This window comes from Chelmon rostratus, chromosome 3, assembly GCF_017976325.1.
Source record: "Chelmon rostratus isolate fCheRos1 chromosome 3, fCheRos1.pri, whole genome shotgun sequence".
Taxonomy (NCBI): Eukaryota; Metazoa; Chordata; class Actinopteri; order Chaetodontiformes; family Chaetodontidae; genus Chelmon; species Chelmon rostratus.
In genome coordinates, this window is record NC_055660.1 from 21,365,307 (window position 1) to 21,417,119 (window position 51,813).

General features: G+C 42.5%; 3 protein-coding genes across 10 annotated transcripts; 2 read left to right on the plus strand and 1 right to left on the minus strand.

Annotated features, from left to right (window-relative positions):
- Positions 1-1,930: 1,930 nt before the first annotated feature.
- rbfox2 (RNA binding fox-1 homolog 2) lies at positions 1,931-40,062 on the plus strand. Of its 8 annotated transcripts, none has more exons than XR_006007924.1 (13): positions 1,931-2,902; positions 10,377-10,427; positions 23,840-24,046; positions 25,680-25,850; positions 26,389-26,442; positions 26,580-26,672; positions 30,565-30,652; positions 31,352-31,408; positions 31,490-31,667; positions 32,261-32,306; positions 32,785-32,821; positions 34,859-34,947; positions 35,675-35,725. XR_006007924.1 is itself a non-coding variant. In XM_041964074.1 (13 exons), the coding sequence occupies exons 1-13, from the start codon at positions 2,651-2,653 to the stop codon at positions 36,084-36,086; spliced, it is 1,404 nt and encodes a 467-aa protein (XP_041820008.1). In that variant the 5' UTR covers positions 1,931-2,650; the 3' UTR covers positions 36,087-40,062. The 8 variants fall into 8 exon arrangements, 6 of the variants coding, with proteins under 6 accessions (XP_041820008.1, XP_041820026.1, XP_041820035.1 ...); XM_041964074.1 differs by lacking the exon at positions 32,785-32,821 and adding an exon at positions 36,042-40,062 and having other exon boundaries at positions 35,675-35,747; XM_041964092.1 differs by lacking the exon at positions 32,261-32,306 and adding an exon at positions 36,042-40,062 and having other exon boundaries at positions 35,675-35,747.
- Positions 40,063-41,918: 1,856 nt separating this feature from the next.
- LOC121604137 (retinal cone rhodopsin-sensitive cGMP 3',5'-cyclic phosphodiesterase subunit gamma-like) lies at positions 41,919-42,684 on the minus strand. Its single transcript, XM_041933560.1, has 2 exons — positions 42,562-42,684; positions 41,919-42,238 (listed from the first exon to the last, which is right to left on the minus strand). Exons 1-2 carry the CDS (start codon positions 42,669-42,671, stop codon positions 42,121-42,123), a joined length of 228 nt encoding a protein of 75 aa, XP_041789494.1. The 5' UTR covers positions 42,672-42,684; the 3' UTR covers positions 41,919-42,120.
- Positions 42,685-46,702: 4,018 nt separating this feature from the next.
- LOC121604136 (retinal cone rhodopsin-sensitive cGMP 3',5'-cyclic phosphodiesterase subunit gamma-like) lies at positions 46,703-48,380 on the plus strand. Its single transcript, XM_041933559.1, has 3 exons — positions 46,703-46,753; positions 47,493-47,614; positions 47,770-48,380. Exons 2-3 carry the CDS (start codon positions 47,505-47,507, stop codon positions 47,885-47,887), a joined length of 228 nt encoding a protein of 75 aa, XP_041789493.1. The 5' UTR covers positions 46,703-46,753; positions 47,493-47,504; the 3' UTR covers positions 47,888-48,380.
- The last annotated feature ends 3,433 nt before the right edge of the window (positions 48,381-51,813 follow it).

Sequence of the window (51,813 nt, forward strand, 5' to 3'; positions counted from 1 at the left end):
TGCTGTGTGGTGATTTAATGACATTAATTAAGGATTATGCACTGTGTGTGCAAAATCAGATGAAATGACACAGGGTGTCTCTTCAAGACAAGGCTTCAAGATCAGGTAATAGAGCTAGACTCACTGTAAAGGCACCTTTTTAATCTATTTTTTTTCCTCAAAACTAAAATGAGGCTTAATCAAATGAACACTTGCCACACAGTACAGCTAACCTGGGGCAGTTGCCAACTTTTGTTAGTAATCCAGCCAGGTCTCAAGTGAATTTTACAGGTTCAAAATATAAACAGACACACGGCTGTGAGACATGAATGCATGAGGGCATTTCTGAAGCTATTAGACCACTGACAGGCAGTTCTGATGGAGTAAATCGGCTCCTTAAGGCTACAACTAACAGACCGTTGGCTTAGCATAAAGGCTGAAATGGGGAAATCCACCTAGATAGATAGATATACTTTATTTATCCCAAGCTGGGAAATTGCAGTGCAGCAGCAGCATTACACACAGTGAAATAAGTGAAAATTTGTGAAATAAGACCATAAAGAACAAACTATACATAATAAAATATCAAAATAGCGAGCAGTAAAAAATTATATACATAATAAAATAGCAAACAGTAGTAATGAAAAGTATTGCACAACAAAGAATGTCTACACAAACCTACAATCTACCAGCACTTGTTGAATTTGGTCAAGATTTGTGGATTATGAGCAGCAGGAGCAGCAACTTCCTGAAATCAAATAAACCACAACTTGTCATTTTTACACTTTTGTTTCTCTACCAATTAAATGAGATGCAGTGTATTAATTAGTGAGCTTTAGAGGTGCTGTTCTTTGGAAAGGCAGGCTCGCTGCTTGCCCCTATGAACAGCCTTTGTGTTGAGCTAAGATGACCACCTCCTGGCTCTAGCTTCATATTTAATAAATAAAGAGTGAAATCGATCTCACTGTCATGCAGCAAGAGAGCAAATGAGTGCAAAATGTGGAAGTATTGCTTTAGATGTATCTCTGTCAAAGAAATCAGTAGAATGTTTACCAGGAGAAACCATAACACGAAGAGAAAAAACGAGCTTTTTGTGTAATCCTGGCACAGTTAAATAAGCAGCATTGAGAGAGCGTAGAGGGGCTAACCCATTTAAATCCCTGCAAGTCAAGAGGGAGAATTTGAAACCCAGCTTTGGCTCCTATTATACAGCAAATTGCCTTTTGAAGTCTTTGCCTCTAATGGTAGCCTTTGACCACTGGGTGTCATCCAAGCAATAAAAATGCCTGAGGAGCATACTCCATGCTGCATGACTCACAGCTGGGCTTGTGTGAAGACCTTGGCCTGCGTGTCGGTTGTGTAATGAGTTAGGAATGAAATCTCTCAGAGCTGGACTTGGTGATTAAGCCCACCCTCTGCTCTTCTGTCCACCATTTAACTTACAGGAGAAGAGGTACAAACTCGACTCCGCTCTTCAGGAAAAATCTGTCGTGCACAAGCAGATGTAAAGGAGCGCTGGAGTACATAATGTAGAGTACGGCAGTCTCTCAGGGCCAGAAGACCCCCCCTCCTCCTCCTCCACACACACACACACACATACATACACACACCTCCCCTCGGTGAAATGTATGGAAGCACTGCGGCACGCTGCGTGTGTTTGCAGGCTGCGCGGCTGCCTGGCTCAGCGTTCAGACGGAGAGCGGAAGACAGGAGGAGGGGAATGACTACAGCAAGAGAGGAGGAGGAGGAGGGAGGGAGGACAGTTTCCTTTCTGTAACACACGCTGCAAGATCGCACCGGGAAAACGGAGAGAGGAAAGAAAATAGTAGGCGAAAGAGAGGGGGGGAGACGAGGAAGCACCGCAGCCTCTCCGTCCGTTGTGTGTGTGTGTGTGTGTGTGTGTGTGTTGTGGTTTTTTTTTTTTTTTTTTTTGAGAGGTGAAACCGTCTTTTCGCTTCACGCAGACCAGCGGACGAACATGGGGGGAAGCGAGAGCTCCTGACGAGGATTGACTTTCAGTGAACCTTCGCTCTGCGGTGCAAGTCTGAGGCTAATAGTCAGGAGAGGAGAAAAAAAGGCGACAGGGAAGACATGTTTGAGGGGTTTTTTCGCCTTGCGGTCGCGGTAGGATGTTGATGTTGTGCTCCTAAAACAGACGGAAGAAGACCCAAAAAAGAAAAAAAGGGGGGGAGAAAGAGCCGAGGGCAAATGGGAATTGGTCGGTAGGTTTTTTTGGTTCAGGAGCCGCTGTTTTGATCGCTGTTTATTTAATTGGTTTGTTATGATCTGAAATAACGTAGGCCTCTTAGGCAGCCCCGCAGTAAATAAATACACGGTCAGCAAACCGGGGCTACATCGCTGCAAATTAACCCGCTTTTATTATATTTCAGGGGATGTTTTTATATGCGAGCCGCTGCGTTTTGTAGTAAGGTGGAAGCATTGTTTAGGTGGCATTTCTTAACCAGGCGGCCAAAACATTTCTAGATACATCTACTCTTCAGGGGGCCATACAAAGGCCCAGTAGAAACACATTAAAGGCTACTTGGAGGCTTTAAAAGACTGTTTCCACTGCGAAGAAAATCGCCCACAGGCTGGCTTTAAGCACGAAGGCGCACAACAGCAGTCTGCTCCCCACAGTTTAGATCAAGACGGGACATACGAAGATTTTTAAATGTTAATGTCGACCGACGTTGCATCCATCATGCTGCCTGTGTCCCGGGGTCTCATGGACCGGGATAGAGAGCTGGACACCATGGCCGGGGTGCATCCCAACGCGGGCGGCGCTCCCGCAGTGGTCCGCGGCATGAAGCGCGGAGACCCGGAGCCCGACGGACAGACAGCGGCGGCTCTGGTGGACTCAGCCGGGGCGGAGTGCAAGCGTCCCCGGATCGACGGCTCAGGGGGGATCGGCGAGGTTGGTCAGGTGAGGAAGAGGAGAGGGGAGGGGTGGGGGGTCTTTTGTGCAAATACAGTAATGCAGGCACGAGCACACAAGCGCCATGCGAGGATGTGCGGTGACATTATTTCAGTGCATTTCTCTTAAATACCGAGTTATTCTGTCCGGGCTGTATGTGTAATGTGGCCCTTCGCTAAGTCGTTGTTGCAGATACAGTAGTGCAGTTGTAGCTGCAGCGGAAGGGCCCCCAGCAGCCCACCATAGACTCGTCCCAGTCCATTACCAGCTCTGCGGGAAATACCACCACATCTCACAGCTGTGAATGACTCTACATGCTGCTAATTCAGTTTTTAGAGCGGCTTGTAATAGTAAGATTATAACCCACGGTGTGGCCTACATGGCTACAGTATAGCACTGTAGCTGTAGACATGCAGCTAAGGTCTAAGGAGGAACTGCAGTTGACTTCTTTGTATGAAGGTAGTCCACCAGGTTGGTCCAGTGCTGCTCCTGTTGTTTCAGAACACCTCAAAGAGCATCTTTTGTTTTATGAATACCTGTAAAGCCCAGACAGAGTCCCAGCACAGGCTGGGGGATGTAAACAAACTTGACCTTTACTATGCAAAAATAAACCCACTGCCATGTGGCATAATGGCGTGAACACCATTTGGTTTAGAATAGAGGCTGATGCCAGCGTTTGCTTGTGTGATCTTTTGGGTGGGGGGGTATTTGAGGTAAACACCTCAGACCTCCAGTTGTATGTTGGGGGCAGGGGTAGGCAGTCAACCCCAAACCTAATCAGTATAAAACCCCTGACACTCACACCCCTGCTCGTATCTGCTGCAGTATTTGGCTTCTCATTCTGTGCTCGAATCAGCAAGCGTGGTGGACTCTTTTAACCTTTTCATTTTTAATGTCAGTTGAATCAATTTGCTGTTTTTCCCCCCTCAGTGATCTAAAATTGGTTGAATATTTCTTAATAGAGCATCACAGGAGGCCAGGAGGATGTTCTGGACGTCATTATAGTTTATTATGTGGGGTGAAGCACCCCGTTGGAAGACAGAAAGCTATTTCTCTGCCATTGAAAGCACCAGTAATGGAGGTGAAGTGGCCTGTTTGCTCGTGTTTGGAAAAAGTAAATGGCTGGCTTTACATCGTCATGCTGCCCATGAGTGCTGACAGACAGGCTTAGGAACGTAATGCACTTAAAAACAGATGAGTGGAAGAGTGTGTGTGTGTGCGAGGGAGAGAGAAGAGAAGATCGATACCTTCAGCCCCTAAAATGTATTGAACGTGAGCTGGCTGGACAGTCCGGAAATGAGAGAGAGAGAGAGTTGCCCCCTCCCTCCCTCTCAGTTGGTGCAGGAGCAGATTTGCCCTATCACTGGCAGTAAAGAGGCTTTGTTTCCAGCTAATGGGATCACATCTCATACTGGAGGGGGCATTATAACCACACTGATCCTCAGATCCTTATCTGAGGGAGAGGGTTTATACAGCACTCATGCACATACACACACACATACATTAGTATTGGGGCTGTACGATATGCTGATACGTATCGCATGCTGATAGAAAAACGTCTGTCTTTTCAATTTTTATTTGTTGTGTCGCAAATCACACTCTTGATGGCAGTATATTTGGTATATGTGTGCCATATTTCATTCGCGCGACACTTTGCATTCTTCCATACGCCGTGAAAATTTGCACGAAGACAACACAAACAATATAAAATGTACTCAGAAACAGGCCTCTCATTTGGTCATTTTACATAAACTCTTTATTGATCGAATTGACAGAAAATGTGGTAACTCATGATGCGCATCGTTATCTGGACATGAAATAAGATTTATCGGGATATGAGATTTTGGTCATATCACACAGCCCTAGTCAGATAAAGAATAAGATTATAAAGTAGTAATTTGTGCAGAGCTGCAACATGTAGTTGACTGATGGAAAAATGACTTACTATTTTCAGAATTTGCCAATTGAGTAATTTTTCAACCAAAAATGCCAACATTTTGCTGTTGTCTGCCTCTCAAACTGCCTTATTTGCTGCCTTTATTTGTTTTGTATCATTGTGTGTTAGAAATCTTTGGGTTCTGGATTGTTGTCTGAGAGACTGCAATGGACATTTCATAGGCTAAATGAGGAGTGAGGAAATAATTGTTAATTTAATTGTTAATGAAAACTGGAAGACTGCGCTCAGCAGAGTGCAGATCTTCGCCAGGCATCACCCCTCCCAAACAAAGAAGAGATTAATCTAACTTGCTTGTCCCTCACAGAAGATGGCGGTGCAGATAACAAAAACAGGAATTTATTCATCTCGTAACGTGCATAACTTTAGTGGATCATAAAGATATCAGGAATTAATCTGCAGATCAAGATGAGACCAAGCTTTTCCATGAGCCATGACAGAGGCCAAAATGTGGCCTGCAACAGACTAGACAAGCCTTGTTTTTAGCCAAGCGGATAGCCAGAAATGCCGTTTGCTATGTCAAAATGTACTGTGGAAAATGGTGAATACGGCTGACATGGCGGTATAAAATTGATTTTTCAACAATTGCGAATCACTGCAGCCACGAGAGGTCCCTGAGCATCCAGTCATAAATGTGCACAAAATATATTAGGCTGATGAGCCCTGTTAAATGTGAGATTAGCTGCGGACAGACACACGGACACGCACACACACGGCCAAATGCACCAAATCCTCCATGCATATAATGATCGCTAGTTGCAGCTCCAAAAACTATACTGTGTGCTAATTTGTAAGCTCGGCTGTGAGGTTTAAAAAAAAAAACCCACCATACAGCTATTTTTCCACTGTGGTCTGTGCCTCACATATCCAACAACAATTGCCCTCTGAATCCCACTGTGTTTATATAAAACACTGTGACGTATTTTCATTCTCCAGACCCGGTGACACCATTCATATTATAGAAGCTATTTGGGTTGAGTGACATTCAATTTTCCAACTTTTAAGTCGGAGCACTTGGCTTTCAAAGAAACGTCTATAAAAATGCACACAGGCACTTCTGTAAAGCTAATCTTCAGAGGAGAGTAAAGGATGGAAAATATTACAGCAAACGTTACCCTGGCTGCCATAAAGCACCCTGTCTCCCTTCCTCCAGCCTGCATCGTTTTTTTTTTGTTTCATTTTTTTTGAAGAAGCCATTTATTGCCGGCATCACGGCAGGAGTTGAACTCTGACCTGTAGCTGACGGCAACACAATGGGTCGTGCATGCAGTAAAGAGTAATCCATTTGCACCACTCCAGCCCAGTATTGAGATGTTTCCCATTTGGCCTTTGACACCGCTGTTTTCCTCATTAGGGTATGATGTCGTCACATTGCGGGGGTGGAAATGAGTTTTAGCTGAGCACCAATGCATGTATGAATCAGTGCAGCATGCAGTACATGACTGAATGCTCAGCTAACGGGGGGGAATAAAGCTCACTGAGTGCATTCAACATCAACACAAGTTCAAATGTTCATAGAAATGAGCTGCAGACCTCCTGGTGCTCATCCGATAGTATGGATTTTAGATGAATATCAAGTTGCTGAACAGACCACCAGCTAGATTGCTCCCATTAAACAAACAGGACAACAGAATTGGGGTTTATTTTGCATTCCAGGGCTGTGCCAGGGAAGTCCTGCAGGATGGACGAGGGATTCATAACAACACCACACATCTCCTGCCCAGATTTTGGGAAACGTTGAGAGGAGGTTGTCTGCTTCGATATCCATCGTGCTGCTGAGCAGCCCATGTTTTGTTGTCACTCCGCACAGGAACCAGGGCTCTCTCTAACCTAATAAGGTCTTGCCTGGGGTGACAGCGCAGAGGAGAAATGACTTGACTCGGACACTAATGTAGGTGGATCACCCCTCTGTACTTTCATCTCAGCCCGGGCACTGAAATAGAATGAAAACGTCAGCAAGAAAAATGTACTCTTGCTGCAAGTTGAGAATATTTATTTAGTTTTTGGGCCCCTGTTTTTCTGTGATAAATCGCCAGCAACGGTCTGTTGACTGAATTATGTTTGAGAGAGACCAGCAGAGAAAGGCTGCATGCTCTGGTGCTCCGCTCTGAGGCAGATTTGATGTGCTGAAAATGCAGTTATCCTCACATATCGATTGCAGTTAAGTGATTTGTTACTCTTCCAGTATTTCTTTTGTGGATTTTGATGCGTTTATAAATATAAATTTACTCATGTTTATTTAGAACTTATGATTCAGGCATTAATTTGTAGTAGTTAGAGACAGAATAATATATATTATATCAATATGCTGTCCATATACTACAAAATAAAACAATCCATAATTAATCCCACCGTGTTTAAATTTGCACTGTTCCAGCAGCAGAGGGGATAGTGCGATAGTAAGAAGCATCAGTGAAAAAGCAAGACAAATAGTAATTTAACTGTAATTAAAAAAACAAACAAAACAGAACATTATTAAAGATGAAGTGATGAAAATCAGAAAAATTATTATCTTCAGCTATGTTGGTAACTGGTTGTTTAAATATTTTGTGAAGCACAAATGCCAAAAAATAGCTTTTTGTAGGCTCTTCAGCCTCATGAGTTTTTGACATACGTGAAAGATAAATTTAACATATTTTGGTTTTGTGCTTTTGATCAGAGAAAGATCCCCTTGGTAATTGTGATGGATATTTTCCATCATTTTCTGACATTTCTTCGACTAAACGGTTCATTGATTGAACCAAGGAAACACTCTGCAGATGGATAGTAATTATTAGCAGCAGCTGTAGACATAATTCACATAAAAGCACTTGAGATTATGTAGAAATATGGTCATTATTACATAGTTTGACCAGGTGTTTCCAGGGCCCTGGTTCAACTGCTTCTTTGATAAACAACTCTTTCATAATCAGTTTTAATGAATCCCAGCTAAAATGTCAGAACTGAACAGCCGGCCAAAAATATCTACCAAAAATGGGCATCGACGCTGGTCTCAGAAGTCCAGCACGAGGCTCGAGTTTCAGTGGAAAGATGCTGAAATAATGATGTCTAGTAATCATGATGGGCAATAATGTTTATGCAGTAAATATTTACATACAAATTCGAAAGTTAAATTGGGGGAATAAAAATGTGTTTAATTGAGAGAGTGTTTGATTATGTTGCATGCAAGTTTCTTGCTGATACTGCTTTTTTATTATCATTATTATTATTATTATGATTATTATTATTATTATTCGCCAGAACTTTTGAGGACACCTCCAAAGTCCTTTTTAGCTGCAGCCAACACCCTCCTGAAAAAGCATGTGTAGGTTTACTGTGGAACGTCGGAGGGATGTGAAGTACGTCGAGGGAAAATAAACTTCAGATCACCTGGCCGGCTGTTTGGAGGCTTAGCACATAAGTGCTCTGTGGATGAAATGGATTCACATCCTCCTGAGTGTATGGAGTGCCCTGCTTTGCAGTTAGGTAGGATGACTCTCGGAGCAGTGATATGTAGTTCCTCCTCTGCTCCTCCTCTGAAGAGCAGCAGTCCCAAGGCACGATAGGAATAGACACGAGTCTTGTGACCAAATTAGACACTGCACACGCTCGCTAAACAATCACACACACACCTACCACCTGTAGTTTTTGGAGAGGGAGTAGCAGGGTTCATGTGTAGAAGGGATTACTGTCGCCTTGTGAAAAGATGGTGTGAAGGAGAAACTTTGGATGCAACTGAGCTTCTCATCCCTCGCCTGTTTTCAGATTTCATTATTACAGGCCTGCGCCCCCCATCCCCTGAGCTCATCTCTCCTCCCCCCTCCTCCCCTCTTCGCCATCTGTTGACTTCAAGTCATTTTGTTACTTTCTCCTGATTGCTCACCCGGTCTTCCCCTGCAGTCTCTTGTTTTACCTCCCCCACCCTGAAAACCACCACCATCACCGCCCCCGGACGAGAATCAGCTGTGCTTCATTTGTCACCAACAACAAAAAAAACCCCCCAAAAAGGTCGAACTGTGATTAACTCGCTGCATTAAGTGCAAGATCTTTTTGTTTCTCATGCACTGCGGTGCTGAGAGTGAGACTGGAGCAGCCCTCCCTCTCTCATTCCTCCCAGTTCCTTAAGGAAATTAAGCACATGACTCCGCTCATGTATGAGTCATTGTCTTTGCTCCCTCCATCTCTCTGTTTTTTTCATTGCTGTCCATTTCCCGTTGTATTTCCAGCGCTGGTTCCTCCCTCAGCCTCTCGCAAATATGAAATCCAGATGTGTGTGTTTTTACAACACCTCCCCCTCCACTTTGACACAGCGTACTGCATCTTTTTTTGTCTCCTGTTTTTGGTTTTGTTGTGATTCTTTTCTACTCCATACCTTCAGTGCGTCGAGTTTAGAGTTTGGCCTCGCTGTAAAATCAGGTTTATACTTTATTCATGTTATTCAAGCCTCTAAGAGGTGATTCATTATTTAGAGCTTCTACCTCCCAAAGCCAGTTCACTAAGTACATTTTTGGCTCTGAGATAGACTCACACAAACTGTAGTTTTCGATCGCAAAGACATTCCCCCCACCTCCACCACCACCACCACCACCACCCCACCCCCCCATTCCTCCCCAGCCAAGCCTCTTGCATTTGGAAACATTGTGCTCGGTTTTTAGTGAAATGCCCCCATGAGGTCCAGAGTTAGATGGCTACAGTATTAATCAGGCGAACTCAAGCTGTGAAGCGCACGGAGCAAAGTGTTCCCCTTGGGGACAGAGCAGATGAGGGACATTGGTTCCAGATGAAAGGAAGATGGAGGGGGGGGGGGCAGAGAGAGGAGGGAGGAGCTGAGTTGTTTTCTAATCTAGTGATATGAAGCCAGAGACAGGCAAATCTGTTTTCCTCCTTCAAAGCGAGTTGTAATTGCTATGAAAATCTCCCTTTTTAATGGAATGCATTAGCATAAAAGCTGGAACACAGTGTTATGAGTACAAATAAAGTGAGTTACAAACTATTTTAGGGAGTGGGGACGTGATTTCTGTTTAATATTTGCCTCTAAACAAAATGAGTTTCTTTCTAATGCGTCTTGTTTAACTGTAATTACTCACCAGATGTTTGATGTATCCATCTTTGCTTTTCCGCTGGCAGAACGTTGAGAGGAATGTGTTGGAGGTTGCATCGGGGCTCATGATGCCATTTCACACCAATGGGCTTCATGCTCGCTGACACTCCTGACCCATTTATGATTTAAGAGCCGTGGTGACACTCGTTCCCTCTGCCCGTCTTTCATCTCCCGCTCGCATGATCTCACTCGCCCCCGTAATCACGTCTTTACAAGCAGACAAAAGATCCACTGGGTGGAAAACTCTGGAGGAGATAGCAGGAGTGTGTCACCGCCGGAGTTAATTTGATTAGGAGTCAGTAACACCGCAGAGCTGTGAAGTCAAATATGGAGAGATTGCAAGAATATAAAGACAGTGAATGCATGAACGTGAATTCCCAAGTTTTTATCTTGTCTTGCTTTGCCGGTAACTGACCATGTATCCAAAAATCTGCTCTTCTGTCTTTCAGAACAACGACCCTTTGACCCTTGGTTACCATGGCTACCCATCTCATAGTCAGGTAAGGACTTACATTCATGTCAGACCTGCAAAAATCCGTGTTTTATAGCATTCCACCATCCCACCTTCTAATGTTTCTGTCCCATCTGGATACTGTATTCTTATAGCATTAATGTGGCTCAGTGATGCGCTGCAAACCACAAGGTGGGGGTGTAGATTATAATTTATCAGTCGTGTAGAGGAAAACATGCCTCCATACCCTTCACTCTTCCAGTCTCACCCTTCCACTGCTTTTCTTTCTCTCGTTAACAATCAGCAATATGATTAATCACCATTGAACTTATCTTGTCTGCTAGAGTCTAAACATGCAGATATTCCTGCTGTTTTGTCCATAAACAAACACCTTCGCACACTCATGTGAAAGGAATTGTATTGAATGCTGTGCGTGAGACTGTGTGTGCAAGGCTACAGTCTGTTTACTCGTGTTTGTATTAGCCTGGTGATTGTGTTATTAGACTGCTCAGTTTATGTGGTTAATCCTTAGCTCATCCTCTGTTCATCCACTCATCCTCTCATGCTCTGCCCGTAATCCGCTCATCCCTCGCTCACTGCGACGCCCAACAACCTCTGGCTGCTTATCTGCACTTTATCTGTTCTTAAGCCTTCGCTTGTACACTCTTAATTGCTTCAGTATGGGTGTTTTTTTTTCTCCTGGTTGTCTGTTGCACTGTTTAGCGGATATTGCGGAAGCCAATTAGCCAGTTTTCAATTCACTGTAAGATTCTTTGAACCGTTCCCTTCTTAATGATAACATCTGAGGAATGATCATATTAAAGTTAGAGTGCTGAAGTGTTACCTTGTGCGAGTGATCTCTTGTTCGGATGTGAGGAAGTCGAGGACTACTTGGGGGACTCGGAAGTGTGAGCTGGCCTCTGACCAGGAAACAAAAGGCAGGGAGGAAGAAAACAATGGTGGGCAGCGGAGGCTCCCACAACACTGAGGTGCTAAACTGTCAACAGCAGTGTGAGAATGATGCGATCAAAGGCTCCTGAAAGGAAGAGCCTGGAGAGCAGCCGCAGAGGCCCGACGTGTGAAGGGAGAGACGAGCCCTTTTTCAGACACGAGCCCCCTTTACACAGAGATCCTGCAATGCTGCTGTAAAGAAGACCTGTCATTACGCGCCTTCGCTTTTTCACACTGAGCCAAACAACGCCGGCATGAAGCTCCCAGTGTGTGATTTTAGATATGGTGCCGATGTTCTTGAAGCAAAAGAGGCGTGACGTATAACACGTGCGCCAGACAGCGACACTGCTTTTTGATTGATCTCGTGCTCCCGGAAAGCGTTGTCTCTCCGGTCCGCAGACATTTTTGGTCGCCGTTCTACTCCTTTGAATTATCTGTTAGCTGCTGCTAGCTGCTTTTTAAATCCCCTGGTGGTGGCTCACGCACATTAAAGCGTCATCAAAGCGTTGCACCGCCGGTAACCCCTTTTACACAGACGATGATTCGGCTCCATTACTGTCTCCGCTGCCATCTTAAAGGCAGAATAACATACAGGAGATATATATACAGTCTAAACTACATATGTAGTAAGCTATATACATATATTACACTGTATAGGTGATGATCCAGTGACAGCTTTATTCAAATCAAATCACAACCACTTCTCACACTAACCAATGTTTTTCATCTGTTCACCATCTATCAGACTATAAAATTCTGTCTATTAAATAAGCACAGTTAAAATGACAAGACTGACGCACTGATGGTTGTCTTTTTTTTTTACGCTTTTGCCTCGGACCACACGAGGGAAAAAATGTATTAAAATGTGTTTTACAGACTGATCTGACACGAAAAGAATCTATGTACTGAGTTAAGATGATGTTCCTCCCAGTATTTTGTGATTTATCAAAGTTGTTTAAATTTTTCTGTGTATAAGGAACGATAAGTGACATGTGCATATGCTTACATCAGACCCCATTACAGCCAGCATTTTGGTATTAATAATTAATTATGTTAATTCTGTAAGTGACGCTCTAGTAGTTATAGTAGTTTTCATTGTTATCGGTGGAGTCCGACTTTCCCATGCAAGATATAAATTGCCTGCCTACGCATAAGGGACTCATGGGAATCGATGCATGCATCTATTGGATGTTGTCCTTCAGACAAATACTGGCATATGGGTTCAGTATTACCATGGTGGAATTTATCGTTGACCATGATGAATCTTCTCAGCCCAAGGTTTGTTTGGTGTCGCTCTAAAGAGTAGCTGCTCAAGGCGTGTTTTCCTGTCCCCAGTGGACGATGCATGTGACATTTAATGTATCTGTGGGAAATATCTGGCTCTTTGGCTGATAAATGCCCCACTGTGTTTTCCAGCTTTTTGCTAACTTTGTCCGTCTGTGGTTTTGTGCTGCGCAGGTAGCATACAGTGTGTGTTTTTTATTGCTTTTTCGCTGAAAACAGCTGTCTTATGCTGCCGGAAATGAGGTTGATAGGGGCGGCGAGGAAGAGCAAACCAAAAAGAGTGAAGTTGCAGGCTTTAAAACCAAAGCAATGTGCTGGAAGATGTTAAAATGCTCCGTAAAGCTGAGCGAAATTGTAGAGTTGGGTGATAGTTGTCTGTGGGTTTGTCAATATGAGCGATCCCTTTCAGTATTCAGCCTTGAGCTGTGTTGGAGGTGTTATGAAAATGTTATTAGGTCCGAGTGCAGTCGTGACTTTTGCAGAAAAGTGAGTTGGGCGTGTGTTCAAACATGAGACAAACATAAAATATTGCCAGCACATTTATGTAACAAGGTGCATGTCTGAAAGGGGCTAGAAAGAGAGAAGGAACGTCTTCACTTCCTCTCCCAGTGGTGCCAGCAGCCCCAGTTAACTCACCTACATGGAGAAAGAGAACAGAAGAAGAGAGAGAGAGAGAGGAGGGAGGGACTGCGACATGAGAGGGAAGCAGAGGGGAGGGGAAAGTTTGCAGGTGTGACAGAGGAAGAGAAATAGGAGGGGGGAGGCGTCAGGCTATCTGGGTGAGAGAGGAGGAGGAGGACTGGAGAAGAGACAGAAGAGATGAGCAGGCAAGGGCACAGCAGCAAAACAGAAGGCTGGGGGTAGAGGGAAAGGAAGAAGTGAGTGGGAGAGGGAAAGAAAAGAGTGAGTGGGAGACAGATACAGAAAGAGAGAGAGAGACAGAGAGAGAGAGAGGGGTAAAGAAAAGAAATAAAGCGAGGAAGCAAGCGAGGGAGAGTGACAGGGACAGAGGCCAGCAGAGGAGGAGGAGGAGGAGGTGGAAGAGGGGAGGGTGTGGGGGGCGGGGGGGTATTGGCATGGCAGACAGAGCGAGCGGGGGCAGAGAGAGGGAGATTTTGAATCTGTGAGACAGACAAGAGAGACTGAGCTGGTGAGGTGACACAGGCTCGGAGAGAGGGAGAGCGAGCGAGGCAGCGTGAGAGGAGGAAAGGAGAGAGAGAGGGAGAGGAGAGAGGAGCGACGACAGTGTGAGTTGTTGCACAGAATACGATGATGGGACTGTACTATCCTTCCGTGTTGTCGGTGAGTGTTTATCTCCATATCTTTTCATATCCTCCTCTGTGTACGCGTCCGCCGTATCTCTTCGCCAAGGCTCGGGCTCCACTGTACATGAAGCGGCGTCGGAGCGGGGCAGCACTGTCATTGAGCATGAAATGTTAATTAACTACTAACAGATGAGGACTCTACTTGACCCCTTTACTAGAGTGGTCCGGTCAGGGCATTTCAGACTCTTGTTAGGACTCGTCGGCCAGTCGCTGTGAGGGATATAAACACTGAAACTCCTGTAGTAGGCGTAGATGACAGCGAGATACAGGCTGGAGATTGTATCGCTACAATTATGATTCGCTACGGTGAAACGCACGAGCGGCGATGTATTATTTGCACGCCGTTGTTGTGGCATCTGTTCTCCTGCCCAGAGCTAGAAGCGCACGCAATCTGAACATCAAGAGCCGCCACTGCCAGAAACTGTTCTCTGCCATGTATTATGTATGCTCAGAAGAATCCATGTGAACATACAGTACAGCGTGTTAGTCTGTGCAGCTGGGTGTAGCAGTTGAGCGGTAAAGTCTTCAGACATTTCTGAGGGTGAAAGAGTGGAAACAGTGAAGGAATTAGGGGGAGGAGAGGTAAGTGAAAAAGTCTTTCTTCTTTATTGCCCCTGCAGCTGTCTCTGTACATCGCTCAAGCCCGTGAGTGAAAGGGACAGGTGTCCCCAGAACAGTTGTCTCTGTCTTTTTTCTTTCCTTTCTTACTCTCTTTCTTTCTCTTCCTCCCTCTTCTCCCTTCTGCATCTCTTCTATTCAGCTAACAACACCTCCTCACTGTAATTTCTGTGTCACACATTTCACAAACACACAGAAGCTCAAGCACACAGTGGGCTGCAAAGTTGGTGCATGAAGTGTCACGTTCATATCATTTCATTTGGTGTGAGTCAGGCTCTGTGTGTGTGTGTTTGTGTTTTTCTTCCTGCCTTTTCTCGCGTGTGTTCTTTCTTCTCTTTCAGCTGTACCTTGGATTCCTGCTCTCTTTACTGTTTGACCTCTTTTCTCCCTCCTCTTGCTCTCCCTGGGGCCCTGGCAGCTGTTATCTCAATGTTTTCCTCCAAGAGCCCCTGGAAGAGGGGGATGGGTTGGGAAAGAGAGAGAGAGGGAATGGGAGTAGGAGAATAGAAAATTGATTTTTAAGGTGACGGGACACCCTCTGGCAGTTACCAGGGAAGCCCGTGGATGAGGGGGGGAAATTAAGCAGAGATGGACAAATGAGAGGAGCTGAAAGAGATGGAGAGCAAAACGGAGATTTGACAATATTGTAGGTCAACTGGAGGGAGCTAGTTTGCTCAGTGACGCAATTTCAGACGGTGGAGCTGACTTTGCAGTTATATGTGTGTGTGTGTGTGTGTGTGTGTGTGTGTGTATGTGTGTATGTGTGTAAGTGTCCACAGTTGCCTCATGATGGGGGTCATTTATTCTCTCATTTGTAGTCTTATTTTATACTAATATTTTGGCTCTTGCTGCAAGAGAGTTTGAGAGGAGCAGATTGGGTGCAAAAGGCTGAAATATTTTCTCAAGCCCCACCTAAGCATGTGCCCTGAAGCGAGGGAGAGACGCCTATCTGCTGCAAAACTGCACACATACACACACACACACACACACACACACACACACACACACTGCCACGCTTGCATAAAGTGAAAACGGGTCAGGAGGTTTCAACTCCTCCACCTCCCACCCTCCCCAGATCTTGTTATTGATTCTTTGCAGGGTTAACAATGATGATCGTTAAATGATCCCAATGAAGCCGTGTTGCCGTGGCAACTCGCATGAGTCATTCATTTTGTGCAGATTGTTAGATGGTTCGAGGCGCGAGGAAAGCATTGTCGGGAGAGCCATGTGAGGTAAACACCTTTTGCACAACGCCTCTAAAAAATAAATAAATAAAAGAAATAATAAATTAAAGAAATAAAAAAAAAAAGCTCAGGTTGCTGTAACGGTTATGCCTCTTTAGCAGCTATTTGCATCTCTAATGGCTCTAAAAGCACTCGCTGTGAGGCATCTGCGTGGCTTTTTAAAAGAACCTGCCTTTGAAATGGATAGGGGTTGCCCTCGCTGACTCTTCGGATGGTGCGGTTGACAGTGACAACACTGTCCTACGGCTGGCTTGTGTACATTTTTAAAACCACACTCCACAACCGGACGAGTGTTTTATTATTGTCTGAGCTCTCAACAAGACATACTCGTTTCATGGCCGTACCTAATGTATTAGGCGTGTCCACGTTGGGTAAATACACCTCTGTTTGCTAGTTTGTGTGTTCACCTGCGCATGTGTTTGTCTGGGTTGGCGTGTGTGTTTTTAATGAGGAGTAAGTGTGGACAAATAATGTCATCGTCTTTTGGTTTCGGAGTGTTTACCTTTCATAAGGTGCCGCAGTGGAGCCCGACGGACCATTGACACAGCTAGTGGAGCGATGACAGGGAAAGTCAGTGATCATGTTTGTATCTCCTGCACGCATGTATTAAAGAAGGGGAGTCTTCCAGAACTGGTGTGCGAGAGGAAGAGGAATCATACGTGAGACCCTACAAGGAAACACATTGGGGGCGGGGGGGCTGTATTGGGAGGGGTTTGTTTGACAAGCAGACATGTTACCCTATAAGGAGATGGAGAAGAGTGTCAGAGGAGGAGCCAAAGGCATCGCTGGTATCCTGTTGCTATGAAGCAAATGGGCTTGATTGACATGCGTGGGGGCGGGACGTATGCAAGGGTCCCGTCTGGATTTTATGAAGCGTAAAGAAGCGAAGCACACAGCAGAGAGAGTGGGAGGAAAGGAAGAACAGCAGCAAGAGGAGTAGAGAAGAAGAGCAAGAGGGGGAGGAGGAAGAGTGATGGAGGAGGAGGAGGAGGAGGGGTTGACGTGGGATGGAATAATTTAACAAGAGGGTGTCTCCTGGCTCATCGGTATGCCACACACATGCCGTAAACGTTTCTCCAGCTGTTTGCAGCTTGGGTAACATCAGCACGGAGTCAGGAGCCAAGATCTGAGCTGAGCATAACTTCCCCAGTTAAAGCCATTATTGAGCCAAAATGTGAGCCGCTGCTAACAGCACGAATCACATTTTCCATCGTCAAGTTTGCTGAATTAGGCTATAGACTAATGGCTGGAGGCCCGCGAAAGTAAGATACTGAAATGTCATTATTCATGTGAAATGACCCAGTGATGCCCTAGTTAGCTCTTAGCCATGTTCCTCCTCTCCTCTCTCCTCTCTCCTCTCTCCTCCTCTCCTCTCCTCTCTCCTCCTCCTCCCCTCCTGTAGCGTAGTGAGACTGCTGCAGACGGGCACATTTTATAACATGCCTCCTCAGACACACTTGCTGCTGCTAACTGACCCGAAAGTAAGCCAGCTACAGCTACCGCTCTGAGTCACTGGCTTGCCCGGCCAACTCATACACGTACACAACCCTTAATGCCTAACGCCTTAACGCCAGGGGAGCGGATGCACACACACGCTGACATGCACACAACATGTACACAAACAAACCATACACAGACCCGAGTGCGAATGCGCAGCTTACAGTTTGACTCTGTACAGGGCAGCGTTTCTCTCCCAATCGACCAAGAATGGCCTCCCTCCTTTGTCTTCTGTGTCTCTCCTCATCCCGCTATCTGTGTGCATTTATTCAGTAGGTGCTTTCATCCTGATGCGAAGCACAAAGGCCACTCGCAGTCGGCAAAGGGCCCATAACTTGACGGTTTGAGAGGGAGGGAAAAAAAGCAGCACGCAGGCAACACACTATTTCTGTAGATACCGGGCTATCAGGTAGAGAGAGGGCTGTTGAAATGCGGCTAAAATGGATCTCCTCTGAAAAGGCCAATCGTCGAACACAAATACAAGGTTGTTTTTGGCTCGTATTCCCGCTTCTATTTTGGTCTGGCAGAAGGAGCAGCAACAGCCGGGGTTGTCCATTCTCCAGCTAGGCTGGAGTCTGTTTCTGTGCATGAATAACAACAATGAGGATGTTATGATTGATAGGGATATTATCTGATAAGTGGTATAGACTGGGGAAATAATATACAGTGTTGCAGCCAAGATATTAAAACCTCAAGTCCTAAGAGTGCATTATTAAAATCCAAGGCACTATCATTCTGTTTGAGTTGCATCACATCTCGTCAAGTCCAAGACTGACTCATCTGTAGTTCAGTGAGTTGTGTCATGAGTCATCAGTGTTGGGACTCGAGTGCGACAACACTGGAGCCGCGTTGAGTGTTGTAATGTAGAGTAGGAGGGTAGTTTTCCCAACAAATTTGAGAAAAGGTACATTTTTTTTCTTTGCTTTTGCTTTGTTATCTAGTGAAGAAAGTTCCCAGCACCAACCTTTATGCCGGGGGATCCCTGAGTGAGGTTTCCCAGGGTTTCCTCAAATGTTTTCCATCCTTCATCCTTGCTTATTGATCCACTTCCAGGCTTACTGTCCCATGGAAAGCAATTAATTTTGCAGCAAGTAGCTCGCATAATACACATGATAGCTTCAGGTTTTAAATGAGACTAACATCTAAAGCCATGCTAGTAGTTCTGTAAGGTTGTACTTAAGCTGCCAGTTCTCCATCAGAAAAGTTTGTCGGATGATTGAACAGCTTCAGAAACCCCCTCCCCCCAAACAGCTCCTACATTGAATCAGGCATGAGGGGTGCGTCCAGCCACCTCTGTCACTTTCTGAAACTGACAATCTCACATTCACTACGAAGCTGGGTTTGGACTTCTCTCTTAAAACCTCATTTTTCATTTGTTACACAGCTATTTTCATCACTTTTCATGTGAACAACAGCACTACAAACGTCTTCGAGGAGAGACCGTCTGAACTGTGTGATCCCAAAACTTAAACAATGTCATGTCAGTTCAGCTATAAACACTATTGCTTTCAAATTAAGTCATATTAACTACCAATCTTAAAGCATAACTTTACCTTTTGGCTCAGCTGTGCTTTGAGCTACATGCTGTAGTTTGTTACAGCTACAGTTTAGCAGACCTGCAGGCTTGATTTAGCCCGTTATCATGCTGACCGTTGCTCATTGGCACAAAGTACAAAGTGCAGTCGAGACTGATGCGAATGGCGTTAGTTTTTCAGGTTTTCGTCATAAAGCAAACAACTGGACACCATGAAATTCTGACCTGATGGTGGCGCTCCACAAAAAGTTAAGAGATCACCAAAGTCTTTACAGACTTTCATCCCCAGGGGAACAGGAATGTTTGTATCTAGACATTGTCATCCAAAGAGCTGTGCTGCTAGTGTGTGGTTTTATTTATTTTTAATTTATATTCATAATACACTGTAGTAGTAATAATAATAAAAATAATAAGAATAATATAACTACAGTAGACTTACAGAGACAATTTTACTTAACTGCTGCAAAATGTTGGCAGTGTATTGTCCACATTCTGCTTTCCCCATTTCACCACTTGACCCAACCTGGATGATCAACTTTCCCTTTCTAGCAAGACACAGGAGCGGGTCTAGTTTCTCTATTTCTGCCTGTCACCCAGGTTAACTCCTACCTGGTGACCCAGAATGACTCGCTCCACCCGCTATCATCTTTACCTCCGGAAATGCCATTAATCCCGGATGGGCTGATGCAAGGCGAAGCCATCCAGTGTGTCATTTAGCATATAATGTGTTTTGTCTCCTGCAGTTAAAAGCCTGATCTCAACTGACTAATTTCCTTGTGTTCGCTCCCCTTTTCTGTCTCTCTGAATCGAGCAAACATAATGAATTCAGGATGTCTCATCAGAGGATTTCAGCTCATGTTCACATTATTACCATCAGTGATGTAACAGTGTGGATCTTTCTTTTTTTTTTGCAACAAAGAGGAAGCTCTTCACAATTTAACAATTTTCTGGTCTATTTTAAAGCTTTTTTTCATTAATTAGAGCATAAAATTACAGCTGCTATTTACAGAAAACACATTAAAAGGATGGATGGAGTGTGTATGTATGGAAACACCCTGTAATCAGTATCTGTCAAATGCAGCCTATTGTGTATGACAGTTCTTTATGCTGAAAATGACGAATGACTGACATTTTGTAGCCCTAGATGTATATTTTCTTACATATTGATATTATATAATCCAAACACTAACAGAGCATAATGGCTGTAACAGTTTGTGCAAATAATGAGCATTGAACATTTTCTGAAAACCAAGGTACAAGACGGTTGCGCTGCAGCATGAAAGCAAGGCAGGACAGGAAGGCGAGGATGTGAGGGATGCTATCACTTAGTGAAAATCTTAATTTGGATGCTTGTGGACAAGATTGGAAGAGGTTCATACAGCTGCAGGGCTTAGAGGAGCGGACACAGCTGCTATTTGAAAATGTGAATGAAGTTAAACTTGGACGCCGTGGTCAGTAATCTGGCGGCTGTGTCGCTCGAGTGTCGGGCACTGAAGATGGAGAACGTGGTTTCTATTCTGGCCGAGGTGGAGTCTCTTCACCTGGCAGGGGAGCAGCAGAGACCGTTCAGGGATTTAGGTATGAAAAGAGGACGTGCGCAGTGAGGATGATGGCAGCACTGTTTGGGATTAATGATAAACACATATTAACTGTTTGTTATGAGGGAGAGGAGGGAGTGAGATGACAGCGGTTACCCGGCTGGAATCAGGCAGACCAGTGCTGCTGTCATCAGAGGTTGAGTTCGAAGCATTCTCTCTTCAAGCATCTGATCCCGTTTCCTTTTGCTCTTACAGCAGGAACAATAGAGGAGTGGCCGTCAGGTTAAAGCAATTTCTGATGGCACGAGGAATTGTCTTTCAACTGATTATGCAAACGAAGAACGGTGCTTAAAGATGTTGGTAATTAATGTAGCGTTTGTGCCACTGTTGCACTGTGGTTGAGCTGCTCAGAGCTATTCATTTAAAGGTAATAGATCAGTCTTTGTTATTATTATTGCTATTATTATTATTATTATTATTATTATTAATTAAAACAAAATATCTAAAAATATCTCAGATAAATTTGTATTGTAATTAAATATGTGATCAGTTTCATGCTGGGTTGTTTTATTTATTGGTTCCAGTTTTCATTATTGATATTATTGAGGTCTGAATTTAGAAAACCTCATGTTTACTTTATTATTCAAAAAGGGAAATACAGTTTGTAGTAATGGCTTCTTAAAGTTAAGCTAGGATTAGTGCAGAAATGAAGGATTTGAGAAAGTTAACAAATACATATGACTCATTTGTTTGATTTTGCATTTTGATGCCTTCAGTCCTGTTGATTATGTGGATTTGTTGAGAGATTCAGGATAAATAACGGGACTTTTTAAAGATTAATTTAGCGTTTGTTGCTTACATAGTCATCCCAGTAACATTTTTCTGAAAAATGTCTGACCTCTCTACCTGTAAAAAGCTCATTATAGTGAGTTATTTTGAATCTTCTGCATGACACAAAAGTCCCGTTGCCTGTCCTGTCGGTGTAGCTGTGCTCTGACCAGACAAAGGCTCCCTCACTGTCAACCCGCGGCAGCTCTGCTGTACGTGATCCATGTCGACCGTGTGCATCCCCAGGTTTGTCACTGAGTCGAGGGGCCTGGCTACCGTGTCACAGGTGTGACGCTGAGAAAGGTCAAAAGCTGGGAGACAGATGGCATGCACAGACACACACGCACACACACACACACTCATACATGCACACCCTCCCACACACTTTTAACACTCCCAAAGGGACAGAGATCTATTGTGCAACTCAGATGGGCATCGCTGCAGCCTGTCACTCACATAAACACACACACACACACACACACACACAGAATGTAGCCAAGCAGATGTCTTGGAAGCATGGAGTCTCTTTAGTGGTGATATCCATTTTGGTGGTGGAAAAAAAAGACTGAATATTACTTTTACTAATGAATTATTATTATTACTGCCTGTGTCTAGTGCTGCTACTATTGCTACTGCTAATAATAATAATGATGATAATAATGATTAGAAGTAGGAGGAGAACGGTGAGACGAACTAGAACAAGGAGATTAAGTCTGTTTTTGTTTTTATAACCTGCTCGCTACGTTGATGAACCTGTATTTTCATCTTAAACTTGTTACTCAATTGTTGTCTTTTATGTTCTGAATTTATTTTTTGGTGTCTTTGATAGTGTTTTTTTTTTTTTTTACATTTTCTCCCTTTTGGAAAGAGTTAATTATTATTATGTTTTGTAGTTGTCTACTTCTTATTTTTAACAAATCTTAAAGTCAGTCACTGCCCGTTTCTGTCTTTATGTGGGTTATTGGACTAAGCAAACAACAGGCACAATGATGGAAATCATTCTATCCCTCACAAAGTCTGATACTGGATTTTCCACATAAGGCCATCATTAGGTCAAATTTTTTAATTCGTCTGTATTATGGTTTATGGCCAATATTGTCATCATGACACCGGAATTTTAAACTTCTATACGATATTAGTAATAAAATATGTCACAGCTTTCAATACCACAGCCAAAAAAAAGAAGTCCTGGGCAGACAAAATGTTTTTTTAAATCAAATATTTTAAAAAAAAAAAAAAAAAAAAAAAAAAAAACAAGCTGCACACAGTGCTGGTACACAAAAAGTCACCTAACTCATTCAACACATTTATAATAATGTAATAGTAATCAATAGTAAGAATAATTATAATTATTAGATAATATTACATTTAAAGCTTCAGTACTTTCTTACTATGAAAAATATAATTACCTGAGTAATCATCAATTTCATCAATTTGAACATGTGGTGTTGAAAAGTATGGAAGTATCAGTACTTTTGACAACCTTAATGGCCAAATACCTACAAAAAATGATATTCCCATCAGCCTCAGCTGTACTGTAGTTTGCTAATTAGCTTTGGTTGCTAATTAAATGTAATCATACTAACACACTTCACTAATAGTGAACACTGTAAACATTTGACCTACTAAACAACATCGGTATGTTAGCATTGTCAGTGTTAGCATGCTGATGTTAGCATTTAGCTCAAAGCACCACTTTGCCTGCCTCGCAGAGCTTAGTCAATAAACAAATATAAATCAATCAATCATGTTGTCAATACGCCGAATCGAAAGACTTTCTCTGTATGTTACAGTCTTGAATTGAGTTTGCTTTCCTGCGCAGTTGTATTAGCGAGTTATAAAAAGATCTAAAAGACAGTGATGGCTGGTTTATCTTTCGCAGCTATGGATCAGAGGCAGGCCATGCCTCTTCTACCAGTCATCACCTTTTATCATCCATCACCCCCCTTTCTCTGCCGTCCCTGCCGTCTACCGCCGCCTTCTAACTATTACCATTTAGGGTATCCATGCCCCACTGCCAACAGGAAGGAATGTGTGTGTGTGTGTGTGTGTGTGTGTGTGTGTGTGTGTGTGTGTGTGTGTGTGTGTGTGTGTGTGTGTGTGTGTGTGTGTGTGTGTCACACCATGTGTTTGTTGGGTGCCTGTGTTGCCCTCCTACGTACTCTAATGTCGATAACGTTCGGCCATTTATTTTCTGGGGGTAATAATATACACAAAGTTACTTGGGCAGGCTTCCTTACTAACAGTTGGTCTTTGTGTGAGCGTTTAGGTGTGTGGGTGTTTGCGTGTCAAAGGTGGTTTGTGTGCAGAGGCGTTTGTGAGTGTGTGTGCAGGCGTTAGACACTCACCATTGTACAACACTCTGAGCACGGAGGCATCTGACCCTCAATAATAGATGTGGCTGCAGTGAATATTTAATGGGTGGGGGGGTGTAGATGTGTGCGCGCATGTACGCACACACACATACATGGGGAAATGGAAATATAATATCCATGCCTGTATGACTTTTAGACTGAAGCTCTTGGGAAAGTGGTCTCTGTGTGGTCGGGTGATGCTCTCAGTAAAAGATACCGTGGACGTTCGCCAGGCGGCTACTTTAGCTTTCACTCCCTTCTCACCCATGTCTCTCTCTCTCCCAACAGGGCTCTCAGGATAGTGCTGGCGGTCAGGAGGGACTCGTACCGCCACCTTTCTCCGCGTTCCCTCCACCTCCGCCGCCACCCCCCCAGAACGGCCTGGCCCTGGATTACGGGGGCAGTCTGTACGCAGCGGGAGCCGTCCAGGGCCCCGTGGAAGCCGGCGGAGCGGCGAACAGCGCCGCCAACGCTGCCAGCAGCCTCGGTGCTCAAGTGAGTGCCAGCCTCTTCCTCTGTGTGCAGCCCACATCAGGTCTTTGCCTTGAGAGGCCGCCGAGAGCGAGAGTGTGGAGGAATATGTGTTATAGAATAAAAAATAATAATAGTAAGTCATTGGGATGCACCAATGTGACTTTCTTCTAATTATACAAATTCTGATACAGAGACTCAGGGTCCTGACCGATGCAAATGACGGATCTGAATGTTCTGTCTTCACAAATTAAAAATCTGTAAACCTCTCTGTGCAGCACTGATTAAGATCTTCAAAGTAACATGAAGCTGTAACAGCGTTCATTCTTGGAGAACAACTTGCTTCAACACGCCCCCTTCACAAATTCAAAAAATGCATTTCTACCAGAGCCCTTTGAGCTGCTAGCCTAGCGTTAGCTCAGAGAGGCTTCAGCAGGGGTGGAGAGGAACAGAACAAGGGATGTGAAAAGTCAAATTTCCCCAAGCACTACAACACTGATCAACGCTGTAAACTACTACCTTAATGGCTAGCTTGAAGTTAACAGTATTATTGCAACTATTGTAATATTTACTGCTCTCTATACTCTGCACTGTCCACACTGCTGACGGGTCATTACTGTATTAACACTCTGTTGCCAGTTTATTAGGTCCAACTGGCTAAAGCTAATGCAGTGTAATGCAACAGTCCTGAAATAAATCCTTCCTTCATGAAGGTAATAATGAAAATGTTTTAGAGAGCTGTTGATTCAACTTTCTGATGAATTTGGAGACTGTGGTTTGTGGTGCTGTGGATCTGTATTGTGTCATACTGACCGGTGATTCTATTATTTTGTCCACCCCGTTTATATCAGTGAGGGGAAGCTAAATAACAGAAACCCCTCTCATACTAAAGTTGAATGTAATAATTGGATGCTATTTTGGCCGATGACATGGAAGTCAAGCTAATGTCATCGCGTACCTGAGCTCATTTCGATTAAAATGAAAGATAAAATATTATATAAGACGCTTTGTTCATAAATTATGAGCCTGATAATATTGTTGGCGTTATTAAGGCCTTAGACTGAAGATAACTGCTGCTCTGGCGAAAGCATGCTAGCTCTGTTTTGCTAGTGTACTGCTGGTTACTATTAGCATTGTCGACTATAAGCTTGTCGTTGCAGTGACCGCCTTTTTAAACTGTCAGATGAAGCATGAACAGCATGAAAAGCCACAAAGAGAGTAGAAAAAAGTGGCATCCACTTTAGTGCTCGCTGTTACTCACATATGTCGTCCTTTGTTGTTATCGTGATGGTTAAATGGCCGACAGAGTCTGTTTTATTCCACCGGTACACCGACCCAGTCACTAGTTTAGCATTAGCTTGTAGCAGGCTATCAGTCAATTTGTCACCTACCGGCTTTTTCCTGCTTCAAACTATCGTTTTTTTATATCCTATTCTTGCCTCAAAATGTCCAGGATTGGTCAACCTCCAATTTTAAATAGTCAATTTATTGTTTTAGTCACTTTTCAAGCAAAATGCTAAATATTCAAGCAAAATGCCAAATATTCTCTCGTATTAGCTTCTTAAACGTGAGTATTTTTCGGCAGTCATTCCTTTAGTTTTTCCCTCCCATCACCTCCTGTGTTTCTCTTCCTGTCCTCCCTGTCCGCCTGTCCCAGCAGTCGGATGTGTCCTCCCAGATTGACGGTCAGTCAGGGGTTGGCTCGGGAGGAGGAGGAGGCGGAGGGACCGCCGGGGTTGACGCAGACGACAAGGGGACACCCAAGCGCCTCCACGTGTCCAACATCCCCTTCCGCTTCCGAGACCCCGACCTACGTCAGATGTTTGGGGTAAGTAGACTCCGTTTTTCACTTTGCACCACTTTGTTTATAACAGTAACCCAGAAAAGAAGCTCTGGATGAAAAACATGCAGTCAGTAAAAATAATGACTCAGAAGAGCCAGTCCAGTGACGTCAGCACTGAAACCTCTCGTTTTTTTTTATCATTCATTTCCTATCATGAATTGGGATTTTTAAAATGAAAATAAGATACTGTCATATCTGTTTCAGCTAAAAAGGAATCCGTTTCTGTCCCATTTGACTACGAACAAAAGCAGAACTTGCACTTGGTGTGCCACTTTGCAGAATAGTTCTTTAAAGTGCGGTGTAAAAATCTGGCCTTGTGCTCGTCTTGTTTCTGAGAGGAATGTCTCTAAAATGTGGTGCAGAGAAAAGAGCAGAGGAAGATGTGATGGAAGGGAAGACCAGCAGCGCTGGCTCAGTGCCAGCTCATCATGGCTGAACAGTACTGACACCCTGTGGCAAGATGCAGCACATGACTTACAAGCTCGTTCAGCCTCTTCATTTTCTCCCTCTTCTTCCTTTTCAGCAATTTGGCAAAATCCTCGACGTCGAGATCATTTTCAATGAGAGGGGATCCAAGGTAGGAAGCTGGAAACGGCAAGAAATGTCTCACATTTGTGAACATAAAAGAGCTCAGCAGCCTAACAGCTATTTCCAGCCTTCTCTCACTCTCCCCCTCCCTTCCTTCTCCCATTCTTCCCTCTCCTCTGCTTGCAGGGCTTCGGTTTTGTAACATTCGAGTCGAGCGCAGATGCAGAGAGGGCCAGAGAGAAGCTGCACGGCACGCTGGTGGAAGGACGTAAAATCGAGGTAACTCACCACCCTCGCCCCACCCCCTCCCCCCCCCTTTTTTTTTTTTTAGAATCAGTGACCATTTTCTCGTCTGTTTCCCCTCCATGTGCAACTATGAGAATGAGTTTGTTCTGGTCGTTTCTGCCCCAGAGGTTTTCCGGGTGGCTGTATGTGTTCAACTCTAACCCCTCTGGCTTCACTATAGCATGGTGCAGCGGTGCCACGCACACAGACGTCTCTTTTGACGGCACTTCCTGTCAGTGTTTACGCTGTCGTTGCTGTTCTTGTTGTTGATGTTGTGGGCTGTCCATTGCACCTTGATCTGAAAGCTGTGTGGTTTGCAAAGCATGCTGGGTGGAGTGGCTACACAAAAGGCATGGCCGGCGAGACGTCACTACGACACAGTTGCTGACAATATCCGCTTCTGTCACAGCATGTAGGATCTTTCTTTTTTTTATTTTTCCTTTTTTTGTTTTGTTTTGTTTTCCTGCACCTTTTGTATCACCAACATCACTTCTTCCATGATCATGACGAGTGGCCATTTTTGGTTTATGGTTGTGTTTATGACTGGAAGGAAAGCGAATAGCCTCTCAGTTATTTTTCTTCTGAAAAAAAATAGTGCTTGCTGGTGTCTGTAAGTTGCATGGATGGATCATGAGGTCAGATGTTGTCTTGGGAGTTTTTCACTCTTTCAGTTAATATTACGTGGGTGCCTCTGGGTAGCACCTTTTCTTTCTGTTTGATGTGTTAAGAGACTGATGCATGATGGGGGCATTTTCCGAGGGCAGTTTTTTGGGAATGAGACTGCCGCGAGGAGTGTGGTGTCATTTCTGACGCTTCAAAAAGATGAATGAATTTCAGATGTGCGAGATGGATGGTAAAAAAAAAAAAATGTTTTGTTTACACACACACTTTGCATCCACCACTCCTGAAAAAGAACACCAGATCTCATGGAAGTGCATTTTGTTGTGACATTTTTTTTTTTTTATTTGTCAGCATGAGCTCAGATTTTAGTTGCAAATGGCCTTGGAGATCAAACACACCATGCTTTCGCCATTTGCTCTGGCACTTGATTTTAAAATCACGCTTTTCCTTTTTTTATTTCTACTCGCTACTAAAGCTCCTCTGCATGGTCTCGAATGTCCTGCACTCTTCTGTCTCTGTGCGTGTGGGTGTGCAGAATTAGAAATATGGAGGGCGGAGAGAGAATGAACATGTGAAGAGAATGCGATAGATAGCTGTCGTTCCCTCTCCTTTCCTTTTTTCTTTTTTAGGTTCTCCTCCATCTCTCTCCACTCTTTTTCACCAGGCCAGTCTGTCTGTCTGTCTGTCTGTCTCTCCCAGTTTGTGTGTCCCCATATGCACCTGCATTTCTGCTGTCCGTCCCTCCCCCATATCTCCGTCCATTTCCCTGTCCTGTGATGTAGTCAGGTAGCACAGAACGAGATTACGTTTGATTTTGATTGATTATTTTGTCAGTTCTTTGAATATAATCTGGGCAATAATAACGGCTAGTCTCCCTTCCAAATCAGATGTTAATTTCTCACATTTTCAATTTCCTTTTTGTTTGCTCCTTTATCAACTTTTATGATCTGTGTTTGTAGTGGGGTTTAACCAGTACAGGCTCGGTTGTTGTCAAATGGCTGATACTTGTAGGTGACACGTGACCTGTTACATCACTTCCTCTCTACCACAGGGTGGGGGTTGCTTTTCATTACCTCGTTTTGGTTATGTTTCCTTTTTCCTTTTTTTTTTGGTTCATCATTTCTTTCTTACATATATTTTCTCTATTTCCCTGATGATTTTTGTATGTTGTTGTTGTTGTCAGTCTCCACGGTAACTGCTCGCGTGTCCTCACGCCGTTTCCCTGGCAACGGTAAGTTGTGTACACATGGCATCATCTTTGAATGACCCCTCCCCCCACCCCATCTGTCAAAAAATTAAATAAAATGCACCCAACACCCAAATGAAGGACTCCTTTACTGAGGGGAGCTTGATTGATTGATTGACAGAACCTGATTGGCTAATCCTGTGATTGATTGGGGAGGTGGTGAATGAAACGATTACGAGATTAGCCATTGACCGCATGGCATTATAAAGGCCACTTGTATAACTGAATGTACTGCATCTATCTGCAAGTGCAACAACTATGACTACCACTTCTTATGCATTCATTCCAATCACCTCTCTAACTGCATTCAGCATTTAATTCCAGAGCTGTATCCTGCATGGTTTACTCTCTTTCTCGTCATCTGTATGACGTCATATAGTACTATTATGTCATCTCTCTGTGTCATGTGTCAGCCAATAGCTGCATTTTTGCACCTTAGTGGGACAGCATGCTGAAGCATGAGTGCTATGTTAGCTTTACTGGAGGAGAGGTAATAGTTGTCTGTGTATCATGGTGTACTGTAGTACTTGATTATCACTTTCTGCACCACCTTTTAGACTGCAGACAGTTGTAGAGGTATGGTTGTTTAGACTTAAAGATGTGTACACATTAAAGATCTGTGAATGTGGATGCATAGTGTGCGCCGCCAACGAGGATGCAAGCTTATTCTATTTCAATGCAAATCTGCTCTTCATATGTAACATGTGCACTTTGAGCATTTGGGCCCTTTAAAGAAAGCAAAAAAGCTGCCATGAAATAATGAGCAGACCCCAGCAAACTGAAGCAAACGTAAAACCTGAGCCACTGGTAAAGTAACGGCAGCTTTTCTTTGTTCTGATTTCTGTAAAGAGGTGTCCTTGTTTTACTTTTTGATCAGTTTGGTTCTGGATGGTGTGTGTTGGTGGTTGTGTGCTTTCGAGGTCTTTCTGGTGTGCGACACTGATCTGGAATGCCTGGCAGTGTTTCACAACCATGGTTTGATTTGATTTTTTATTTATTTTTACTTTTTTTGAGGAATGATATTTGCATCCCCCATCCTCTCTGTCTTTATATCTACACTTCTCTCTCTCTCTCTCTCTGTATTCGTTCTTGCTCCATTCATCATTTCTCCATTGTTGCTCATGTACAGTTAGACCCGATGTAGGCCAACGGTCGGATGTATTTTGTATGTGTGCATTGCATCTTGTTGTTTCTGTTTGTTCATTAGAGGAATTGCACATTTGGATGGATTGTTCACTCTCTCTGCCTCTCTTTTCTCCACATCATGTATGTGTTTTTCTGTGTCTTTTCATGTGGACTGGCTCCTCCTGCATCCCTCGATATTTCTGTCTTTCCTTTGCCGTTCTCTCTCCCTCCCCGTCTTCCTTTTTCCGTATGATGTGTATTTGATTGGGAGGGCTGCCAACCTTTTTTGATTGGTCTCTTGCTGCATCTGATGCTTGCTGATTGGCTAGTTTTGCTCACCTCTGGTGATGTGATGCGCTCTTGATTGGCTGCGTGTAATTTGTGTATGAACTCTTCGATTGATGTTTTTTGCATTGTGTTCAACTGATGAATCTGCCGCTTAATTCACCTTCTTTTTCCCTCCTTTTTTTTAAAGGTAGCAAAATAATGGTCTTGGATTTCTTTTTGAATGCTTTTGTTCTGAAATATTTAGTTTTCTTTGTTCTGTGTGCCAATGGTTGCGTTGTTTGTGTGCAAAACTGCCTGACTACTCACCAGGATCCTTGTTTTCAATGTCTTTCTCCTTCAAAAGAAGCGCATGCATCAAATACCATCGCTGCTCATCAACAGAATTAACCTCTTAAGAAAGAAACAGTTGAAAGTATGACACCTCACACTAAAAGCTTAATATGAAAACACCATCATGTGTGTAGAGTATCTCCCTCATGTGTCACACAATATATTCAGCTTAATAAAAGCCCAAAACACAAACTGTAATGTGATTGGATTCCTCACTACTTGCTTACATGTTAAACTGGATTGACTCAGCCTCTGACCGCTTTTTCCGATGTCCAGGTCAATAATGCCACAGCCAGAGTGATGACAAACAAGAAGATGACCACCCCTTACTCTAACGGAGAGGGTCTTGCAACTCTGCCATATGGTAATGTACTTTGAACAACAGCCGATTCTACCTTTTGTTTGACATGTGGAGACTGAGAATTATGGCTAAAATTAATATCACTGTATACATACAAGTATTGGCTTCCAATTCTGATTATATATCATTATTTATTGCATCTTTGAAGAACTACATATGAAATATGCTACATTCCCCTAATACCCATGCCACATAACATCATAACATCTGACAAAGTGAAAGAAAAGCTTGAGTTTTTGATTGCTCATTTCTTTGAGTCATAATATTTGGACAATAGAATATTGTAAAACAATCTGACATCACACAGCCCTGGTACACTGAAGATGTCACAGAATGTGATAACTTGCTAATCTTTTTGACATACACTCATTTGAAAACAGTACGAAGACAATATATTTAGTGTTTTGCCTCATCAGCTTCACTGATGTTTGTAAATATCTGTTTATTCTGAATTTGATGCAGCAACATGTTTCAAACAAGTTGGGACAGGAGCATCAAAAGACTGGGAAAGTTGTGGATGTACATGTAAAATATGCCACAGTCCCCTGATACCTGCTCCACCGGGATGCATCTGACATAACGGAAGAAAAGATCTTGATCACTTTTTTCTTGGAAACATAATTTTTGGACAAAACAATAACATTATATATTGATCATCATGGTGATGTGACTCAAAATGTACATTTTCTCTGTCGACTACAGCTGGGTGGAAGTTGAGTCCGATGGTCGGAGCCATGTACAGTCCTGAACTCTACACAGGTATGACAACGAGGAGTAGTTTTATACCTAAATAGACTGACGGAGATAAGATGCACAAACAATACTATAATCTTATTAAAGACGCTGTTCTTTCCTCCTCCTCTCCCTCAGTACCGGGGTTTCCTTACCCAGCAGCAGCGGCGGCGGCTGCTTCCACCGCTGCGACCTTTCGCGGCGCTCATCTGCGGGGTCGCGCCCGACCTGTCTACAGCGCAGTTAGGGCAGCCGTGCCACAACCTGCCATTCCTGCCTACCCGGGGTAAACACACCCACACACACACGGGCAAAAACTGACAACCCGTAACCTGTTACTGATGATAAAAGCTAGACATGGTGTTATGCAAATGACTGTCTTCTTAAATGCATGTCTTCACTTAGTTTAATCTAGTACTTCGTAATTGTGCATGCTGTGTGTGTGAATATATTTACATTGAGATATTGACATTGATAGTTTGCTGAGTGGAAATACCATTTCCTTGTACCTCAAAGTGATGATATGATACTTAATGCATTAAGATCAAGTAGTATTTTCCTGAATAGTTATTGGCAGAAGTAGCAGTAGTATCACTCTAAAGTTGGTGCATTTGTATACAAAGAGGTGGTATTTTGTCTTGCATGTTGCACGGTGTGTAATAATCTCACCCTTCTTTCTCTTCTCTCTTTCACAATCTGTTTGGCACCGTTTCCTCACCTCTCTCTCCCTCAATCGTCACTCTTGCTGTTCTCTGCAATGCCCACATGGTGGCGCATCACACCATTTTTTTTTTGTTTTGTTTTGTTTTGTTTCGCCTCTCCACCACCACTCCTCTCTACTCTCCCTTTTTCCTTTCCTCTCTCGTCTCTTTCTCTCAGTGTGATGGCCTATCAGGATGGCTTTTACGGTGCAGCTGATCTCTATGTAAGTATACCTCTCTCTCCTCTACTGCCTCACTCCTCACCTACGTTTCCCCCCTCTTGCCTGTGGGTTTTCAAGTGTGAAACAGCAAAGACCAAACCCATAGAGACGTGTACTTTTGGGTGTTTTGATTTATCGCATCTAGAAGTGTTATGTTCTGCTTTTATCTTATTTATTATTATCTCATTTTTAACTATTACAGAAAAATGAGGCCTTAACACTTTTCCAAATGCACAAAATCTAATATGAAGTGTTCCTTTAATAATCCATACAAACATAAAAATAGCACTCAGCAGACCAGCACACACACACGCTTTCATCAAAGTGTTCATTCATGAGTAGACTCCTCTAGGGTTTGTCTCTGTGCATTTGTGAGTTAGTTTGTACCAATGTGATTATGAGTGTGTGTCTGTGTGTGCAATGGTGTGTGTGTGTGAGAGAGAGACCAGGTTGACAATAGCTGTTTCTGTTCTCTCTGTAGACTAGTGTTTCAGGACATTAGTGGCAGATTGCCCCAGGTAGGGTTTACACACTCTGTGTGAGAGCCAGTGTGCATCCTCCTCGTCTCCAATGACTGCGTGCTGCTAGACATTATTGACCATCTGAGATTGAAATGCCTTCTCTGTCTTCTTCTACTAACTCACTGGATTCTGACATGGGTGGAGTTGCGGAAGGGGGAGAAAAGAATTAAGTTGAAATCTGATTCATCTCATGAAGCACATGCGCCATAAAAATTCCATTCACACAATATCTACAGGATAGACACATGTATATTTTAGGGTAGATGAGGTGCAGTGTTGAAGGTCAGTACTTATACAATAAGCCACTGGTTTGCACTTGTGAGACAGTCTATTCCATGATAATCCAGCTAATTATGAACATTATGTATATGACTTCTTCTTTTCCTCAGTGTGACAGCAGAGGCATTCTGTCTTACTTTGGCCTCCCCCCTTTGGTGACCAGATGAATTTGATCATTTTCATTGTTCTTGAGACAAAAACAAATGAACATTTTATTATTCGACATTCTCATCACACACGTTAAAACATGTCAAACAAATTTAGCCCGGTTCAATTCAGGTAAAACAGCAGATGATAGCGTTTTTAAAGGCCGGGCATGTCGTCATTTAGTTACACTCCTTTACATATCTTTACATATCACTTTACATATCATGCGCTTCAGTGAAATTCTGATGTGTTAGCAAGCTGCACTGCCGTTCTTGAAATAGGAAACAGGACAGTAAATATGTAAAACATGAATAAAGACAGCAGACTGATCCAGTCGTCCGAGGGATGTAGGACAGTTTCTGTCAGCAGTTAATTCAGACCCCTTCCAGGAATCTCCCTATCTGTTTCACTTGTGGCATGCTAACTGAATCAATGTCGGCATGCAGACATACTTACAAGGCTGACTCCTCCCCCAGTCACCCCTTTTTCCTCTCTCTCTGTAAACCTACTTTTTTTCTGCCATTCTTTATTTCATTTCTCCTCGCTCCGGTCATTCTATCTTTCCTTAGTCAATAATTGAAGCCTTTTGTGTTTGTAAATCACCTCCAAAGTGTCTTCTGGCACTTTAGTTTCCTATTCCCTTTATTATTATTCTGCTCTATCCTTTCTTTGTGACTCTTCCTCTTCCTTAGCTGTTTTTTCTTTTTTACATAGCCTCCTCTCTCTTCTGTACCTGTCATCCTTCGTCCTCCTCCTCCTCCTTTCCTCTTCCCCACCTCCCCCAGTCCAGCCTTCCTCCCATAGCAGCAACTGTGTGGTCCTGAATGCGGGGACTTGGTCGTGACTGATCTTTTAGGGTAGAATGCAGCGGTGTGTGTTTGTTTTTTTGTTTTTTATAGGGATGTTTGGCCTAATACACTGAACGTTCTGAGTTTGGGAAAGCATGCTGTGTCTGTCAGTGATTGGTCGCTGGCCACGTGAGCGTGGTGTGTGTGTGCCCTTTTTTAATCCGACTGGCTGACTGTCTTCTTACACCTGTAGTTTTTTGTGTCTGTTCATCAGCTGTCCATCCAAACATAAATAATGACACAATCATCTTGCCACCCCTTCCCCTTTCTTTAACCGTGTGTTTTTGGCAGGGGAACCAGGGTGGGGCACAGTTGCGGGTATGAACTCTCTCTCCCTCCATGTCCAACTCACAGTGGGAAGGATAATGCATTTTAATGCTGCAAACTGTAAAACACATCGTGTGCAGTTAAAGCTGTTTTTTCCACATTAGTCATGGAGGGAGAGACCCACACAGAGCCTGAGCTACATCCTTGTGAATGCTGTACTGCACCAGATTAGCCAGTTTTGCTGACTGTCTGCTTGTTAATCTTTCGCTCTCTTCTCAGCAGTTTTTCTCACAATGTAACCCTTTAGATTCACTACTAGTCTCTGTTAGCGTGTCGAGGAAACACAGCAAACCTTTTAACAAGAATTTACTCTTGTTTCTGTTTCGTCCCACCTCTCCCTCCATTGTGTCTTCCTCCTCTATCACTTCTTCCTCTTCTTCCCCCTTCCCTCGTGCTTTCCTCCAACTCTCTCCCCTTCATCGGCTCATCACAGGGCGGCTATGCAGCTTATCGTTACGCCCAGCCGGCTGCGGTAGCGACTCCCGCGGCGGCGGCGGCTGCAGCAGCGGCTTACAGTGACAGGTGAGTGAGCTCTCCAGCAGTGGTGGAGGAAGGATGCAGATCTTTTACTAAAGTAAAAGCACTAATACTACACCTTAACAGTACTCTGTTACGAGCTAAAGTCCAGAATGGAAAATGTTAAGTAAAAGTATGTAGGTATAATCAGGAAAATGTACTTGAAGTATTAAAAGTAAAAGGTCCTTGATGCAGAAAAAGGACAGAATCGTCACATTTGTGAAGCTGGAACCACAAAATGTCTTTACATGAATAATGAAATAATATCAAAATAGTTGCCAATTAAATTTCTAGCAATTTACTAATTGATTCATCGGCTAATTGTTTCAGCTGTACATGAATAAACTGTTCAGTCGTTTCAATTAGAACAAAACATCACAGGTTAGAAACTCTTAAAGCTGTCAGATAATTGTAGTGGAGTAGAAACTTTATTTAAAAACTTAGCTGCATTAGAACAAGCAACACAGATAAATGACATGCACCGGGACATTCAAGCCCAAATGCCACAGAACAAAAATGGCTAATTACAACATGTGAGGGACAAGGACAAGTTGAGTGGACGAGTAGTTTGTTTTGTTCCTGCATAAATCATAGACCAGGAAGTAAATGTTGAAAAAGAACAAGCCCTTCTCCTCCTGCAGTTACAGTAAATGAGTCAGCTTGAGCTGGATTTCCTTTTTTTCTTGTTCTTCTTTAACTTATCATATGATACCTCATATTTTGTTTCCGAAAGCTACGGACGAGTTTACACGGCAGACCCCTACCACGCTGCGCTCGCCCCAGCTGCCTACGGTGTTGGAGCCATGGTAAGTCGCTAAAGCCCATTAAACTGTCAGGCAGTCAAAGCATAAGGAATATTCAGTATTTTTATTATTTGTCAACAATTCCCAAATGTTTTAGATGCTGATTATTATGTATAATATGTTTGTTTGGGGATGTGTGTCAATGAAGTCCAGTCTTGTTGGTCCAGCAGGACATTTTAGCTGCAAAGATAATGGTTTATGTGAAAATACAGAATATCACTAGACTGATCAGTCAAAGAAAAATGTCAGTTTTAAAAGACTTTCTCCACTAAATGTTTGTATTCTGTTGTTCCACAGGCCACACTGTACAGGGGAGGCTACAGTAGATTTGCCCCTTACTAAAGACACTACATTTCCCAGGAGCTCCTCTCTTCCATTGAATTACTCTGTAAGAGCTCCCTCTGTTGTCGTGGAGGTGGACTGCACCAAGTTTTAAAGTGTGGAGTCGACCACCTCAAAGATATTTCAGATCCCACCCCCAAGCAGTCCTACATTTTCTTATATATGCTACTACAGAAATAGAGGAATGCTGTATTAAAGACTGACGGATGGCCTTTACATTAAAAAAGAAGAAAAATAAAATAAAGACTTAAAATGGCCACCTTCCCTATTGCACGGCTGTATTATAGTCCCCCTTCTTATTCCCTCGACACTCAGCAGCACAAGACTCGGGATGGAGCCCGGATGTTCTTCCAAGGCTGTATGTGGATAACTGACATTTAAATAGCTGTCAACCATGTATGAGAAAGAATGGGAGTGCTGTGTGGCCTGCACACACTCAACATTTAAGGAAAAAGAGGGGGAAACGAGCAACCAGAGTGTCCAAAACACGGTCGGAGCAGTAAGAAGCAGGAAGGTGCTTCGAAAGAGCACCTAAAACCAGAATGACGAGTCACTAAAATGATAAAAAGGGCGCCCGCTGATGGATTTTTATAATTCCTCCTTAACGTGGGTGGATAGTGAGAGAGGATTTCCATTCTTGCTGTGTTCTGGTAGAGGGAGACTGAACATGGCAGCTTGGAGAGACAATGTGATGGTTTATAACGCTACAGAAATCATGTCCGAAAGCTGAAGGGAGGGAGAGTTATTAGAGCTGTTCCTTACCTCAAGATTTCTTAGTATGTGGAAATGGTGAACCTTTAAACTTAAAATTGTTATGATATGCAAAGAAATTAGTTTAGAGAAAAAAAATTACCAAATTATTATTAATTGTAATTATTCTCATTATTATTCTTATTAAACCATTATTTTGTTTGACTCAGCAGCCAATGCTGTCATGGGAACAGTGAACCTTGGGGTTAAAAATCAGAAAATGAGCATCTATATTACAAATATTCCATGTTTTGACTATGTGACACAACTATAGTCTCACATCATCCCTCTCATGTACAGGATTTCACCAACACTAGACACTACAAAAAGTGCAACACTACACTTCAGACGTTTTCTTCTCGAACTGATTTTAGCTTTAGATTCAAACTAAATCATCCACCCACAACCCTGAGGTTCAAGTACTTGTTGATCCTTTAATGTAGAGATTTATTATTTGGATTTTCCCCTCATGCTCCATCTTTTATAGAGCAAAGTCCAACATTGAATGAGTCTTCCTGAAACATACTGTACCTGTCAATAGTTTGGACATGCCAACTCATCCAGTGTTTTTTCTTTATATTTATTATTTTCTAAATGGTAGATTAATACTGAAGCCATCAAAATGAAGAAAAAACACATGGATTTATATAGGAAGCCAAAAAATGTAAACAAAAATGTTTTTTATTTTATATTCTTTAAAGTAGCGATCTCTTGCTTTGTTGACAGCTTTGCACACCGTACATGTTTCTTTAATGCACAAAAAACCTGGACAGGTAGGTTGGCACTACTACAGCCAACCTCATGTGGATTTCCAATGATCTTGAAGGAGTTCCCATATATGCTGAGTACCTCTTGCATAATATGGATTACTTAGCAAGTCCTCCTACCTAAACAACAGAATAGATTGTTTGCCAATGACTCTCAAAACAAAGTATATGACCGTTCTCCAAAACAATCGATACGCATGACCGTCGGCGAGTACCAGCGACAAACACGAGTTGCCAATAGAACTCTAAACAAGTGGCATGGATATCAATTATCAGTTATCTGGATATCTGCTGGCTACACTGGAGGTCCCGAAACACTGGCTGTTGCCCCAGAGGCTAAATCGCCATCAGAGAATAGCTGACAGATTCAGAGGCTGAAGGAGAACAGTCTGGGATTACTACAGTAGTCAAACAGGGCCATTTACTACATGCCAGCAGTGCACAACACTGCACAACACAACTCGTCGGAATCAAATGCATTAAGAAAGCAAGAAATTCCATCCATTAACTTTTAACCATGCACCCCTGTCAGCTGAGAACCAGTCCAGGAAACTATCTCATGAAGCTGGTGAAGATCATGGCAGCAGTGTGCAAAGCTTTCATCAAGGCAAACAGCTGCTGTGGCGAATGTCAAATATTAAACATTTTGCTCAGTTTGACACTTTCCATTCGTGTTATTTCGTACTTCTGATGTCTCCACTACTAATGTAGAATGTTGAAGACAATTTTAAAAAATAAAGGAAAAACACTGAATGAGGAGGTGTGTCCAAACTTTTGACTGGTACTATACTTTAGTTGGTAATTTTGTTTGCGTTGCTGCCAGCAGCAATTACTGAGCAAGAGAGAGATTCTGTCAGCGAGTCAATAGAAAATATTTAAATGCAAAACACCTTACTATTGTGCATATTTCTTTAATGTTGTATTCTATATTTCAAAAACGTGGCTTTATTTGGCTTTTGTTTTTGTTCCAAAGATTTGTAGAAAGCACATTTTTCTGCCGTATGTATAAATATATTATCTTTGTTATTGTTATGATCATAATCCTTGATAATCCTATTGCTGTCTTTATTTAGTTCTTTTTCATCTTCGTCTTTTTTTATATCCGTAAGTGTTGTTCCTTCTTCATTAAGGTGCAAGTTAAATTTCAAGGTTTTTTTCTTTCTTTGGACTAAAGGCTAAAGATCTCGAGCCGAGAGCGTACCTGGATAGTGACGTACTAAAGGTATGCATGTAACACTACTAAACTTTTGTCCTCTGAGTTAAATATTAAGTCAATCCAGACTACCGCTTTATTTGTCATTGTTTTGTTATGGGTTGATCATAGGATCCGCTAGCATGACATTTGATTATATTTCAAAAACGTACAAAAACGGCTGAATGTTTTTTTTCCCTCTTGGTGTCCATATTTTAGGGATGTCTCATGCCTAAGACATTTGGAATGAATGATCTTACTGTAAGTGTGTTGACGATTGGTTAAAACCAACTAACGTTATGTTTTTTTGTTTTTTTTTTTAAAGCAGACTCCTTACATTTCAGTGATTAAATCTGTCAGCTTGGCCATTGTGGTCACTTCAGGTTTGAAGATATCCAGTAAAATGAAAGTGTTAACTCAAACGTAAGCAGGTTAATATTCCAACATGGTTTAAAACAGCTGTCACTGTGGGATATGATCTAAGTTGTGTGTAAAATGGGCCGTTGTGTTTTTCTTTACCCTAATTACTAATTTCAAAGCTACTGTTGTGTTTTTTTAAATTATCACACTTGGAAAAACATGCAGGTCAATAAGATGTTTTTTTTTCTATTAAATGTGCTGCTGTTGGATTTTCTCATTTAACATTTCTTTTTGAGTATCTAAAAGTTACTATAGAATGTGCTCTGGACGAAATATGGGGGTAAAAAAGAAACCTAGCCAAAGATGCTAACTAACAGTCCCCAGCACGTTTTGGTTCCCAACGTGTGCTACACGAGATACAAAGATGGACTTAACAAAGCCACTGAAGGCATGGACAAACCAGCATGAGCGATACATGTCAAGTTAAAAAAAAAAAAAAAAAAAAAAGTTTTGCATGACTCTTGTGTCTTTCATATTTGAGTCCCGAGCAGCCGAGCCCAGTTGCGTTCTTCTTCACCACTAAACTCCATGTAGAGCGACAGGCAGCTAGCAGTTTGAAGCTAGCTAACACAACAAAGAGCACAGTGCTGTTTGGCAAAAAGGCCTGCTGATAAACAGAATGGCTGCCGCACACAAGAACATGTGGCAGCTCCGGTTTCTCGTCACGGTTTTCTTGCCACTGTATAATAGTAAACTATATGGCCGTTCTTCATAGTTCCTATGGTTTCTCAATGACCGGTCCTCTCCCTCTGTCATGTCTATACCTCCCTTGACTGCCATTCTGTTTTTTTGTTATTGAATGTCCATATAAAAATGTTTTATATAAAAATGTTTTGTTGTGATGAAGCATTCAGGTTGTTTTCTTTTGGTATTCTATTTATTTAGTAAAATGAAGTAGTTTATCACACACATAGACAGTGCTACTTGATGACCATTAAGACAGCAGCTGTTAAACCTACAATGGATGCAAGCTGGATGCACACATCATAATCTTTCAAGCTGATATGGAAACTTGCAAGCAGCAGCTTGAGTTGCTTATTTACACATGCGGCAAATCCGGAGCAAAATTACTGTCATTTGGAGACATGTTTCTGGTCACCTGCTAGTTCAGTATTTACTCTCCACCAATTCCTGAGAAAAAAATGTGCCGTTTTAGAAATAAAGATGCTCCACTATATCTTCACCAACTAGCTGCTAACTTTGTCTGTCCATTGCTTGGTGACAGCTCGCGTTAGCATACAGTGTGTTCATCAGAGTTAAATTGCTGAAAAACGCTGTCTGCCCTGGCAGGAAACCACACTAATGAAAACAAAAAGACATTAAAACATTAAAGATGGCTGGAGAATGAAGACGATGAGCTGAGAGATGCTCCTGGTCTTTACAAGCACAAGTCTTCTTTCATGCTAGCATGAGACACACTGAGGCACAGCAGCGCTTTATGCTAACATGCTCACAATGACAACGCTAGCATCCTAATGTTTGTCAGCTGTAATGTTGACTATGTTCACCATCTACATGTTAGCATGCTAATGTTTGCTACTGTGCCTATCAGTATTGAATACAGCAGCTTTAATAATGCAAATGTGTTTTTTTCTACCATCATTTTCTTTGGGATCAATTCTAAAGTTTTGCTGTGTGCCAGCGAGGCTGGTACCACTGTGGGTCAGCAGCAAAACATATTTTAACCACCTGAAAAAAGCTTCACCCAAAATAATAGCAGTTTTGTATGATATGTTTTGAATATTTTCACTGATTCTCCTTGAGTGCTGAAGGAAAGGCTGTCAAACCTGCCACCTAAAAAGGCGTTTATATACAACTAACTTGCACTCAATTACGTTGATACTAATTACATTGTGGTGACAAATGTAATCACTAGAATTAATCACAATGAAACAGTAGATTTCATGTACCGCCCTGGAGTCTTAGTGTGCAGGACTGTGACACCAGAATCCAGGGTTAGCATTCAGACCGTGGTTTGGTTTAGACAACACAAGCACTGTGGTGAGGGAAAGGTTCTGATTTCAGTTACATGTTAATAAAAGAAAAAATCTTGCATCTCAAGTTACTGCTGACTTTTTCTGCATTAAAACATATTTTGATCTTTCCAAAACCTTAACCATGTGCTGTCAGTGCCTAAACATGAAAGGGCTGAATAACGCTGCAGTCACTAAAAGTGGACAGTGCATTGCAAGAATGTCTACTTTGGCGGAAAAACAAATGAAACGTGTCAGTGAGTCTTTTTAGGTGTAAAGAAGCACAGTACCTTTTACAGCCCCACTTCAAATAACCCAAACTACCCCTGAAAAGACAACAAAACATTTCTTTGGGGAAAATATTTATTGACACTTCTACTAAATCGTGACACCCATATGGATCATGTGCACAAATTCACATTCATAGTTCATAAAAATAAAAATATAGATATGTATATATATATCTCTCATAAACATCTGTACATTAAGAAGGAATAGCCCCAAAGAGGAGGAGGGGAGTAAAAAAGGCAGGTGAGAGGATCAAAGGGTTAGTGGTCATATGCAGTAAAAACAGTGACCTGCTTACAACAGATTGAGGCCATTGTTTCTCAGAACTGCACAAGCCGAGGATAGGAAGTTTAGAGGTACTGCTTCAAGCATGGACACCTCAGTGGAGCATATATGAATAAATAATTAGGATATTTAACTTTTTAGAATCACATTCGCCAATTTTGACACACTTTGGATTGCCTTTGGGTACCAAATTTTTTGTGCAATGTTTCCCAAAACCCACAAGGGCCTAAGACAACAACAGACATCAGGTCAGGGGTGGTTTGGTAGGTGAGGGAGAACAGGGCGAGAGGAGGAGGAGTGGGCGAAGGAAAACCAGCGCTGGGAGGTAAGATAGTTGTGATGAAGACAAGGTAGGGATCCTAGACAATTCCATATTTCGCCAGGTCGCTGAGCTCCATATCGCCGAAGGCTTCCCATGGGCAAACCACTGTGATGTCTGTGCCAAGACCCTCCATGCCGGGGATGTCGTCTCCGAATCTGAAGAAGAGACAAAAACGAGTCTTAATTTCCTGCAAATGGCTGCTCTTTGATTTGACATGTGGTGGAAGACGTACTCTGATCCCTTTTGTTAATGTAAAAGTGCCAATACTGCAATTTGAAAATAATTTTTGAGATCTTAATATGAAATCCAGCTATTAACTTTAGCTGTCAGATACATGTAGTGGATTGAAAAGCACCGTATTCACACTCAAAAGTAGAGGATTAGATGTATGAAGTAGCAGAAAATGTAAAAAGATACCTCAACCCTGTACTTGATTAAATGTACTTTCCACCACTGGTGGCTTTAAAGGCCATCTTACCCCTTCTGGCCTGGTTTAGGGGCCTTGCTCTTGAAAGTACGAGCGGCCCTCTGCTTGAACTTGGGAGGTGCCTTCTTGTCGGCGGGAGCTGCAACGGCTGCGTCTGCCATCTCTTATGCCCTGAGAGGAAAAAAATGAACAGTCAGTTAGTCTTGATGAGTAAGCCCCTCCCTCCTCCTCCTCCTCCTCTAAGCCCCACTGCCCTGTGCTGGCATGATATAAGACCCTCTATGTTAGGTCAAATTATAGACTAAAGCTGTCATACAGCTCCTTAAGAACCTGTTACACAAACAGCTTTGTCTATTTTTACACCCTGGCTTTAAAGATTACTCTTGGCCAAGTTACAGCCTGTACACCATGAGACCAGAATATCGCTAAGTTCACCTAATTCCATAGTCAGTCTGAAGTCAACACACATACTGTATGTTGTAAATAATAAACCATGAGTGTAAGGAGATTTTCCTCTAAGCAACTAACTTTCAGTCTGCTTTAATCCGACCTTTCTCTGACATCAGCATACGTCTTATTTCACAGGAAAGCAGCGCTCTGGACTGGAGCAGAAATGATCTGACTTCACTGGTGGCGTCTTTGACCACACAAACAACCCTGATTTTTACATTTTCCAGCCGAGCTACAGTTCGCCCCTGCTTTTGATTAGCCACAGCTAACAACGTAAGCATGGATTGTGTGCACATATGCGGTACGATTACTGCGTGGAATAACGAGTGTCAACACAACAGATAGCATCTATGTTATCTCCAGCTGATAGTGAAGACAGTACCGAGAGGCATCTGTGACATCTGACACCTGTTTTATTGTCCTATTGTTTTTTGTTTTTTTTAACTTGTTACCATGTATTAGTTTGGTCTGCTTTAATTAGTTTTTACTCATTATTATCACCTACTTTCTTACTTTCACTCCATTACTGCCATTGCATGTTACTTACTCCATGTAACAGTTTTTGCTCTGCTCTAATAACTTTTTACTATGCTGCAAGCAGATTTCCCCATGCAGGATAATAAAGACTGAACTGAACTACTGAAAGGAAGAATTTCAGAAAACATCCTGAATCTTTTCACATAATCAGTCCCCCTTAAGACACATATTGAAACATGTCAAGCTGGAAAACAGCAAATGACAGCAATCAAAGGTCATCCCTCCACTTCAAACTATCTGTTAATTTAATCAAACTGTGTTTTAAAAAATCAGGCTTTTCAAGCGCTGACATTGCTGGAGTTTATACCCAGAGAGTCAGAGGCCACAAGGTGAAAAGCATACAACTAAATAGTACTTGAATAATTCTTCAAAACAGTATTTTTCTTCTTTTTACAGAAGAAAAATTGCAGGTCAACAGACATTCAACATCATGCATTAAAACCAGGATGCGAAGTGCACAAAGCACAGAATAAAAAGTCATGCTGTGGAGGGTTTTCAGGTTCTTTTAGAAACATAAACTGATCTGGCTCCTGGGACAGTTTTTCCAGAATCGATCAGCAACAAACATCCAAAAACAGATACTGTCTGCAAAGGATCACATCCATCACAGCATCTATCTAAAGTCGAGCCTCGTCAGCACGTCTCTGCGTTGTCATGTGCGCTCTAACCTTAATCCTCACAGCGGAATTGAAAGTTGGCCAAAGCCCGCAGCCGACCGAGGTGAGAGTCTGATCTTACCTGGTTTTGCAGTTGGCTTCTGTGTGATGTCTCTCTGCTCGGTTTGTGTCTTTCTGGTCTTCGTCCTTCTCCCCTCTTATATACTCCCCCCCTCTAATCCCCTTGACATGCTCATCCATAACATGCTGTAGACACCCCACCCTCTAATTGGCCTCTCTGCTCTATTAGCTTAGATTAAGGAGGGGGCTCAAAAGTCTAATTTAGCGTTTCGTGCCATGTGAAGACGTTTGCATTCTTACATAATGAAGCATCTCTGAGAAACATTAAATTGGATTTACTGAATATGACTCAGGACGTTTTCTTTTCTGAGTGGGTACATTTTAAAAAGGGTTTTATGATTATAATGGTTATTATTTTCTTGCAACAGCAATAAATCCAGTTTACAGTTGATCTTTAAAACAGTTGGCTATTAAAGTTTATTCTTCACCTTGAAAACAATGGTTTGATTGAAAAATCTTAACTCAAGGCCCACTTACTAGGTTTTTCAGAGCATTTCCACATCTTAATCGGCTAATAAACATCATTTGAAACCAGTGAAAAAAGCTTGAAAGTAAAGTCAATGTGAAGCTCTTCTTTGTCAAATCACAGAAATAGGGAAGATTGTGGTGCTATAACAAGCTCACAGATCTTTAATATTTTCCCACCTACAGACACTCTGTTCGTGTCTGACATTAGTAGCAGATCAGTTGAGTTGACAGTTGTTGCCCCTGTGAAACCTGGGTCCTGCCACGAGGCAAGGGATTAAAAGCTGAATAGTTAAGTGTTCTGTACTTGTCGCTAAGTGATTGATCTGCATGGAGCTCAGGGCGCAGCTGCTCTTACATCACATGCTACAGATCCTTGTGCAGACTACGTCAGGACACATGCTTGTTTACAAATAATCTGAAAGCAAATCCCAGTCTTCAGTGTTTCATCATTACTGCCGGTTTCTTGATGTTGCTCATGACTAGAAATGCTGCGGGGCTTTCGAGATATGCTGGGAAATTTCTCTCAGTTATCAAAGACTCAGAATCAGGTTGACTGACAAGCAGGGTTTCACATATGAGGAGTTTGCCTTGGTGCTCTGGTGTAGAATGATAACAATACACATAGTAATAGAAAAGCAACATAAACAAGTACAACAAGTTAGATATCTTAAATAGAAAATAGAAATGTTTGATATATAATATGTAAAATACATTTTAAAATACAGTTTAAAAATTAAAAGGATTGGCAGAAAATGAGATGCATATAACAACAACAACAACAACAACAATAATAATACTAGTAATAAACATTATTTGTATAGCACCTGTCATGCAGGAATTGTAGCTCAAAGTGCTTTACAACAAACAAATCACAGGCACCAAGTGAGTGCTTCACATAGAAAAGACAGAATGGACATAAAGCAGGGATAAAAAATTAATGTGGAATATGATGGGGAATAAAACCCACTTGATAATGACAGTAAAAGTAAGAAAGAACAAAGGATTAAAATAGAGACAATGCATAACATGATATGGAAAATGAAACCACGGAATAAAATAATAAAATAGAGTTAAAACAGAGGCCATAGAATACATAAAGTAAGTAAAATACAACGATTGAAATTGAGTGCATGAATGCGAGGTAAAGCTCAAAGGTTTCAGGCCTGTATCAGGAAGTCATCGCTAGTTAAAGGCTAAAGTGCAGAGAAACGTTTTCAGCTTTCTTTTAAAAATATTAAGCGAGCTGGCTTCCCTGGTATCTGTAGGTGGTGTGTTGCAGAGCTTTGGGGCACATCAAACTCAAAACTATACATCAAATACCTCCACACATATAGACTTATAGTAAACGTAGCGGGATGCTGCATAGTATAAACAAAAAGGGAGCTGTCAAATCCAGAAAAGTGAGACTGTGTAGTATTAATCTATTATTTCTAGAAGCCATTGAGCGCCTGTATTTGTGCACATGTAGCACAATGAATTTGATCACTTTTCTTCCCACAGTTTTTGTACATATATATGACAAAAAAGACACCCACATTAACCACAGCATCGCTTTACGTTTTTCATGCCCAGTGAATAAATAAATAAATTCCCGTGACTAAACCGAAATGGAGTTGCAATATAATCAAAGTGTTTGATGATGCAGGGGGGCAGCGGTACGTGTGGGTATGTGACAGACAGACAGACAATGAATATCTTTTTTTTTGTCTTCAACTTGATCGCCATGCTAATTACTGTCACTCACCACCGCCAGTGAATGACACCTCTATGATTCACTTCAAATTCACAGGTTTGCACACACACACACACACACACGTCTAACGTGAAATACTCCTCGTATTTATATCTGTTATCTTTCATCATATCTATTTGTGGTTGAGCTGGTGCAGAGGAGGACAGAGCAGAGCTGGCACATGAAACAACGACAGAGTGAACATCTGAGGGGATTAGCAGCTCGGAGGACTTTAAAAAGGGGACAGTCGGACCGAGAGGAGTCACACAAGCGAGGCTCAGACAAGCGTCAGAAAAGCACTTTGAGACTTCAACAAAAGGTGAGATGAAACTGTAATTTTCATAGCTCTGCTGCAGGGAGCTCAGGCTGCGGCTGCTTTGATAACATGTAACTTACCAAAGAGAGAAACTCTCGGAGCGATGGCTTTCTGGTGTTTTTCTTGAGTATGGTGGCTGAGATTGAGCTGAAATGAGATCTGAGATTTGGACTGAGAGGACTTCAGACAGAGGAGGCCATCCTGTTGGTAGTGCTCAAGGCCTCTGTTTCTTTTTGAATATTATATTTCTTGATGTAGTTGGATGAACCAAGAGAACTTTTGAACACTAGTTGTACATCTTTATACTTCGGTGATATGTCTAGATGTCAAGAAGCTTGCTGAAGAGGATGAAAAATGCAAATTTCACAGTGGGGAGTGATTTTACTGTAATGACGCCTGTATAAAGGGGGATTATTGGTTGATGGAATCCACCACGTTTCTTTGTATAGCACCTTTCAACAGGAGGGCCAGTTGAAGTTCTGTACAGAAGACAAGAGGGCATTAAGACAAGATATAGAATGAACACGAGACAATATGAAAAGACTCGTGAACAGGATTTGAAAAGTAAAAGAATTGAATAAAAGTGACAGCGCAGCTACAGATCAGTAGCTTCGGTAGAGATTTCATTTCATGTAAAGCAGTGGCATACAGGAAACATGCATAGGCTTTAAAGAACTGAGTGTTGCAGAGATCTTATATTGATCTCACATTTTGTCCGTTCTTCCTCTTTTCTCTTCTTCAGTAACTAATCAAAATGGCAGACATAGCCGTTGCAGCTCCCGCCGACAAGAAGGCGCCTCCAAAATTCAAGCAGAGAGCCATGCGCACCTTCAAGAGCAAGGCACCCAAACCAGGCCAGAAGGGGTGAGATGGATTAGACATCACACACACACACAAACACACACGAGTCTTTTCTTCAATTTGCCATTTCAGGTGTTCTTCCAGGCCCCAGGTGGAAAAAAAAAAAAAAAAAACAGTCCTCATGTGCTCACCACATCCTTTTTGTCTTATTCACCCAGATTCGGAGACGACATCCCCGGCATGGAGGGTCTTGGCACAGACATCACAGTGATTTGCCCATGGGAGGCCTTCGGGGACATGGAGCTCAGCGACCTGGCGAAATATGGAATTGTTTAGCGCCCTTTTCCCCTGCCGTTGCCCTTTATTGTCGTTAATCTCCCTCATGTGTTCCAACTGTGTTCTCAAGAGAGAAGGCGGCTTTGATGATTTGGAGGTTTGACCTCGAAAAAAAAAATCCAGCGCACACTTTGTTTGATGCACTTTATTTGCCCCTGCCTTTCCAGCTCTTCTCCATCGTCCTTGTAACAAGTGACTTCATCTGCTCTGTTGCCAGAGCTTGTTCTTTCCACAGAGAAAAAAAACAAAAATTACAGTATTTACTCTGAAAGAGCATTTGATTATCTTTTATTGCTATATCCTGCTTTGCACTGTTTTGCTCTCCTCTTCCTCCACCTCTTCCTCTCAAAGCTGCTGGTCAGACATGCACAGATGCCTATTTTGTGTACTAGCTAAATCAAAATATATTTTTATGAGGAAATCTAAAATTCACTTGTGAAAGATGTGAAAGATGCAATCTGTCTACTCTGTCAGAAGAGAGAAAATATTCCATAAACACAATAAATACTATTTTCCATAGAACACCTGTCTGTGTCTCTCCTGTTATTGACACCAATTGCTACACTGATGTCGATGCTCTTATTTTCTGGCTTCATCCATTGCCCATAATATACAAAATGTGCATAATATTCCACTTAATCCTTTACAGTCGCTGCTGTGGCTGTCATTCTTTTAGTTGCAACACTTGCATATTATAAAAAAAGAAAACATATTATTCACTCAAATTGTATAAATAAATCTGCTTCAGGGACAGAGGGTGAGCGGAAGATAACTGGAGCTACTGTTGCCATGGCAACCAAAGCATGAAGGGTATTGGGTTGGCTTCACAAGTAGCGAGAAGATGAACAGTCAACACTGCAACAAAGGTCAGATTAGGTTGAATGGCAATAAACATAAAAATTATCATAGAAATCTGGCGTTTTTAAAGGTACAGCCTCAAAAATCATAACCTGAACACAAGAGGAAGAGGAGTAACAAAGGAAGAATGAGAATTCACTTGAGAAAAGAAATGTCTGAATTATGGGGAGAGTGGAGGGAGATAGTCCATGTCAAAATCCTGCGAGAAGCTCTCACCTGCGTGAAGTGTGGTTGCTGCTGCCAATCAGCCTGATCCTCCAGCAGCTCCACAATAAACTGATAACAATACCATCTCTGTTACTTAGAGAGATGAGCGCCTCCCAGCGTCTCATAAATCTGTCTACACAGCCACGCTGTGGGGACTCATGGGGACAAAATGCAAGTCTCCATAACATAAAAACATCAGATTTTAGGGTGAAGACTTGGGGAAAGGTTAGAGGTTGGTAGGGGTTGTGGTTATGGTCTCAAGTAAATGAATGTAAGTCAATGTAATATCCTCTGGAGTGAGTCTGTGTGTGGCCTCCAGATATCAACGTGCATTTGTGTCACCGCACCAATTAGCTGCTGAAGCCTCTGAACAGTGAGCAGACACGGGGACAGCGCCTGGCGCAATGTGGCACAAATATAACAAACATCAGTTGAAAACCTTTGGCCTCCTCATTAGCGGGGGACCTGAGGGGGAGACAGGGGAGAGAGAGAGAGGCAGCGGGTGAGTACAGAGGCGGGAAAAAGTGAGGGAGCAGGACTGCAGGGGAGGACAACCCCATGCATCCACCTCTGTACTAACATATCATATCAGTGACTGTCCACTACTAAACTGATCCCACCAGTATCAGGATATCAAAGAGTGTGAATTTAAATGAAAGAATATCTGTGTGTGATTTGGAGGCAGAAATCTCAGAGACTGATATCTCAAAACCTCAGCAGATAAAACCAAATATAAAATTGGAAAGATTTACTGATAAATTTAAGAGTCATAAAAACAAAAACACACCCATACATATAAAAGACACCTGTAAGCTGCTTAAAGACTTCCATGTAAGATGATTAAGTCTCTCTTGTGTTAATTGTGTTACAGTTTGTCAGCATGCACGCCAAGTCACCTTAAAATTAGATTATCGGTTGGGGCAGTCAGGCTTTTTAAACGGTTGTCTGGGTGTAGCATGGTAGCTGTGATCGGAGCTGCAACAGCTGCATCTGCTGGTTACTGAGAGAAAGAAGTGGCTGTCCATCCAGATGTTGTCTTCTGACAGCAGGCAGAGGGCCTCCTGAAGAGAGACAGAAATCCTCTGGCTCACGATCGATTTGTTTTAAAACTTACCTACTCCTAACTGTACATACAGCTACCTGGAGCAGAAAATATCCCGGACTGTCTATTTTTACACTCAGGCTGCAGGTTTACACTCTGCAAAGTCACAGACAGCACACGTGCAGCAATCATCTCAGCTGAATAACGCTGTGCCTGATTTTGCCCAGTGTCCTGAGGCATGGACGAGTGTTTCAGCATAATGCATCAGGCATCAGTGTGGGACTGCGTATATCTGCAGAATTATTTTCTTTGCTGCACAAATGTCCATTATTCTGACTGCTGTAATGAGTGAAATTGCACATTTATGATTCAAATAACTCAGATCTGAGTTACCTCCCTGCCACTCAAACTGCTGCTCTGTGCTGTTTCAAAATCATTTAAGATGACTCTCTTTAAACTCTTGACACAGTTCCTGACATCATCTAGCTACAAAAGGTTTGAAGATTTCTCCTAAGGCCCTTTCATACTCCTCTTATAACTGTTCGATTATATATTTGACATCAAGTGTCTTATTCAGAATCATCTCCTAATCCTAAAGCTCACTCTTTGCCAGAACAGCCACAAATCCAAGCTGTAAGAAAAATCAAGCTGATTCAGGACAACGCAGCGCCACCTCTCCAGCTTATTATTGTCAAATCACCTTCCACAGAGCCCGAAGTTCTCTGAGAGGCTATACAGCGAAACCAAGCAGACAGAGAAAGTGAGACATGGCTCAAAAGTGTCTAACTCTAGCACCTCTCTAATAATCTTCATTTTGAGTGTGAACATAAATTCTTAGAAGCATTTTGCACGTATCATAAAAGCATATGCACAGCAGTGCAGTATCACATTACTGCTGACAATAAAGCAACATTTTTATTATCAAACTGTGACCTGTACATCCAGGAAGCATGCGGTTACAGTTCCTAGAGGGAAAGAGTTGATCTGCAAGCCCACGTGTTTGTTATCCCAACATGTCGACTCCGCGTCTCTGGTTTTCAGCTTTTTCTCACATTGTCTTTTTTTCTCTAATCAATTATTAATGCTCTAACATCAGGCTGCAGGTCTGCAGCACAGACAATAAATAAATAAATCAAAAACTCTGCAGGCTGAGAGTATGCAGGGAGCTCAGTGCAGTAGTGCCCAGTGGTTTTCTGTCTGTTGCTTTGTTCTTTGCTCTGACACGAAGCTACGACTCTTCACTCTGACGCCTGACGAACAGGCAGCTTATTGGCTGTAATAGGATTGAGACTTGTCCATATGGGTCAGCGCAGGCAAATACAGCACATGAGCGTCGGGTGTGAGTTTTATCAGGTTATCCTGCTGACCCTGGCAATGACTTGGCAAATACTGCTGTGTACAGACAATACGTGTACAGATTCAGGGTGTTTTTATAGCCCCAACTGGACTTTTTCTTCACACAGAATAAGAGGGCACAGAGAAAAGTCTAAAATTTAGCATTGCACTCAAGTGACATCACTTGAGGTGGTTAATCAGACTTCAGCAGCTTCCTCTGCAGCCACAAAACACCTCACACATCTAAACATTACACAGAATTTGGCGATTTCTCTACTATTCTCAAAAAATCGAGCCACCTATCAACAATTTACGGGCTGCATATAATTACTAATTTAAGCTAAATTTTCAGCTTTTTTCTATTTTGATGGGAGCAGTTTCACTAAAATATGAAGCCAAACCCTGATTCCAGACGAGTTGGGACGCTGTGTAAAATGTAAATACAGTAACTTTGTTTGCAACAGCTTTAAGAAGTGTTCCTGAG

Bases quoted from the DNA above. Each gene is read 5' to 3' on its own strand.
- rbfox2 (XM_041964074.1), top strand. From the start codon at position 2,651: ATGTTAATGTCGACCGACGTTGCATCCATCATGCTGCCTGTGTCCCGG. The intron at 10,428-23,839 runs GTAAGGACTTAC...CTCTCCCAACAG, and splicing joins GCTACCCATCTCATAGTCAG to GGCTCTCAGGATAGTGCTGG. The intron at 34,948-35,674 runs GTGAGTGAGCTC...TGTTTCCGAAAG, and splicing joins GCAGCGGCTTACAGTGACAG to CTACGGACGAGTTTACACGG.
- LOC121604137 (XM_041933560.1), bottom strand. From the start codon at position 42,671: ATGGCAGACGCAGCCGTTGCAGCTCCCGCCGACAAGAAGGCACCTCCC. The intron at 42,239-42,561 runs GTAAGATGGCCT...TCTCTTCTTCAG, and splicing joins CCTAAACCAGGCCAGAAGGG to ATTCGGAGACGACATCCCCG.
- LOC121604136 (XM_041933559.1), top strand. From the start codon at position 47,505: ATGGCAGACATAGCCGTTGCAGCTCCCGCCGACAAGAAGGCGCCTCCA. The intron at 47,615-47,769 runs GTGAGATGGATT...TTATTCACCCAG, and splicing joins CCCAAACCAGGCCAGAAGGG to ATTCGGAGACGACATCCCCG.